Source organism: Phalacrocorax carbo, chromosome 5, assembly GCF_963921805.1.
Source record: "Phalacrocorax carbo chromosome 5, bPhaCar2.1, whole genome shotgun sequence".
Taxonomy (NCBI): Eukaryota; Metazoa; Chordata; class Aves; order Suliformes; family Phalacrocoracidae; genus Phalacrocorax; species Phalacrocorax carbo.
The window spans coordinates 6,917,164-6,983,749 of record NC_087517.1 but is presented as its reverse complement, the minus strand read 5'-3'; the positions used below and the strand labels follow the sequence as shown (position 1 = coordinate 6,983,749).

Below are 66,586 nucleotides of genomic sequence, written 5' to 3'. Positions count from 1 at the left end.
CTTCCTGAAAGTACCTTTCTCTTCAAATGTCTTGTTTTCTCTCGTGTGCACCGGCACCTCTCGAGACAAATGAATGCAAAATATCTAGTGAACCCGCAAATGCTTTATAATGGAATTTCAGCAAGTTCAGCTTCCCCAATTTAAAAGAAGTGGAGACACAAATTTCTTTGTAACAGTGCCTTTTAATGGAAAACACATCAGAAGCTGTAGTTAATCTCAGAACAAACTATACAGGGGGGGTTAAATTTTATACTACATTAGGAAAATATGAAGTGTTTTACTAGTAATGCTAGAATAGCAGGCATCTACTTTTGACAAGCTGACAGACTGGAGAATTGAAACTTAATGAATCTTAATGCTTTCTGTCATGTACTTCAATTTTCTCAAATTATTTCTCCAATTAGTTCTAGTCTTTGTGAAGGAATGATTAATGATAATTAATACATTCTTACAATTTGCATATTCAGGCTCCAGTGTTTCTTAAAAAAAAGTAGATTTGGGTATGTGGGTGAGCCAGGCCTGTCTGTTATTTGGGGTGTTGGGGTTTTCCAGATTTTCAGTTCTGTGTTTTCACTTGAACAGGGAGGCTGCGGTAGATGCATTAGGTAGTTTGATATGCCTTTTCCATAAGAAATAATTTGGGCACAACCCAGGTCTTGGATCTTCTCTGTAAAGTGGTTTCTTCCCAGCTACTCTAGTGGGTAGGTGGGGAATGTAGGGATGCAAAGCTATCGTCAGGAGCATTAACTCATTCTGGAGTCTGCACCAGCTTTGGAAAACATTTAGAGCTGCAAGATAGCAAAGCCATGTAAATCCTGATGAAGGGCATCTGCTCTTTAGAGGCTTTCTTTGTTTTTTAGAGTCTCTACATGCCCCCTTTATGTTGTCGTTCAGTTTTGTCCTACTCCTAACATTCACACGTGGAAGGATTTATCCAAATACATCATCCTATGAATTTTATGTTTAAAATCAAAGGTTTGGAAAGCCATTGTGGCTTTTTTGCCTGTGTAGGAACTCAAGCGTTCCACACTGCTCTGCAGGTATCTAACCTTTCACTCTTAAAAACCAAAAAAACAAAAAACCCCAAAACAAAAAAAACAGTTTTGGCTTCTGCTTAGTTTTGCCTGTTCTGATACAAATAAATGCTCATCCAGAGGAAAGAACTGAGATCAAACAAAAGTATTTTCTTGATAGTAGAAAAAAGGGCAGCAGGATAAAGCTTCATAATAGATTGGCAAGAAATAAAGATTCAACTTGAAGAAATAGAATGTAATATTTGGCAGGATAATCAGCTGAAACAGATTTTGTGCAGAGGAGATGCTTTAAAGCTGCTAATGCCGAAAAATACCTTGAGGCTTATAATGAACATGCAAGATGGGGCCTTGCAGAAACAAACAAGTCAGCATGACTGAGTTATAGACAGTTAGGTGTCATCTAAGGTCTGAGGAGAAATGTTACTGCTGAGCAGTTACAATTAGAATTTCCCCTTCAATGTTTATATTCACCTTGTGATCGTGCCCAGACCACCATGTGGTTCTAGATGATTTCGGCATTCTTCTGCGCCTGGGAACACATGGGGACAGAGAACATAAAGATTTAGGGGGTGAAAATGAAGATGTCTTCTGCAGAATGCTTGTCCTCTTTCACAGGTTTGAAGGCAGATGTGTGGATTTAAACACTCACAAGCTGTGAGGTGTACAGGACCAGCAGGTGGTTAGAACAAAGGGCTCCCCCAGCCCACCTCAGTTAAGTACCTTAGGGAGCGGGGTGTGAGACTCGGTGTTAAAGATATCAAAATGCAGGAGATGGTTCCATTATAAACGGTCAACGAGAAGTTCTGGGAGTGGTGCTGCCCCATTATTGGAAGCCACAGTTAAAGCTGCCCTGCCTCCGCGTGCAAGGGCTCCCCCAGCTCTGCAGCTCTCCTGCCCGTGGGCTGGAGGGCAGATATTTCAGATGGTTCTTAGAGTAATTCACGGCTGGTAGAAGGTGTGAAAACTTTGGGCTATATGTACTAGGATGGGTTCTGCTCGTAACCGGTTCAGGACTCCGAAACCGACGGTGCCTCTGGTGTGATTAAGATGACCACCGGGATTGGCAGGAGCGTAGGAATGGGTCTGGCCGAGCTCTGGGAGCCTGCAGGAGTTGCAGGGTCGGTACGCCTGAGGCTGGCATCGCTTTGGGTAGGTACAAAAAGGCTATTTGTTTAGGAATACCTTGTCAAAGAAATGGAGTGCTGGCAATATCAACTGCTTTCTGTAATCAACAGATATTTCATTCTAGTTGTCTCGCCACTTGTTTAGTGAAATATATGGTGTTTACTGGGGCAGCGTGCCCCGGTTGTATTCACCTGTTAATATTCTGTACAATTTTTAATCAAAGTACTCAAGCAGAATATTGAAACAGGCTCTCTGGAAGAATTATCCTGAAAAAAATGTTTAGTAAGAATATTCAGGCAGTGTTGAGGTGGGGGCTAAGCAACGGAGGTGCGCACTGAGCAGATGGCTGCAGTTTTCCAATATGGTGATATCCTGGGCAGTTAGAAAAAGGAGGTAAAAAATGTGGGTATTTTGTGAGTAGTTTATATGAAGAGGATGTTTCAGTTTAATGGTGAAGAATGCTAAAGGTCTGGTTTTCGTTTTTTAAAAAAATATGTAAAATAATCAGCTGGTGATTACTCCATGTGGCATAAAACCAAGTGCATTTCTAAGTTGGACTCACTTTGTGTAAATAATCATCTCTGCAATCTCAGTCGTAGTGATTCTATGAACAGTTGTTGTATTTACTTTAAGTCAGTGCTATCAGCAAGTCCATAATCTTCCCTCATTGCTTGTTTGCAGAGAGCAAACCAAATGTTTATTCCTGATTCCTCTGGATAAAAACATGTGGAGGAAGGTGCCGTTGTGCTGAGACAGTCTTTAACAATAATCCTTGCTTGTGTGTTGGCATGAATTACAAAGATGGAAGGAAGTTTTTCCTGGCATGAATGCTTTTCTTACTTCATTCTTTAAAAACAAACACAAAAACCAGGCTCAGCAATGTTCAGTGCTGCTGCAACCACATCAGTAATAAAAATAAGAAGCTTGTTTAGCTGTATGTGGAGATTCCTATCGCAGAACCATCAGCAGTGCTAGCATAGTTGTGTAATCTTTACTTGTTTCTTATAAGGCTAAACTTTCAGTGTCCGAACTGGCTTCTATTCCTGCAGATGAACAGGGTTTAAACACCTATAAGGGAAATGCCAGTTCCCCTGGAGGAACTGCTGCCTAGGAGGAAGGCAAAGGGCGTGACTGGGTAGAGCTGAGGCATCGCTGCTCATCTGCCAAGAGTTAATATCCTTGTACATGGTTGGCAGAGCTACTTATTCAGCAATTTTAGCTTAAATAGTTAAGTTGAGGTTGAAGGAGGGCGTTTGTGCTGCCCATAGCAGAGCTCTCCAGCAGGGCAGTAGGAACCACCAGTTAAGCAGTACAGACTGTACTGGAGCCCTGATCGCTCCAGTTATTTTCACGGTGCATGTGCACCTTGCATCTAGTCTTCAGCTGTCACATCAGTACTTTTCTCCACCAGTAAAAACACTTGGGTGTTTTCTAACTAGTTCTTTAAACGTAATATAAATATATTTGGGCATGTTGCATCATTGGAATTTGCAGCCGAACATCCTATTGGCTTGATTACAAGCTCCATGCATTTAGGATTAATTTCCCTGAAGTGCACTTAACCCTGAGTGCATGTGCATACACATCCAGCAAAAATGGCCGCTAGGATTTGTTAGGGGGTTATTCACACTTAATTCTTGTGTATGAGCCATCGTACGTGGGAATGTCTTCTGCAAACCAGAAGAAAGGGGCAATTGCAGCTTATGTTGTGGATTTTTTTTTCTTCTGTGTCTTAAGCAAATACTTGAAACAGAGGATTCATCAAATAATTGATATTGTGCAGGGGTGACGAGTGCTTTCATTTCCAGTGAGATTGAGCTGGAAGGACTCGATGCCGCCTCCGCGCTGCAGGCCAACTACTCTTCTTTCCCATTTGCACCTTGCAAAATTTTTTTCTCCCGCTCTCTTGAGTAACAGCTGCTAAGGGAGGAGGGGAAGAGAAATGACACAGAACTGGCTCTGTCGTCAGTGCCGTGGTCAGCAGCCTGTTTCTGAGTAGGTGTATGGCCGAAGGGTGTACTGGGAAGGTCTGCAGGAGGAGTTCAGAGGGGAACAGGATTTTTCTTTGGTCCTTGCCCAGGAACTGTGTGCTGATGTGATGTGTGTCCTTCTGGAGGCCAGTAATGGGATTTGAACGAAAACACATGCAAGAGCCTGCAAATTAAAAATGGCACTTGCCAAGCTGGCTGAGGAATGTTTTTCAATGTTAGAGTGATTACTTGTTTGTCTTTAAATGTGTTGCTACATTAGCATGCTAGTCACGAATATTATTGTCTTACTCATTTTCAAAAGTAACAAAGTTACTAGAATCTATTAGATTTGTCTTTACTTGAAAATCATTTTAAAAGAACCATTTTGCCTTAAAAATGGCAAGTAGTACACTTTTGAAAACGTAGAAGTGAGGAAAATTCCAAACCTCAGCTGGAGGGGATTATGTTTAATAAAAGTGAGTATGTGCAAAGCGAAGGAAAGCAGCTCTTAAAGCAGGTCTTAAAACTTCCCGCTTACAGCTGTTAGTACCAGTTCATGATTTGTAGCTCTCATTAAAGCTTCGTTAAACACTTCATTCAAATGTCTGAAGTGTAGGAAAATAATGATTTGAGGAATCTCAAATTTTGGCGGTCCAGCCAACTTAAGATGCTTAAAATTGGTCAAATTTCCAGTGAATGACAATTGTGAATGTGCTGCAGCAGGTTTGAAACTCTTATCACACGTTCTACCAACTGTAGTCCCTTGTCTTTTGGAAAATGCTAGATTAGGTGTTAACTAAGCATGTGTGTCACAGAATCATAGAATAGTTTGGGTTGGAAGGGACCGTTAGAGGCCATCCAGTCCAACCCCCCTGCAGGGAGCAGGGACATCCCCAACTAGATCAGGTTGCTCAGAGCCTCGTCCTGCCTGGCCTTGAATGTTTCCAGGGATGGGGCATCGACCACCTCTGTGGGCAACTGGGCCAGTGTTTCACCACCCTCAGTGTAAAAAATTTTTTTCCTTCTATCTGGTCTCAGTCTCCCCTCCTTTAGTTTAAAGCCATCACCCCTTGTCCTGTCACACCAGGCCTTGCTAAAGAGAGTGTCCCCATCCTTTCTATAGTCCCCCTTTAAGCACAGGAAAGCAGCAATAAGGTCTCCCACAGCCTTCTCTTCCCCAGGCTGGACAACCCCAACTCTCTCAGCCTTTTTTCAAAGGAGAGGTGCTCCAGCCCTCAGATCATTTTCATGCCCGCTACTCTCAATGGCTGCTCTCCATTTCTGGAAATGTGTTGACTCAGGGTAGTTCAGAAAATCCCTGTGTGCAGCGTGCTCGGGATCTCTGCAAGCACTTCGTTTAATATCTGGGCATAGAAGCAGCGTATTTTCAAATTCAGTCAGGACTGTTGGGCTACTTCCTTGAGTCTCTTCCTTCATGGTGGCAATACCCCACTTACTAACTGGAGTCTCCTCTGGGTGGGGAGCGCTGCTCTAACGATGTAGAAAGAAAACTGCACTTTGCATCATGTCTGCTACTAACAGCTCTTTAAAGTAATTTTAAGTCAGGCTGACGAAATGACTGAAGCATCTTCTGTCCTTTGTCTACCTGCTGTTGTAAAGTATATCCCAGTCATCAGGAGTCCTCATATTCAGTGATCATCTGAAAACCTACTTTTTTATAGAGATTTCCACACATTTATGGGGAATCATCTTAAAATTGTTAGTTGCAGAGGTTTCAAACTGCTATCCTAAGGCGCTGCTGGTTTGGTTTATTGAATTATCGCTGGGTATGTAAGCCATGGGATTCAATGAGGAAAAGGCAGGTGTGATGATGGTACAGTTTGTTTTCTGAAAACGTTAAGTTTAGTAGAAGTCCACCGTCCCTTATTCTGAAAATGCAATAGCCAAATTCGTGTGCGTGTTTTGAGCTTCAGAATTATTCTTTTGCATCCTGCAGTAGATTAAAATGTCAGTCATATTCTCCATATTTCATAGTCCTCTAGAAGCCTCAGGGAAGGTGCGCATGTCGCGTGTTACTTATGTCCCACCAATAAAAAAAAACTCCCTAGAAGGAAATCTGTGCAGGCCACACCGCAAGCTGTCAAATTAATTGTACCAAAATAATGAGTTAGTACCAAATGCTAATTAAATATTGATGAAATTCATACTTTCAATTATCTTCATTATGGTGCAATGTTTTATGTAGACATGAAATGCTGGGAATGGGGGCATGTGTTGTTATTAGTCTTGTCATGTAAAAATAGAGTTATTTCTCTTCTCTAAAATCCATTTGAAATGCACTGCGGGTCCATGTCTAGTATCTTTTTGACATAGTAGGTTTTTATTAAATTTTATGTTCACTCTTTCTTTCCCCTGCTGTGAAGCAATCCTCTTCAATGGTGAGGCTTTGTAAATACAGGCTCTGCCGCTGCTAGCCCAGAGCCTAGCCGTGGTCTGCCCCGATGCCTTTTCTCCAGTCAGAGCGCTGAAACGCTGTGACCCAGATGAGTCTCGCTATGACTTTTAGTGAGGTTTTGAACTTGCTAGGTGAAGTCCTTTCAGTTCCCAAGGAAGTAAACGACCTATCATCTTACTGACAGAAGGTTTCTGAGCACGTACTCTAATTTACACTCTCCCTGTCGTTTTCTTCACAAGGTTTTCTTTGCTCAGCTGGAGTGAGGGGGAGACTGCGAGAGCTCGTGGCAGGTATCTCGCTGCAGTTAGGCTGCAGGAGCAGAGCTGGAAGGGCCAGCCTCGAGCTCAAAGAGGAGAGCAGCCATAGGGCAGCATAGCAGAGAGGAATCCAAAGCGTGAGCCTTACAGCAGAGAGGGACGGGTAGGTAAGATGTAATCCTGTAAGATGCTGTGCTTTCAGAAGACCTGCTCGTCTCCTCGTGTGCGTTAGCACTGGGAGAGGGCTTTTAAGCCTAAGAAATTAGAGGACTGTTGTCCTCTAAGAGGACTTTGTTACTCAAAAACAAAGTCCAGAACTTTGTTGCTAGGACTTAATTGCCTAGGGACTAATTTGATGGCAAGAGTCCCAGATCTCCTTGGGGAAGGTGGGCAAACTTACCACAAAATTCACGGGTCAGATGCATACAGTGGTATGTAACCTCATTACTCTCATTCCTTTGAGCTCTTCTAGAAAGACAGAAAAATTTCTTCCAAGACTTCCAAAATGTCCCTGGAAAATGCTGTCCTAGAAGGTTTTTTTTTTTAAGAATTAGGGGTTTATTTCTGATCAATAAATAAAGGCATAAACTGAGGTGAAAATAAATCCTCTCTGGAGGCTTTGTGGAAAGGAAAAGCTTGTACAGGACTGCTTGGGTGGGCTTCTTTCTCAGGCTGGGCTGGAGAAGTCTGCTTGCCTTGAATAAGGCAATGGTAGATCGGTGCTAGAATGGGGGGGAATATTTTAATGCTGTTCTTTTGTCTCTTGGCCATAATTGGCTATCTTTGCAGCAGGTGAGCACTAAGGATGTGTTATAGCAAAGCCTGTGTGATGTACTAGCGTGCCTGTGCCTCTGTCTGGTGGATGGGCAAAAAAAATCCCAGTCCCCAAGAGCATGAATGCCCTTTGTCACTTCAAAGAGCACTGAAAGTTTGAGTGGAGGCAGGTGGGCGACATCGTTGGAAAGGGGAGTGCAGAGCTCTTTCTTGTAGAGGGTGCAGCCTTAGTGCAGTTGTCTAAGTATGAACTCTCCCGAAAAGGTAACTCTGATATTATTCACCCTGGGATATATGTGAATCCAGTGAGAGGCATCTGAAAATTATCAGTGATGAAGCATGACAGAGCAAAAGGAGCACTTGAGCTGAAGAATAGATAATACCCAGTAGAGCAGAACTGCGGTACCAGCTGCTGAGAGGGTAATTCAGTGCTCATAATGATTTTCAACTTCACTCTAAAACTATCACTTTGGAAGTATCCCTCATCTAAAGTACAAAGTTTCCCCAGACCATCAGAACAGAATCTCTCCACATCCTGAGCATGTGAAATTAATGACTGAATATTATGCTGAGAGCCATTTAATTAAAAACACTTTCATTAATAATGCAGTTGGAGAGTGTATGTGTGTTATGTAATTAAAGATAGTACATCAGTAAATGATACTATGCAAAACCAATTCAAAAAATTCAAATGAGTTGGTGTAACATAAGGAACTTAATTCAAGTGGGAATAAAAGTCAATGTGAAATAAGCTCAGAGTTTTTCCTGGAAGCTGCAATTAATCTGCTTCTGGCAACACAATCCAATACTCGTATTTTAAATAAGGGCCTCTGCTTGTTTTAAAGATAGCTGATGTGAATCAAAACATTTTTCTCTCTCAGCTCCTTTTGCTGGATAAAATAAGTGCCCCTTAATGCCTTGACACACCGATTAGCTTGGCTGAGTTGGGTCTGGACTGGCCTTGGACACAGTTCATCTGTGGTGCCATTTTTACTTTGAACAGTCAGGTTGTGCTTGGCTGTGGCAAAACACGGCGTGTGCAGTACCTGTGGTGTATTTACTTTAAAACCAGGAGAAGGAAGTGGAAGAGAGGGTATTCCCTCAGGACAGGGCAGTTGCCCTGAATGGCACTGGCTCCAGGAGGCTCGGGTGAGCAGGCGTCTTGTTTTCCCAGAGTACTTGGGCTAATCCAAATCTTCAGTGATTGAAGTCAGAAATGCTACAGTTTAATATATCCGACATGAGAAGTGGATGGGAATTAAGTAGTCTTAAGTACTATATAATAAATAGGCTTCTTATCTTCAGTATGGCAACTTGAAATATTTTTAATCCTTTGGTTTACCTGCTCAGAAATCTGCGTTGAATATTCTGTGCTGGGATCCCAGGTTAGCAGTGCAGGTCTGCTCAGCATCGCCTGCCTTTGCGGCATCTGCCTCAGATAACACCTTAAAAGAAAAGGTGGTGGAACAATAAGTACTGTTGGCTTAAGAATAGACTGAAGGCTCCTCACTGATCGGTTCTCATATTTGGCTGAAACCCACGTGCTCATGTTCAGGAATACCACCTTGACACATTTCGAAAACCTGAACTGATTTTTAAATGTTTTTTTAAGACCAGGCTAGAAGGAAATAATGTGACTTGTTAGGCAGGTAACTGTAGCAGGTAACGCTGCTGTTGCCACATCCCTGGGGGAACGCCCAGAGCTTGACCCGGGGGAGCTGGCGCTGGCGCCGGGTGGTGGGAGCTGTGCTGGCTCCTGCGGTGGGGTCCCCCGGTCGGCACCGCCGCCCACTCCCTGCGCCCGTGGAAGTCTGCGTGCTGCGGGGAGCAGCAGCCTGGCTTCCACCCCACCTCTGAGCCGGGGCACTTTGACTGGGGTGGAGAGCCTCAAATCCTTTCCTGCGAGGAGATAGCTTTGTCATTCCCTACAAGAGCTTGGAGTGAGTTGCATTTCTTCAGGGGCCTTTGAAATGTGGATGTAATTGTCCACCCACCTACAAACTCATAGCCAGGACATTTATCCAGACCCAGCTCTCGTGGCTGCTTAGGTGTTTATCACTCTCCTCATAGGGATGAAATGAGGATCACAGCAATGCAAGAAACCTACTAGGGTGTTCCCGAGTCCCAGCTGGGAGGAAGAGCGAGCTGTTTGCTTTGAGCTTGCCTGGGACTGAGCTGTAGACTGAAAAACTGTCGAGGTTATGTATAATAGACACACCTATAGAGCACACCCGAAGTGTGCCCTCTGCCAGGCTTCTGCACCCATTACCCTCTCCCCTGATGCGGCTCTGTGCTAGGGAGCACAGTGGATCTATTTCATCGCCTGCACCTGGGAGCTGGCAGCATCGCTTACCTGTTCCATCTCTAGAACAAAACATCCTGAGTCTTGCTTCCTGGCTGTACAAGCTGATACACACCTGGCCAACACTAGAAGATCTAAACAAACACCCCAATAACTTCGGGGGGTTTTTTGGCCATTTTTAACTTCAGGGCTAATTCAAATAACATCCAAGTCTCATATTTCCCTATCCTCTTTCTTGCTGGTTTGGAACCAATTATAATGTACCACCTTTCAGGAAGATCACCAGCTTATTTGGAGCTGTTAAGATAAGGTGGCCAAAGCTTAATTGACTGCATAATGATGGAAGAGCCACGCACTGTCTGGGAATGAGGCAAGAGAATAGAGAAACAGGATTTGCATCTGAGGTAGCTAAAATGTAGAGCTGCCAAGGGCAGATGCGCAGGATGATGATTGAAATGCGAGATGCTTGTCGGATCAGGCTGGTAATAAAACTGTCTTTTTTTTTTTCCTGACAACAGTTCAAGTGGGAGGGGCAGGGTGAGTGGTGGGATGTCTGAGAAAATGTTTCTGAAGCAGATCTCGCACTGTTGCTCCTTCGTTGCGGCTGTGATTGACTGCTGCAGTCGGGCTGCGTCCCGCGGTGTCCTGTGCCCTGCTGACAGCCCAGCTCTGGGCGAGACCCCCGCACCCTGCCTGCTGCCTTCTGACGAGCCAAAAGGCATCGCGGTCTCGCCGCACGCCAGCCCGGCTTCCCACATGGCTCCGCTCCTTCTACTTAAAGGGAGTTGAGCCTTTTGACTTCAGCAAAAGAATGCTCATCATCTCTGTACCCTCGAAGAATTTAGCTTCCCATGTCAGGGTGAGGAATTACGGATGTGCCTTTCTCATAAGATGAAGAAAATATATTAAGTCCCTGAACTAGTGGATTTCTTTTTTTTCCTGTTCTGACTTCAGGGCAAAACCAGGGGGTAGTGCAAGAAATACTGTTTGACCTGCTTGGCTCCTTCATTACTGATGAATAGGAAGGTGCCGGTATTTCGTTTGGAGCCTTGTTTTAGAGTCCTACCAATGTTCATGTAGGTAGATTTTTTTTTTTTCTTCTCTATCCCTGAGTAAACTGGTTTCCCATGAACATAATTGCTTTTTAATTGGGCTGCAGCTGGTGCTGGATTTATGCTGAGCTGGAGACTGAATTGTCTTTGGAAAAGCATTTTTTGTGGGTTTTTTTTCCTTCAAAATTTAGTCTAGATGACCGGGGTTCTTGCTTGAGAGTACCAACAGCTGGAGGATCGCTTCTGACTGAAAGCCCACAGGCATTTTGGGCTGGAGAGCTGTGTGATGTGGTCGGTCGCAGCAGTCTCGGCAGGAAGATGCTGCTGTGCTGGTGGCAGCGTCCAGCAGACTCCGTTTGGTTTCCATCACTTTTAAATGCAGATTCAAACAGATTTTTGCAGACCTGTGCTCAACAACCCTCCAGGTGAGGTGTGGTTTGAGTGAAGTGGGATGTTTCATGACAATTCAACTCTTCTATAAAACCAGTCCCTCGGATCCCTCTCTTGTGGAGCCGGTGTGCGGCAGGCTGGGCTATGTAGGCAATAGGGACCAGTCTGCTGACAGGTGGCTTAGCTTCTGTTCACTGGCTCCAGAGACCCAAATCCACAAGGGATGTGATAGAAATTTGTGATTTTTGGTTTTATCAACCTGCGGAGGGGGTTACACTAACTCCTAGGTTTTTGTCTAATACAGTACAGGCAATATCCTCTAAGCACAGCCAATACGTGAGAAACGTCATTTTATTTGCTAGTTTTAAAACAAAGAAGGAAGCCGCTTCTGGCAGATGCACATAAGAGGTGTTCACGAGAGACAGATGGGAATGGCAAAGTCTAGTTTTTCAAATGAGACACCCTACAGCTAAAAATCTACTTGATGGATGTGTATTTCATTGAGCTACTTAGTATATGTGAATTGTTATTGTCTTTTTAACTGTGCATATTTGAATAGGGACAGTGGTAATGACGAATCATTATTGTACTATAAATAAAACATTATCCAGATTATGCTGGTCAACAGAGCATAAAACAAATAGCAAGTTCTAATGTCCTTGAATTACAATTAACAAAGGCAGCACAGGATGCTGATTTGCACTGAGCACCTTCGCCTAGCTGCTATGAGAGTTTTTCCAGCTGCATCGGGATTATTCAGGGGTTTGCTCTTTCAGCACTGCCTGGTAAATTCTCCCTAAAAAGATGATGTAGCAACCCCAGGGAGCTCACAGCAAACAACTCGCGGCTTTTTGCCTTTCTCCTGTCTTGCTCACCACTGTAGTACAAGCTCGAGCTTGGGAATTGGCGCGCAGGCGGCGAGGCGGGCAGAGAGCCCCGGGTCCCAGCGCAATATCGCTGGCAGGGCGATGACTGAGAGGCCGAGGATCCAACGGATGAAATTCTTGAGGGGAAAAGAAAAACCAAACTAAGTTACTTCCTTGTTCAAGTTGAAATGATTAAAGAAGAAAAACCTGAATGATCGGGGTTCCTGCGGCACTGTCCGGTGGGCGGTCTAAGGACAAAGCCGGTGCTTATGTGTGTATCCTGAATTAGCTGTTTACTGGGATTTCTATATGTATATCCATGGGGTGGGGAGAACAATAGGAAGTGTGTCTAGTAAGGAGCTTAAATACATATTTACATTGATATAAATGCATGCAAAACTATGCTGTTGTGATTTGGATTAAAGTATGCCTACTAAAAACTTTCAGATTAAGTTCTGCAGTAGTAAGTCATTATTGCCCACTTGGAACACTTTCTGAAAATCATAGAATTGTAGAATCATGTAGGCTGGAAAAGACCCTTAAGTTCATAAGGTCCAACCGCTAACCTATCACTGCCAAGCCCACCACTAAACCATATCCTCAAGCACCACATCTACCCTTCTTTTAAATACTTCTAGGGATGGAGACTCAGCCACCTCCCTGGGCAGCCTGTTCCAATGCCTGACAACCCTTTTGGTGAAGAATTTTTTCCTAATCTCCAACCTAAACTTCCCCTGGTGCAGCCTGAGACCATTTCCTCTCATCCTATCGCTTGTTACTTGGGAGACCAACACCCACCTCACTACAGCCTCCTGTCAGGCAGTTGTAGAGAGCGAGAAGGGCTCCCCTCAGCCCCCTCTTCTCCAGGCTAAACCCCCCCAGCTCCCCCAGCCGCTCCCCAGCACACTTGTGCTCCAGACCCTGCCCCAGCCCCGCTGCCCTTCTCTGGACACGCTCCAGCCCCTCCAGGCCCTTCTTGTCCCGAGGGGCCCAAACCTGAGCCCAGCATTCGAGGTGGGGCCTCACCAGTGCTGAGCACAGGGGCCCCATCCCTGCCCGGCTCCTGCTGGCCACACCAGTGCTGACACAAGCCCGGGTGCTGGTGGCCTCCTTGGCCACCTGGGCACTGCTGGCTCATGCCCAGCGGCTGTCAGCCAGCACCCCCAGGGCCTTCTCCGCCGGGCACTTCCCAGCCCCTCTGCCCCAGGGCTGGGGCGCTGCCTGGGGTTGGTGTGACCCAAGGGCAGGACCTGGCACTTGGCCTTGTTGAATCTCATACCGTTGACTCTGGCCCAATGATCCAGCCTGCCTAGGTTCCTCTGTAGGGCCTTCCTGCCCTCCGGCAGATCAACAAATGGTACTTAATCTTCCCAATTTTTATTTTAAAATCCTTTGAGTAAGAGTCATGAGAGGAACAATCACTGAAATTTGAAACTTTTCTAAAATATGGCCTGTTCCATGTGAAATTACATCAGTTTTAGTTCTGTTTACAAGGGCAGTGTGAAATTTGACCTCATGAAGTCTGTCACTTTCTTTAGTTCACTAGATTGTATTTTGCATACCTGGCTAGGTGTAAGTAATTTCTTTTTGATCTGATTTTGACTGCAATAAGATTGTAAGTGCTTTTTTTGTGGTGACTTTCTCACTATTGATCTGAAAAAAGGTAATGCTTTTAAGTATTTTTCAAGTATTGTGATTGGAAAAAGCGTGGTGGGGAGTCCTCTGGGATGATGGGCTTTGGTGCCAAGGCTGCCTCCCTCCCCTCCTGCTGCCGCCTTGTGCCAGGGCTCGGTGCAAGGACAGCGGTCCAAGCCTCTCCCATCGCCCCAGCACCAGAGCAGCAGAATGCTGGGCAGATGCTGCTGTTGCGGGTTCGCTTCTCCCTGGGAAAACGTTAAAGCAAACGCTAAGTCTCCAAAGGCAGCCTCTCCTGGGTGCGCGGGCCCTCTGTGCCGTTGCTTTTGTCTTTCAGCAAACCCTGGCTTTCGCCAAACTGGGTGTGGAGGGAGGCAGGCGGGTTTGATGATGGTTGCTCCTCGATCATTAGGAGGTCTGGGGGCAGGAAAGCTCCTTGGGGGGACTTACAGGTGAGAGGTAACAGCTCTTCCCAATGCTCTGCTGCAGGACGGGCTGCAGGCGGTCGCAGCTGTGTCCCAGGGTGGCAGGACTGTCATGGTCTGGGTTAACCCTCCCCTCCTGCTGCCATGGCCTCTGTTTCTCTGCCGCTCCCTGTACCCAGCGCTGCTCTGGCGGCGTGGCACCGGCCTGGGCCTTGCTTGGAGAGCTTGAGTTGTTTTAAGTCAAAAGCTGCCAGTTGGGTGCATGTCTTCTCAGTGTTCGAGAAGCTCGGGTGTTCAACCTATTAAAATACTTGTCTCTTGATTTGTAATAGCCTTTCCATCTGAATCCCCACGTGGCCCAGGGGCCCCACGTTTCCAGAGCAATGTTTGTTTGTCCAAGGTGTGGGTTTGTCTTCCTGAGGTCTGGAAACCTCAGCCTGGGATGACACTGCACAGCGAGAGGATGTCTGCGCGGGGCCAGAATCCAGCCCCTGTTTCGATGACCACCTCTGAGCAAGGGCCGCCACGTCTCCCAGCTTGTTCCTGCTTGGGAGGAGCTGCTGTATGCTTTCCAATTTAGACTAACCTCTCTGCTTTTAATGCACCTTGCACAACTATTAAATAGTTCATGATTGTCTTTGTCAAAACACGCACTTCATTTCTCACAAATCGTGAAATGCTATTGAACCCCGTCTGCCGAGGCTTGTAGCGCAGTTCACTGCAGTGCACACTTAAGTATCTCCTAAGAAAGCAAACTCCAGCTGGGAAAAAATATTCAGTGATGTGTTGCAGTGCCTTGTTTTTGTATATATATAAAAACACAAAGTAACAAAAAAAAAATCAAATATGCCATAAGCAAGTGCCAGATTTAGCAAACTCTCTTTATTTACATACAAATACATGTACACATATATTCTGTATATGTACACATATTTAAGTGTATATACATACATCATTTCCACATACTCTATAATAAACAGCATGTAGGGTTTTCTTTTAATTGCCTACAGTGCTGAGTAAAAATAACATGGCAATAAAATCATGGCTTACAGCTAAGTTACAAAAGCACCAACCACTGAACTCATAGCAATAAATCCAAGCTTATATACAGCCAGAACGAGGGCACGCTATACAGAATACAAAGTAGACCATCTTGTAGGGATCAACAGTAACAGACAAACCAAAAAAACATCATTTAGACCAGGAGAGACTCTGCATGAAATAAGGTGAAGGAAAACATTTAGATTATTGATCAAACTAAACCACACATTTAAATTTGTCACCTAAAAAGAAAAACAAATTAGTCAGTTACTTGTAGTATATTTTTAACAGAGTAATTTTTTTTTCTTGTATGAGACTTTACCAAGGAAATCAGAATTCATCTCACAAGTGAGTCCTTCCGAGCTGTCATAATCATTTGTCTGGGTGCGCACCACTTGAACAGAGGATTTTAATAGTACTTTATTTAAGCGGTATGTAACTTCTTGGACCCTGCATGTAAGTTTGATTGTAGGCAATAAAAAGCACTTCCTCAGCCAGCTCTTTCCACGGGACCTGTGGCATTGAACCGTCACAAAGGACTAGGATAGCAAATTGGCAGCAGCAGCAAAATCGATACCCAACGAAAGCGCGGGGGATTGATGCTTGGAGCAGCATCGCTGGAGCGAACTGCAGTGGGAGCAACATCTATCCTGTGGAAGCAACACCACAGCCGGACCCTCGGCTCTTACGCCTACCTCTAGCGAAGCGATGCTGTTCTGTACTAGGGGAAAGTCTGGCTGAATATTTTTATATTGTGATTGCAATTGTTTGAAATCTATTTTATGAGGCAAAGATGCATAGATTTTTGTTGTCCTCTCTGTCATTGCTTGTATTTTGGCTTCAGGTATGCAATGCGATACTAAGGAAGGCAACTGGGTGCCATTATGCAGAAAGCTTGTGGTGTTCAGGCATCGTCCTTATGCTGTGATGCGCTTTCCTTGCTACAGCGCAGCGCTCAGAGGGCTAGATAGCAAGATAAGTACTTCTGTTAAGTGGAAGCCAGCCCCGTTATCATCAGACTTAAACAGAGATCATCTTTTTCCAAGGTATGTTTATTCTCTATCGCTGTAAAACTAGTACCGGTGTGTATGTAAACATTTGAGAAGAATCAAAACCAAGGGTGACCATGGAAGGAAGAAACGTACACCAAACCTGCACACCAGGTGGGTCTAATAAACTAAAGCTCATCAATGTCTAATTACATCATTGCATAATCATGTACCGGTAAGAAGTCTGAAGGAAGAACTACTCCCTCTTCACCTCAGTGAATATGTACAACTACTACAACTCATAGAAATACAGGTTCCTTTCCTTTTTTTTTTTTTTGTCCTAGAAATAGCACTTTCTCTTAGTATTTGGACTTGATTCCTTGAGCCCCACGTGTGTAACATTCTTTATGAAGTTAGTGGGAGAGCTCTTTATTTGGATTTTGTGTATAAGCAGCTGCGAGTCTGCTTCATTGTTTGCTCTTTATATTGCTGTCTTCTAAAGTTCCCAATGAGAAATAGGATCCTGCTAAGCGCTCTCCAGTTCAAGTAAAAGACAACCTCTTTGCCGTCGAATCTAGTTTGAAAAACTGATTTTCAAAATCAATGCTCATTATAGACATAATTTTGTTAGATTTTTGTCACATGTCTGCCTGGTAGTTCCCTTATTAATGATGAGAGAGCTAAAATGCAACGGTCTCAAATGAAAATGGTTGTTACATAAATAGTTTGATTATTTACGATACAGCACAAACACAGCTACAGTTTTTAAAGACTTTTTAACCTGATAGGAAACCATATTCTTCTCCAGAAGGTTAATGGAAATGGTTATTTTTACGACTGATGCTGTATCTCTACAGTTACCCACGACTGTATCAGCCAGAGGACAAGTACGGAGTCTCACTATGGTAGTTATAATCAGGACAGACCTTTTGCACCAGTTTGTAATCTACGCTGTAAAAAGCAATGTAAATGCAGATGACTTTAAATGGTTTGGAACACAACCAGGAGACATGGCTTTGAGTCTGCTCTTGATAGCAGATCTTTGAAGGGTCAAAGTTGCACAAGGCAGTCTTTTTAGCGCGGTCTGTTTTTTCGTACTCAATTCGGCAATTGAAGGACTTGGATTCCTTGGTCTCCAGTGTTGACTGTGGAGATGATTCAAACTCAACCACCTTGGAAGGTGGCACCAGGCTTACAGAAACATTTCCCAGACCTGTGGAGTTATGTCGGAAATAAACACTGAAGGTCCCATTGCCGTGATCAACGATTTTCCCTGTGATCAGGAGGTTCAGCTTAACAGTTTTGATGTTAGAGTGGAAGTCGCCCCATCCAAACATTTTCTTGAATTTCCCAGTTTTTACTATAGGTCTGCGTTTAGTTCGTGCGAGAGATTCCTGAACCTCCGTGATGTTGGACAACCAATCCCAAAAGTTTTCTATGCTGTCTGAGTAGGACACCTGGCCGTGTTTCAGTACTGGAGATGGCTTAACAAACAGGCGTAAAGGATTGATGATCCTGGAATGGACCGCGTTGTCGACCAAAGTCTCTGCAGCATCCTTGTCTTCCCAGTCCAGCACGTCTGTGGCTTGTACGACGTGATTAGTGTCGCAAAGTACCTGTTTCAAAACAGAAAGAAAGAATTGTACAAAGTGTGAAAAAAACCTGTCAAGATGCAAAAGAAGCCATTAATATATATTTTTACACGAATAGGGTCTGAACCAGCCCCGACCCGTGGGCTACTGTAATGAGTAGTTTCTGCTACCCCATGGAAGGTCAAGGATTTTCCTCAAAATAGCTTAGTGAAGATGCAAAAAGCTCAATGGGAGTCATCCACTGGGACAAACGGATGAATCTCTGGATAGGTTGAGGACTGGGGACTGTGCTGTTCTCTGGGGTAGAGTTAATTTTATTAATTGTAACCAGTATGGGGCTATGGTTTGGATCTGTGCTGAAAACAGTGCTGATGATAGAGATGTTTTCATTACTGCTGAGCGGGGCTTAGACAGAGCCAAGGCGTTTCCTGCCCCTCACCCCACCCACCAGTGAGGAGCTGGGGGGGGCACAAGGAGTCGGGAGGGGACACGGCTGTGACAGTGACCCCAACTGACCCCAGGGATGTCCCACACCACATGGCGTCATGCTCAGCATATAGAGCTGGGGGAAGAAGGAGGGAGGAGGGGACGTTCAGAGTGATGGTGTTTGTCTTCCCAAGTCACCGTTACGTGTGATGAAGCCCTGCTGTCCCAGAGATGGCTGAGCACCCGCCTGCCCATGGGAAGGAGTGACTGAATTCCTTGGTTTGCTGTGCTTGCATGTGCGGCTTTTGCTTTACCTGTTAAACTGTCTTTATCTCAACCCACGGGTTTTCTCACTCTTACTCTTCTGATTCTCTCCCCCATCCCACGGGGATGGGCTGTGTGGGGCTTAGTTGCTGGCTGGGATTAAACCACGACTGCGACAGACACCCTTTGCTCTTGGATTTGTTAGCTAAGAACATGTCTAAGGATGCTGGAAAACCTGAACAGCAAAGTGGCATCTCTGCTAAAAGACAAAGTGAAATAGAACAGAATTTTCCATTCCCCTTTTTTTTTCTCCCCACTTAACCTCCCAACTGCTTTAAGCTTAAAGTCCTCTCTTACTCAGCTGCTTCTAGTACTGTAATTGTGTACTAAAATGTTTATTATACCTTTGTCTTTTCTGGTGTTCCTTCTTCCTTTTTTTCCAAACTCAGCATGCTCATTTGTGCTCTTAATTTGAGACAGGCAGTGAAAGGAACCGTGTTTTTGGTGTGTTGGTTCCAGGTGCGAAGATGCCTGTATTTAGCAAGGCCTAACCTTCAAGAAGTGCTGAGCCATCCTGGCCATAGAGCACACCTCAGCGTTCTTCAGAAACATGACTAGGCTGAGCTAAGTCTAATGCAAAATTGTTTGCAATCAGGAAGCACATAACTACTTCTGGTTGTGACAGAACGGCGTTAGATTTCAATCAAACACGCAGGTCCCAGTAAAGAGCAGATTTCCAACTTAATATAGAGACACACTGCCCATGTTCGTTCTTCCTGTACGCCGTGAAAGAGAAGTCCTGTTGAAAATGCAGAACTGGAGCATGTACTCAAGAGGTCAGAAGCAGGATCTCTGTTTCAAGAGGCTAGAAACCATTATCTAACTTTTTAGGTCCTTTAAAGCTTGAATATAAATTTGGGAGAACGTGTCGTCAGGGTTTGTTCTCTTCAGGACTTTCTTATACCATCATACTAATGTACAAAGAAAAACTTTCAGCTGCAGTTGTTTCTACAAAATGTGTGAACAGAAAGAAAAGGTGCTTAAAAGAGAAAGAAGAAAGAAGTATTGTACTGTCCACATCCCCAACCTGCTGCTCTCACTTCATCACCGACCTTGCAGCGCCAGGATCGGGATGGTGGGCTCCCAGTATTACCACCGCACGGGATGGGACAGCAAGATCATGGGGTAGACATTTGCCTAAAGCAGCCAAAACACCGAGCGCTGATACTGAATTCATAGGGTGGGATTTTGTGCTGCCTGTCTCACTAGGGAATCTGCAGCACCGGGCTTGCTTTTCCTTCTGCTACTGCTCCCAAAGGTGTCTTCTACACCTTTAGTTCCTAGCGGTACTCAGTTCCTATACTATTCAATTGCTATATCTATAATCTTCAATTTTTCAATTCATCATCTGGCAAAGATCAGAAACTCCAAAGCCCTTAATCTTCACTGGGGCCTGTTCTCTAGCAATAGGCTCTAAACCAGAGCCCACACCCACCTTACCCACTTACCACGTGTTCTTCCTGATCACCCCTACTGCAGTAATTAAGACTGAATGGTGCAAGGCAGCCATCGCGGCAACGTTCACAACTTGAATGTTGAAAGGTGGCCATCACTATTGCCAAATAAATCTATGGCTGGATTGAAAGGCAGCAGTCAGGTGTGTCTCTGCAGAGACACATTTTTTTTTTCTTCAGATTAGAAAGGGAGGGGGGGAGACAACACTGATCGCTCTCAGCCTGAGACCTTGCATGTCAACTTTCTGCCTCTACGCTACATTTTTTATGGCTGAGCTAGGAACCCAGGAAAATAGGAGATTCTAATGGAAACAGTGACAGATGCTTATCTGCACCAGCACAAATAGCGCTGTCATAACCATGCTGGGGGAAGCATCGTTTCCACTGTGATGGAAAGCTTCTGGTGAAGCAAAGTCATGTTTATGCATGGTTCTTCAGCCACTTTTAAGCCTGCTCGCAAGCTCAAAATCAGCCAGGAGATGCTGAGAACAGCTGGCCATCCCCACTGCCAGGGAAATAATTCCCCTGCTGCAGAGATGTGACTCTGCTCAGATGAAACAAGAACTGATGCACATGTTCACCCATCCTTCACCCTAAAACTGACCTGAGGCCTTTAGAAGCACAGAAAAGAGGCTTTTCTATTGCATTCCTAGATTCCAGCTGGGACCAGGAGCCTGGCAGTACTGAAATACCAAAAACTTTCCTCTGTGTCTGCACAGCTAAATGATCTGCTGCTTCAAATGCTAATGGACACCTATAGTTGGTATTGCTGTTAGCAATTGAACCGGAGGGGGTTGCGGTAGGAAATTTTAAGGAGAAATACATAGGAAAAAAGCTGCCTGCTTCACAGGAGGTTCTAACTTTGCTTGTGTCTGCACCCAGCTCTGACTGTCCTCTGGCAAGGGCACAGGAACACACACAATTGTCCTTCTGGGCTACTTTTCTTTTGCAATGTTTATTGAAATCCTTGCAATGGCTCTTTGGCTTTTCTCCCTCCTCCTTTTATGAAGAGATCTAGAGGGCATTGAGGCATGTGTTACCAGTAATACTCAATGTATGTCTCTTCAGGGGGCTCTCACTCCAAATGAGAGTGCAGAGCATTGCTTTCTGAACTGCTTTTTTCAGAAGGCTCTGATATAAAAAGAAGAAATATGTAGGTACAAGGTTCGGGATGGCTGAAGTGTGGGAAACGTTAATGCATGCTAAAACCAAGTGGCTTGGTCACATCGATAAGATATTAGGGCACAATTATTTCAAAACCACAATGGTGGAACTGCAGAGTTGCACTGTGCTGAGCTACTACTACTTTTCATTATCTATGTGTTACACCGAATGATGTGTACCCGTAAGATAATGAAACACATCCCTGGAGCTCAGTGACGTGGACTACTTCATGTGGCAACAAAGCAGCTTTCATAACATGGGGACACAAAATAGTTAATATGTTGAGTTATAAGGATGTAATATTCCTGTTTAAGGCCTCGATGGCAATCACTAGCCACTGCTGAAATCAGCACATTACATTTAACCCAAGTAATTTTTTCCTCCTCTGTGAAAGAGTTTGCAGACTGTAGGATTCTCCAGTCTTTCACAGCCTTAACTCTCGACTCTGCTTCATCCTAGTGCTGTCTTGTTTCACTGATTTCATTACAGGAACGAGATTCAGAGGCTGCAGAGTTGTCAGCTCGGTCGGTTGCAGGGAAGGGGACCTTGCAGGCTCTGGGTAGTACATTTGTTGTGTTTTGCATATGTTCAGTAAAAAGGTGTCTAACAAAGAACCGCCTGGTTCTGCTCAGTGCCCAGCGCAGGAGCAGGAATGAGGGCACATTGTTCAGAAACGTGAATAATATTTGTGCTCTTTTAATGTAAAACCTCCTTTGTGCGTGTGCAGATTTTTTCCTAGTTTGAATAAAGCTTTCTGCAATATAAGAGAACCGAACTCCAACGCGTCCTTTTCCTCTATATGTTGCAAAGGCCCTTCACTTGATGACAGCTTTTTGCTGTTAGCAAGGATGGGCCGATGCTCTTTGTTCAGCTGCTTATTCACGTTGGTTAGCAATTTCCGGGAAATAAAAGAACCTGTATTAAAAGAATGCAGCACATGCTGGAGAAAAATTACTTCCTCAGCATCTTCCCATTTCAATAAAATGCTTCTCTGTAGTGGAAAATATTGCTAGTAGGATGTTTAAAAAATACTAGCTTAGGGAAGTTGGTGTATACATTCAAATAGATGGCTATTGCTGTAGTCCTCCTCTGCTGCACCTGCATTTTCCCATTCCCTCCAAACTATCAGTTTCCAAACAGAAGAAATCACCTAATCTTTTTCCGTATTACAGAGGCTGTAAAATGTCACCCAGTTACCAAAAAAATTCCATTAGACTGTAGGTATTTTCCAGTAGGTGACATAATCTTGGACCCCCTCGAGACGTACAGAATCCACAACGTGCCTTGCTGTTTTCTTTTGCTACATTAACCGCAAGGATAGCTCAAACCAAAGGGGGATGGGGTTTATATTTATGTAGTTTTGAACTTCAAACCATGGGTTCTCCCTGTGCGCTTCACTGAAAGATTGTGATTGCTCTTCAAAACCTTTCTCTTCCGTGAATGATCCTGACCACAGTAGAGCTGCACAGGGTTAAATAATGTTGCCTGGGAGCTATATTTGAGAAGTGAGCCTGCACTGATGAGGCGCTGGTATCTGTAAGAGCTGTATTTTCTCTGTTTGCCCAAATAAATCTGGGTTCATCTGGAACTTGCTCCCACGCCTTTCTCTGTGGGCAAGGCACTAAGTACAAGCAGGTGTACCTGTGCAAGAGTTAATCGTTCTGATGCTGTGGGAATTTTATCCAGGTTATTCATCAATCACCAGTAATCATTTCTACAGCTTCACCCCTGCCAGAAATCATTTAAAAACTCTCGGCAATTAGCTGAAATAAATAGATCTGTTGGGATAAACAGCTCTGAAGCACAATTCAGCCACTCGCTGGTGCTGCTGTGAGCTTTTTATCCCACCGATGGAGAGGCAGGGGTGGTAGGAGGGAGGTGGTACTCAGAAACCTCCTCCCGCCCCCAGTTTCACCAGTGAAAAACTCATACTGGGGGAGGCTTCCAGTGGCCTTCTCCTTCTCGCTAGTTCCATCCCTGACACTGTAACTCACGGGTTTATATTCGTGTCACCACTGCGGCAGCGCAGGATGCTTCTCTGGCTTCCTCGTGCTCCCTTTGGTACCTTACAAGCCGTGTGCTGTGAGAATAATGCAGCATCGTTGAGCGGCTCCACAAACTCCTCAGTGTGAAGGGGGTGGGGGGGAAGAGAAATAGCTCTGCTTTGTCTGTTTGAAAATTCAATGATTTCAACACATTTATCAAATTTTAAATAATTTATGCCTTGACAGGCCTTATCAATTTTGCAAAGCACACACATTAACCAGATACAATGATCTCATATTAGCTTTTTCAGCATCTTACACTGGAGCCCAGAAAGATTAATAAAAACTCAGCCCGTCATCAATTAAATGGAAAAACATAAAATTGTGTTCCATTATAGCCTTTTTTTTTTTTTTTCAAGAAAATGATGACGGGTTCTAATAATTCATCACAACAAGCTGAGCTTGAACTTTACTGATTATTAAATACGTTTTTCCCAAAGGCAGAGGCTGTGATGGGTTTTATGGCAGCAGATGTGATTGCTGTCAGGAATGCTTCAAGGAATTCAGGAATTAAGCAACATCTTCTTTTAGTGGGAAGAGCCGTGTTTGTTCCATCTAGTCACGGCCTTACTTTCCAGGATGTTATAAGGTCGTGTGCTTTCATAATTGCAAGGTGGATTAACCTTCATTTACCACTGCAGCTTTTGCTAGGAATGAAAGCTGTGCATTAACTAGTTGGGTTACCATGCAGAAAAATCCTTAAGGATGCCTTGATCTTCAGCTGCTCAAACCCAGGCTCAGGTTTTGGCTTGGAAAGTTTTGATTTTTTTGATCCCTTCTCCCCAGAATTCTGCTGGGAAGCTTTTGGATTTCCCTTGATAAAACAAAATTGTGCAGGTCGGCCTGCCCCAAGAAACAAGGAGTTGTTTTGCACTGAATCAAAAATCTTTCACTTCCAGACAGGTCCTAAGATTTGCACTGATTCCTCCCCTTCCTCCTCCTCCTCCTCCTCCTCCTGACTTTGCGATCAGCTGCAGCTCCCAGCCACCTAGCCCCTGACACCGGGAATTAGACAGTGGTAGCTGCGGCAAGTGGAAATGGAGTGTACGCGCTGCTTTGTAGGAAGCATGTAACATCCTGCCACAGTCTGGAGTTTGTGTTTTTTTTCTCAGAAGGTGTATTTTAAATTAGGTAAGTACAGAGGAATTGATATAAGCTACTTGTTAGAACTTGGTTTTGTAAGTTAAAAAGTGTATGTGAATACCCGAGGGTCTGACAGCAGGGTATGTGGCCCTCATACTGGGAAAATAACAAGAGAGCTCCAAAGAAATACAACTGACTTCTGTATTTTTATTTCAGTTATGAATAAAGCACAAACATTACTTGAAATATTTGAGATGGAGGGACTGCTAAAACATGGCCACATATTTGGCTGCTTGCTTTACTTCCTGAGCCAAATAATTCTGCCATGGTTATGGTGCAGTTGAGGAGGGACCCCGAGGTGCTCAGGGTGACCGTCCCCTCCCCAGTGGGTGACGATGGGCAGCCAGCCAGGAGGGCTGCAGGCTGCCGATGGTGCTCCCCAGGTCCTGGCGGTGGTAACTACCTGCGTGACTCCTGGGCTGACCCATGAGGAGCCCGTGAGCCGTCCGTGTGGCATGTAATGCTCTGAGCACTGAGTGGGTGGGAAGGAACGGCGTGAGCAGGGAGGTACTTGTGTCAAAACAAAAGAAATGACAAAAACCATCTCAACTGGAGGTGGAGAGCAAGGTCTTTGTGTCCTGTGTGGCTCTGGAAGCAGCGCTTGCAGTTTGCAGCCTGGAAGAGAGGAGAGGTGTGAGAAGTGTGCTGGCAAGAGCGGGACCCAAATAATACTGAAGGTCCTGACCATTAGCTTGAACAGCTGAGCAACCCTAGGTCGTTATGCATTTTTCAAAAGTGGGGACTTAACTATTTCCCCACGTATATGAAAAGGCTCCACAGACATTGCTGTCGCCATTTACCCATGCTAATGGGGGTGGTGGGGTGTGAATATTTAGAAAAGAAGCTGCACCTTGTAACTGAGGGTGCCCTTGCTCTCCAGGCACCCCAAACGTTTTCCTACGCTTGTACAACCTCTGCCTTGCTAAACTGTAAATAAATAAATAAATACCAGCTAGTTGTTGTGACTGGCTTGCTTTCTCCTTTGGGCGATGACAGACTCTCTGAAATACTCTGATACAAAGATAAAATCAAGTCAGAAATTCAGAGTTCCCCTACTTAATTTCTGGCTCATTTTAAAACAGATCAAAAAGAAGGACTATGGGGTTCACTGTGCTAATTCCAGCAAAGACAGCCTTTACGGGAGGGAAACTGCAGAGCAGGGGGTGGATTGTCAGAAGTGCTGAACTGTAGCAGAATACCCAGACTTCTCAAAGTCCCCCGGCCATGTTAGGGGAGGTTGCAGTTTGGAAAATTTTAAAGACTAATGCAGCCATTGGTACTTTCTTTCACTCAGAAAAGGTAGACAGAAATCCCCTGTTCAATAGCTAATATAATTGGATTGCTTTAACAATTTTGTCCTGTCTCCTGTAGTTAAAATAAAATGACAAGCTGCTTCAGCAGAAAAAAAGCCTTCATGATCGAACCTCGCAGCCCATTAAATTTTCTGCTTGTAAATGAACCCTACAAAGAAATTCTCCCCCTGCAGAGGGGTGCTGTACCAGCATCCCCGGCTGACAGAAGGGAAGCTGATCATTGCCGTACCGCTTTCTGCTCTCAGTGAGTGGGGATGGGGCTTCCTCCAAAGCCATTGCTCTTCAGCATCGCTGGGAAAGTGTCACAGCAGCATACAGGACAGCGACAGAAACAAAATGAGGAATGCCAGAATAAAACTATATATCAATATATTAATTGTGAGTATTAATACTTTCTGACATAGCATTGTCTGAAAGTCAATTGATACTGCTAAACACAAGTACACACGTAAAATACCTGAAAGAGACATGACAATAAGGGTAAGCCCAAAGCTTTCTCTCACTTCTTAGCCTTTTGCCTTCCAGGAGTTTCAAGCTGTCACAGAAGGTAAGTCAGAAAACATAAATTGGAAACATGAAAGCCAAAGCGCGACTCGGCGCTATTTTTCCATCCTATAATATGGCAAGTTCCTCTTCTGCTCTCACGGCAGGCGTACGGGAAGCTAATGAAGCGCGGTTCACGGCGCACTGCTGAAAGGTGCTTTGCCATTTTTCCTCAAAAGATCTGAGAGAGAAAGATCTCTATCAAATCTGTACGTACCTAAAGGCTAGGCAAGGTAACATTTAGAAATCCTTACTTTAATGAGAATATGAGATGATAACATTCAAATAACCCACAGACAAACATACAAATCTAAACCGAAGGGGTATGCTGGGAGAAGTTCCAATTCAGGCTATGATTTCATTGCATATTTTTAACCAAAACAGATACTTCAAACTCAGCATAATTTTACAGAAATAAAAAAATCACTTTAAAATTATCCAATTTTTGTGAGAAAGCGAAATAGTGTTTTACTAAAACAATATTTCAGTAAAGAAACAAAATTGGGAAGAAGAAGCAGCAGAAGAAAAAAGAGTGAAAATGAAAAATAAAGCCTGAAAGAATTCCCTTTTCTGAAAATGTATTTGTGGAAAGTATGTGCCGTCTTTCCCACAACCTGACAAGTAGTTTGAGGTTATCTGAAGTGTTCCCTCCAGCCACAACTGGATAAATTGCTTAGAGCATAGATATCTTTTAAATTATATCCATGCATTGAATTGATCTACCTTTTTGCTGGGAGAACAGAAAATTTGTTCAGAGAAATCCTTCTTGCCAAAAAATGCGCAGAAATTCTACCCTTGAAGACTTCACCTCTTTCTACTTGCCCACTTCTTTTGCCTAAATCTAAACCAGAGATCTCTGAGATAAAAAATAGGTATCTCATCTGTATGTTTGCAGGGGAACAACTCTTATCATTTGGTCTGATATTACTAAGTAGTTTTTCTTAAGTAAAAACTAATTTACTAAGTAGTTGACACACCTGAGGGACGGGATGCCATCCAGAGAGACCTGGACAAGCTGGAGAGGTGGGCCTCTGAGAACCCCACGAGGTTCAACAAGGCCAAGGGCAAGGCCCTGCACCTGGGTCGGGGCAACCCCCGGTATCAATACAGGCTGGGGGATGAAGGGACTGAGAGCAGCCCTGCGGAGAAGGACTTGGGGTGCTGGTGAACGAAAGGCCGGACATGAGCCCGCAACGTGCGCTCGCAGCCCTGAAGCCAACCGTGTCCTGGGCTGCAGCAAAGGCAGCGTGGGCAGCAGGGCGAGGGAGGGGATCCTGCCCCTCTGCCCCGCTCTGGGGAGACCCCCCGCAGCGCTGCGGCCAGCTCGGGGCTCCTCAGCGCAGGAGGGACACGGGGCTGTTGGAGCGGGGCCAGAGGGGGCCACAAAAATGCTCCGAGGGCTGGAGCCCCTCCTGCTGTGAGGCCGGGCTGGGAGAGCTGGGGTTGTTCAGCCTGGGGAAGAGAAGGCTGTGGGAGACCTTATTGCGGCCTTCCTGTGCTTAAAGGGGGGCTATAGGAAAGAAGGGGGCAATCTCCTTAGCAGGGCCTGTTGTGACAGGACAAGGGGTGATGGTTTTAAACTAAAGGAGGGGAGATTTAGACTGGATATAAGGAAGAAATTGTTTACACTGAGGGTGGTGAAACACTGGCCCAGTTGCCCAGTGGGGTGATTGATGCCCCATCCCTGGGAACATTCAAGGCCAGGCTGGACGAGGCTCTGAGCAACCTGATCTAGTTGGGGATGTCCCTGCTCACTGCAGGGGGGTTGGACTGGATGGCCTCTAACGGTCCCTTCCAACCCAAACTATTCTAGGATTCTCTTTGCATGCAGCTCATTTTGAAGCTTGGAGACATAATATAAATGTAAACTATTCCATGAATCATCTGAAAAAAGGTCTTGTATAAAAATACCTAATTTGTGTATGATGGATATAGTAATCTTAGCTTTTATATATAGAGAGATACACATATAAAAATACATTAAACGTTCAAGGAGAATGCTTGGTTCATAACAGGACAGACAAGGGATTGCTGCCACGGAGTGGGTCAGTGATCCCCCTAACTGCCTGCACAATGTCTTCAACAGTGTTAGAGATCGACTGTCCTTCAGCAAATAAAATATAAAGGTCATCAAGTCTCTGAAATACTAATGGAATAATCTAGCTAGGTGGGACCTCTGAAGGACTTCTGAAGATAGATGGCTAAAAGCTGAAACTCTGACTTCAAAAATCAATGTGTGTTTATTTCAAGAATAGTTTCTAACCCTGGTAACTGAATGGGAAGAGGTGAGCTGAGTGTGTGGGCTCCTGTTTGGCGATGGCCTGTGCTTCTGGCCATCCGAGTGCATGTAAAGGTGATGGTGTGGAGGACACCGTTTTTGGCAGGGGTCTCCAAGCAGGTACCTCTAGCTGTTTGCTTCTGCTCTCTGCACAAACCTCTTCTCCCTAGGCCTGGCATGACCATGGTGCCTGATGCAAACCAGATCGAGGTACTAGTCCATCTTTAAGAAGAAAAAACAATTCATGCTTTGACAACAAAAAGGAACTGATTTTCAGGTGCTTTTTGAGTCACTCTGTACATTTCCTTGGAATCCAGGCTGCACTCTTGCAATCTGTTTTGCGCTGAGCTTCACTGGTGCTATGGACACATGTATTGTCTTACGGGACAGAGGCTTGTGCTTTTAGGATGAAGACCTGGCATTCAGTTATTTTTAGAAGACATTTCTATTCACCTGGAAAGCTTGAGAGATGCCTCAGATGTTTTCAATCTCCACCGAAGTCACCATGCCGCTTGCAGATGCTGCTCAGCAGCCTGCAGGACCGAAACCTGACCAAGGCTCCTCTTACCGCAAATTGAAACAGGAACACTCAACCCCTTTGCCAAGACAGCACCTGCTGACCATCCGTCTGTCGAACTTTACAGTTAATAATTTTCCCTCCTGCTTATTTCTTTAATGCCTGGGAGATTTCGCTTTACATTTGCTGAGATCAGTTCATTAAAATACTAATTTCAAACTGTAATTATCTGTTGGTGAGCATTGCCGGTTGAAGCAGCAGTAGCACTGATACGCTCGTAGCTGCAGGAAAGTTCACAGATGCTCGGGTCCCTTGAAGCTCCTAGCCGGAGTCACTGCGGCACTCAACTAGAGGCAGGCTTGCAAGGATTTTTTGGGGGAAATGCTTTAAGAATCATAGTTAGCCATTAAGGCTATTTTACGTGGTAGGGAAGATGCATTAACAGAAAAGTGCTGTATCTGTTAGAAATGAACCTAATTTTACTCAAGTTGTCATCGAGGTTTTGTATGCCTTGTAAATTTTAAATTAAAAATCAATTACGGAACAGCCCTTAATCTCATCTTCGGAGCTGATTCACATTTGGGTGAGAACTCTGAGACCCTGAGTGACCTCCCTCCGCGCTAAGTACGACCCAGCAAAGGCCGATTTTCCATCTCACTACTCGCGTGCCATTATTCAATTTTTTACTGCATTATGAAGAAGAGAGTTTTAATAATCGAGCCAGATTAAATGAATAAAGGGATGCTTCTGACAAGTTTTAAACAGAGAGGAGCTGCGCATTTCTAGCAGATTTCAAGCTCTGGATTATTACAACGCGTAAGAGATGATTAACAAAGAAAAATATTACAGTTATCTACTCCCTTTGAGAGTTTAACTAATGAACCTCTAACAGCTGCTGTTGAAAAATCAGTAACACTATCACTATCAATTTCAAGACAAAGCACAGCTGACAGATGTTTGAAGTGATAAATCAGGCTGCACAAGGATTAAAATAACAAGCCCCAAATGGCCTTTAAAAGACAAAGGTGCTGCAGCAAACTATTTTCAGCCACTTTGGATACTGTCAAAAGTTAGATCACCGATACAATTATATTGCAAAACAGTAATGACCAAAGTAATATGTTATGAAAAATCTAACAATGGCAATACTTGAGCCAAGTTTCTGAAAAGAACAGGTTTTATAGTCATTTGTGCTTTAATGGCAGGACTGAGAATGCCGTGCTGCCCTGAATATTACTTCTGGGAATGACTTATGAAAAGTACGCACTGGGCTGAAGCATAAAATGTAACTGAATTGCATTCTTGTACATTTTAATTAATCCTATTTTAAAGCAAGAAGTTACATTTTAATAGGCAATGAACATCATTATTTAAATAAGGCATACGATTTTTGTGTTGCTTCACTGCAGGCTGCATTTCCTAACAACCTGTCACTGACGTGATAGAGATAAAGAGCCCATTCCTGGAAGACACCGTGTGCTGGCAAACTCTGCTGCCTTTAATGGGAGACAACTGTAGCGAGGGGAGAGCGAGCTGGAACAAATTCCAAGTTTCTGAACTTTATCTCAGTTTTCACTGTTAAACGCATCTTGTCAGAGGGTGCATAACTCTCTGCCAGGTTAGGGAGGAAATGCTCAGTTTAAAGAATACAAGAATGCAGATATTTTCCTGGCACCGCTCCTGGCTCACACCAGGGTCCTGCAGGTTGGATGGCAGGACACGCTGCGTGGCTGCAGTGCCGTGCGGTGCCAAGCTGGCTCGAGGTGGTACCCGTCGAGAGCTGCCATGGCCCTGGCTGAGCACAACTCGTGCTTAAACCACGCCGTGGTTTAAGCTCAGCTTTGGGGCACCACAGAGCTCAGCATGCAAAGCTCCCAGTTGAAAAGAGCTGCCACAAGTGCTTTCTGCACTGACATCTTGGGAAGCTGTGGTCACCCCAGGCCCCCGGGCAAAACACCCTCAGCTAAAGAACCTGTTAACTGGGGTTATTCAGTGACTCTTGGTGATTCGTCACGAACCTTCCTGCTATTTGAAGAACACGTGTGGATGTATCCAGGAGTCCGTCAGCTGGGCAGGGATGGGGAGGAATGACTGGTAATCTCAAGTTCAAAGCTTTCATCCAGAGAACACATTTTGTTGTTTACTTGAAGCATGCTGTTCCTTCCTGGAAATCCTGCTCCCCCTGCGCGCTTTTGTTAATGCACCGGGAGCAGGGCAGCCAGACCCAAGCCGCTGCTAACTGGGAGCTGCTCCGTACATTCTTGGCATGTCCCTATGAAAATATTTCTGCTTAAAAGCTTTGTGATAGAAACACGCAGGAATTAACAAGAGTATGCTGGATTGCTACCACTAGGGAGGAGAAAGATGACCTACCCCTCAACAAGAAATGCTACGTGTTGCAGGTTAGGCTGCCTGGGGAGGGAAGGGGTACACACGCCGGGGCCGAGGCTGCTTCAGAAGCACGGCAGGCAGATACGAGGGTCACATGCCAGGGAGAAGGTCTTCCACTTAGGTCTTTTTAATGCAGTGGAGGCCCTCTGGGAAAAGCCTGGCTAGGACGGGGGTGTAGCCTTCCCAGGATCGTGCTGAACACGGTACCTTGCTGGGGGGTACCGAGCAGCCCCTTCTCACTGCCCTTCCCTGCCTGCTCCAGCTGAGACGGCTCCATCGCACCGATTCGGGACGAAGGCAGGGCTGAGGTTTGTCTTCCTCCCCGCCATGCAGCGGGGTGTGGAAGCTGGGGTTGGGCTGGGAGCTGCCTGTCCTCATACCTGCCGGGGCAGCAGTGGCGTGCTGGCTCACAGCTTCTCTCCTCCTCACAGTATGTGTGAAAGACCACGGCAGTTTTCTAAATTAAATTAAAATATTTTTCCTTTTCAAACCACTTAGCATGAGGTAGCACATCGGGGCACTTCAAGATATTTTATTGCTGCCTACACACATGCATGCATGCTGCTTTCCTAAACGAATTACTCTCTTAAAGAAGAGAAAATCATTGACTGAAGCTGCCTTATTATTAAGTTTTAAGGTGAAACAATATTAGCCTTTGCCTAGCAGCAGCCAGCCACGCCTGCAGCCATTGTGCACTGCATAATGGTACGGTAACAGTGACTTCATACTGTAAGGTCCTATTGAAACCCATTTTTAATCCCTTTAATTTATTCAGCCATGTTTTATGTCCCCAGGAAGAGGAAAACCAGAATTCCTTTCAGCCTGAATTTGTTTGTGTTTTGAAGATTTGGGAAACAGTTTGAAATTAGTTGGTCAAATCCCTTCTAAATTAAAAGCTTCCTAAATAGAAGCATTTTCCTTAACATTTTTTAGCTACTTATCAATTTAAAAACTCAGCTTTTTTGACTAGTTTTTTAAAGCGAACAAACAAACCAACCACAATTAGTCCCGTTCAAGTCCAGTGTGAAGTACATGAAATGTTAATTCCAAACTGAAATGATAGGTTTGAAACACTTAAAAAGCAATGAGGTCCAAATTTGAAGACAAGTCACCATGTAAGTTTTTACAGGGTTTAAATAAAAGTTGGTTAGTCATCTGTCCTGATATACTAAATCCATGACTTGGGTTTAAAAAAGGGGTAAGAGATGAGTTTGATATCCAGTTCAAGTTGAAGAATGTCACAACATGGGCCTGGCTTGTACCCTTTCAGTAATTTAGAGAGATATTTAATATCTAAGATCTTTGTACGTGTATTGGAAGAACAGAAAGAGGACCTGAAGAAAGGAAGGCTTACATCAGATGAAAATGTTATGTTCTAGCACAATAGGAGTTAACAAAAATTGCTGTCATTTGCATATAAAAATATAATTTCAAACCTATTTGCTCCACATATGCTGTATCTGTATCAAACAAAAAGGGAATGCATTCAACACATCTTTACATCTTTCAATCTTTCTTTTATTGTGAATTACTGTGCACATAACCCCAAGTATTAATTTGGTCTCATTCCACGATGCATTTGATGTATTTCAATTCGCTTATAAAGAACAACACTTTAAGGTTGTACAAAAGAACTGTACTAGCAGGGTGCTTGCAGCTGGTGAAACAAGCACTAAAGGCAGATAAATCACCCACTGGAAGACGGGGGGCGGGGGAAATGGGACTCTAGCACATTGCTTTTAAGGCACACACGTCTAAAACATACACCCTAGAAAATGTACAATCCTAGAAACAAGACGGCAGGAAGCACTCTCTTCGGATGCGTACTAAAGGTGTTTTAGAGGAAAGGCTATATAAAAGCGTAACCTTAAAAAGTCTTCCCTGTGTTACCACGAATAATGCAAATTAGAATGCAAATTTCGGTGGATCCATGCGCTGTAATAGCAAACAGTACCCCAAACTTTTGACTGCAAAACCTCCAAAGGCCTAAATACGAGGTCAGCCTGGACAAGCATTCAGTGAGAAATCTCAGCTCTGTTGACTTCACTCACAGCAGACCAAAAGTTCAGATAATGCCTGCATTATCCACATCCCTCTGTGAACAACCCCTTTGACCCTCTTCCCTGCTCCTGGACTTGACCATGCATGATAACAAAACTAAAGTGTTCCTTTTGCACCTCAATGTTCAAATTTCTTTGGGGATTTTTCTTTTTCAGTTGACCATAGTCTTGAGTTCTCTGGCAGGTAATGAATTTGCTTCCGAAATGGAGTTTGTTAATTTAAGATTTACTCTGAAAACAGCCACTCCGCAGCAATCAGATCTCACTACATTTTAAAAAGCAGAACCGGCCAGTTCTGAAGAATACATAATTGCAGATAAGACTTACAGGTCACTGCTTAATTCACACACTATCTGAAAGGGTTTAATATGAAATGAGGCTTTTCTAATTAAGTAGCCGAATTTTGAGTCTGTATAAAAAAACCTAACCTCAATTTATGAATGGCTTTGGGACTGAATGCTAACAAGTGGCATGAGTAACCTCAAAACTCAAATTGGGGTTAGGAAGAACAGTTTTTTAAAGCAAGAGATATGAGTTGTGAGGTGATAAGCAGAAGGTACAAGAACTGGTGATGTGTAAGTGAAGTCGGGCTTAAGAAGTCACACATTCCTTCTTGTTTCTAATGTGTGTTTTCATACAGAGAGTGGAGATCAAAGAAGGAAACAAATCTAAATGTAACTGCTGCCTAGACCAAAGTTGGCAATAAGCATATGGTAGACAAAGAAGCAACTCTGTTGTAAATGTTTTAAACTGCCTTCTGGGGATACAAAAGGTGGTTCTACAGGGACAGCAAGTAATCCCTTGTATTAAAATTGAAGGTACTGCCCTATGCGATCAATTACAAAGACTTTCTGATGCCTATAAATATGTATGTGCATGACTGAATCAGTATTAAAAATGTGATTTTATAAATCTCTGAGTCTCCGTGATTTGGCCAATAAACCATGTTACATCAAATAACATTACAACTTCCGATAGCTATGAAAGTGCCAGTGATGAACAGTTTCAGGAAGGGCTTGGCTTGTCTGTCTGTCCTACCTGCCTGCAGTGCTGCTGGGATAAGGATGCAGGGGGCACAGCCCTGTGCCAGCTCCCTGTGTGACTGGATCACCCACCAGTACAGACCAGACATGACCACCAAATTAGCCAGAGTATACGCATGCTCCTGTGCTGCTGATGTTGGTTTCCCTGATCTGGTTTCCCTGTTCATCTTGGCTGGGGTTGAAGCAAGAAACCTTCCAGCTTCTCTTCGAGGTGTAGCAGCTTCTCGCTGTCTTCAAGCCATGCACAGAGGAGAGCAGGACAGCTGGACTTGCAGTGAGAAACAGGGATTATTATCACCTACATTCAGAGAACAAGAAGCTTGAATACATCATTTCACTGAATAGAGAGTCGGTATTTCCAAATCATGCTCCAGAAAAGAAAACCTTGGCAGATCTCCTTCCAGTCAGCAAAGGGCAACACCTCATTAGTGTAGATAAGATGTATGTGGCTCATATTTGACTTTGCTTAGGGCTCAGCTGAACTTCAGCCAAAATTCTGATAGCTGAATATGGATCAAAATGTCTAAACAATTTTGATGTGCACTTCATTGCTGCTCAGTACTCAGAGGGACATCTTCTCCAGGGGGGCAACAGCATGCTTCACTTAGCGGCTTTTTCTCCCCTTGTCTTCATGGTCACTACACAGGATTGACATAGCACAGGTTGGAGGGAGGAGGAGAGGTGGCTGCGCTGCTGGTTTGCTCCTCTTTCTGGTTCAGGATGCTGCTTTCCTGGCCTCATAGCCAGGCCATGATGTTCCCAGCACTGTTCCTCTCTTCTCAAGGTACAAGAGCTGCTCTCACTCAGGTCTGGATTCAAGAACAGGGGGTCAGCCACATGCCAACAGATTACCTGCTGGTTGTATGCCTCCCCGGTGCCATCCTGCCTGGTGCTGTACGCTGGGGGCACGTCACTAATACCAGGCTTTGCATTAAAGGCAGCCAGTCTCCTCTTTTGTATCCTGGCTTGTCATGGAAACCCTCTTGTTCTGTGCTATTGGTGAACGGGCATTCAGGCATGCACACACAAAACCGAGAGAAAGCATTTAATTTGGAAGAATGTGAGTACTAAAAGGTCAGACAAAGCCTGATGTTCCACATTTCAAGATGTACTTGATTTCCTGTACATTCAGTCCAAAGCTAAATGTACTACACCTGGGTCATTTTTTGTAATAAAAATCTTGCATTTTGCATGAATGTATAGGAAAACATTCCCTACTGGAAGTCAGACCCATGCAGCCTTCCACGAGTTGCAGTAAGGAGTAACTGGAAATCACGCTGGCTGCAGATTTAACTTCTCCTGTCTGACAGCTACAGGCTAGACTCATGCAAATAACTGATATGTGTGATTGTGACCAAAGTGAATTATAACACCAGGTAGTCCTGAGAGAATATACTCTGTTGCACGTCAAGAATGGCTAACCACTGCCTTTGGTTTTAATGTATATTAAGTGATAAATGAATGAACAAGCTACATGTGTTTTTTATTGCTCCACCCATGGCTTCAGCTGAGCATCTCTTATTTTTTGCTGGGGCTAATATTATAATTAAACCTTGGCATACAATCTGGGAATTTATAATAAAACCTTCTCAGCTGTGCTGCACAAAATACTTCTTACAGAACCATTCCTTTTTTCTATTTCCTTCATGCCTATATTATTTACAGAGCAAACAGAGGGAATCAAATCACACAACCTACAAAAAGAGTGAAAAACAGGGCCTTATTTGCTCCCAGTAGTAAAGAAATGTAGCGTTAAGACTTGAAACTCATTTCCAATTTTCTGTGTTCGTAACATGGTCTCTAAACAGTGCATTATCTCACATACCAGATGTGCAGCAGTATCTAGGTACAACAGGGTGCGATAAGTATGGAATTTCAGCCCTATTTCTTCTTTTATGTTTTAAGTCAAATCCTTACTCTGATTTTAATTTAGGTTTTGTCTTGTTTTCTGTGTGCTTTGGAGGGTGGAAGAGAAGTGGGGAGTTTGGCATTCAATTATAGAAATGGAAAAAGAACTCATCTGGGACTCAGAATATCTTAAGTTAACAACACAAGAGAAATCAACATCCAAACCTCTAATTTTATTTAAATTGGTGTAAAACTAGAGTATAGAAACAACTTATGCTGATGTGATTAACTCCACTTAAGTGGAATTTGCCCGTAAGACGGCAGTCTCTTGGCTGACACAAGCAGCTGCCTTTGGAACTGAAATGAAGTGCAAAGATCTTGAAAGTTATTTGAACCACTGTCAAATGCTATTCTGAAAATACTATTTGGATATTAAGTAATTTGAATACATATCAATAAATGTTACTTTTGTGTTACTAAGTGGTTCACTAATAATAATAATAAGGTTATATTATACCAGGATGGATGAGTTGAGACCTGCTGGTCAAATCAAAGGGCAGAAGGAAATGCACAGGCAGTGGAAGCAGGGACAGGTATCCTGGGAAGAATATAGGGATGCTGCCTCACCTCTGTGCCTGGGAAGACCATGGAACAGCTCCTCCTAGAAGCTATGCTAAGGCACAGGACAGGAAGGTGATTCGAGACAGCCAGCATGGTGTCACCACGGGCAAGTCCTTCCTGACCAACCTAGTGGCCTTCTATGATGGAGTGACTACATCAGTGGACAAGGAAAGAGCTACGGATGTCATCTATCTGGACTTCTGTACTGCCTTTGATACAGTCCTCCTCAGCATCCTCCTTCTTTCAAAATTGGAGAGATATGGATTCGATGAGTGGACTGTTCATGGAAGAGGAATAGGTGGGATGGTCGAATCCACAGGGTAGTGGTCAACAGCTCAATGTCCAGATGGAGATCAGTGACAAGTGATATCCCTCAGATGTCCATACTGGGACCAGTACTGTTTAATATCATAAACAACATAGTGGGATCATGTGCACCCTCAGAACATTTGCAGATGACACCAAGCTGAGCAGTGCAGCTGACACACCTGAGGGACGGGATGCCATCCAGAGAGACCTGGACAAGCTGGAGAGGTGGGCCTCTGAGAACCCCACGAGGTTCAACAAGGCCAAGGGCAAGGCCCTGCACCTGGGTCGGGGCAACCCCCGCTATCAATACAGGCTGGGGGATGAAGGGACTGAGAGCAGCCCTGCGGAGAAGGACTTGGGGTGCTGGTGAACGAAAGGCCGGACATGAGCCCGCAACGTGCGCTCGCAGCCCTGAAGCCAACCGTGTCCTGGGCTGCAGCAAAGGCAGCGTGGGCAGCAGGGCGAGGGAGGGGATCCTGCCCCTCTGCCCCGCTCTGGGGAGACCCCCCGCAGCGCTGCGGCCAGCTCGGGGCTCCTCAGCGCAGGAGGGACACGGGGCTGTTGGAGCGGGGCCAGAGGGGGCCACAAAAATGCTCCGAGGGCTGGAGCCCCTCCTGCTGTGAGGCCGGGCTGGGAGAGCTGGGGTTGTTCAGCCTGGGGAAGAGAAGGCTGTGGGAGACCTTATTGTGGCCTTCCAGTGCTTAAAGGGGGGCTATAGGAAAGAAGGGGGCAATCTCCTTAGCAGGGCCTGTTGTGACAGGACAAGGGGTGATGGTTTTAAACTAAAGGAGGGGAGATTTAGACTGGATATAAGGAAGAAATTGTTTACACTGAGGGTGGTGAAACGCTGGCCCAGTTGCCCAGTGGGGTGGTCGATGCCCCATCCCTGGGAACATTCAAGGCCAGGCTGGACGGGGCTCTGAGCAACCTGATCTAGTTGGGGATGTCCCTGCTCACTGCAGGGGGGTTGGACTGGATGGCCTCTAAGGGTCCCTTCCAACCCAAACTATTCTATGATTCTGTATTAAAAAAAAATATTACTATTGTGTCTCAACTGAGAAGTGTTAACCTCAGAAAGCAGTGAAATAGTGTTACAAGAGCATGTTTTTCATGTGTAAGCAGTCATCCTGGAGACAGACGAAGTAAAATTTGTCACTAATATAAAACTTGGATACAGCATGGTAATTTTCTGGTATTTAACAGTATTTGGGAGTTGGAAGACAGGAGTTTTAGCTCAAGGGAAAAGAGAAACCACAGTGGGGGAAAACAAGTTTTATTCTTCAAGGCATTTTTGTCTTGCTTTGTCTCCAGGAAGGTTCCTTCATCTGCAAGGAATCATTGAATGCTCTTTGGATTCAAAGGAAACATCTTGCTGGTTTCTGTGGGCTTCAACTGGGGCCCGCGTGCCTGAACATCGGCATGGTGCTGATGGTTCTGTAGGTGCGAAGGCCGTTTCTGTGGAAGCTGAAAAGGCTCGGCTTCCTGCAGGATCGGGATCAAATGGCCGCACACCTTTAAAGAAGCCGAGCATGACGTGCAGTGCTTCCAGTCACCCGCAAATGAATGAGCTAATTAAATAATTTTTTTTTGCTCTGGTATACTGCATAGTCCAATTAAGGTGCTAAGCCAATCATCTTGAAATAAATCAACCATATTGTTACATAATTCTTTTTAATAAACAGAGATATCATTATGTGAACTAGGTTCTAAGGGTGCCAGATGCTCCTAAACAAGGAGTCTAATGTATTTCATTGATTTTAAGAAGAAAGCCATTCATGTGTGATAGCTTTTATAATCCAAAATACTAATTCTTGTCTGAGTTTAAAGTAGATTTGTCCTTTCTCATACATAGACGAGAGCACCGAAGAGCTAAACATGGACCTTCCTTAATTGCCCATCACACAATCACCTACAACTGTTGTCCCAAAATACTGAATGTCCTTTTTAACACAATTAATAGGATTGCAGTAGAAAAGAGGCCAAAATGCCCTCTCAAAATTATTGCACCCAATATGAAAAAACAACATACAACCTTTGAAAACAAAGGTTTTGCTGAAGAAAGAGCACATGCTGGAAGACTAGCACTCTGCAATGGGAAATGGGGGATGGACTGGGTTCACTGCCTGCCTGTGGTGCTGCCCAGTAATTATGCTCAGCCCTAGAAGACAGCAGAGGATGCTGGCAGCCAGCAGGGACCGCAGTGGGCTTAGCATCTCAGACAGACTGGGAAACCTTGTCCCCCTCTGTAAAAAAAAAAACGACGGCAAGAAAAAAAAAAGATTATGTGCTTTAGCTTTGACTAACATGTCAAGGATACTATTAAAGGAGATAGGAAATAGAGATGTTCCCTTCAAACACTGTCAATGACGTTGGCTCCTTCAGAGGAGAGCATAATGTGCAAATCTAACCCAGTAATCAAGCAAGATTGTTTTTATCTTTCTGTCATTGATTTATGCTTTTTTTTTTTTCCCATAGAGAAGATTATACGAAACAAAACATGTTTCGGTTGTTTTTTGTTAGCTTCATTGGAGGGTGGAATGAGTCATACAGAAGTCAAGGTATGCAAAGTAGCTTTAGTTGACGGTCCTCTTCTAACCTGCCAGCAATTGCTTCCTAAAGAAATTGCTACTGAACATTAATAATCTGCACTCCTCAAAGATGCAGGCCACCAGAACATCACTGAGAAGAAAGAAATGGTGATTCCTGAGTATTTTTATTTAACTGGTGTCTACCACTCCGATTTGTTCCCGTTTATTTTGGACCTCAACAAAAGAGCTTTTGCTTTGTATTTTTACTTGGACATTGATGATTGAAAGCTATTTCCCTGGATAAAAGTTGAAGGAAAAACCCCTGTGGTTTCCATTTGGACATTAGAGGGTTGATGTGTTTTGCTGTCACGTTCTATTTTTAAATGCATGACACTGCACAGGTGTTCGGAATCCAAATCCTTAGCTAAATCTGTCATCTCTCCGCAGCTTGTCACTACATCAGCTAACAAACTGAGGGGAGAGTGAAGTTCCCGTATGGTAGAAAACTGCAAGTGCTTGACAATGGTTAATGATAATTTCTTTTCATAGCTGAAAAATATCACTACACTTGATAAATTTGCAGGTGTTATAATTGCTTTGAGGTTCGTTTGCCTATCTGCATTTCCTCAATTTAATAATTGATCTACAAGCCCTTAATATGTAGGACACAAACTAACAAATGATTAAAAATGCAAATAGTTTTTGCAGGAGCAAAAGTTGTTAGTCTGGCTTGAAGCACAGGCTGGCAGTTTTACCTCTGCGCTTGCTATCCATAAAAGACTGGCTGAATTCAGAAAGATGAGATTTACAAAGAATTACAAATCATCTTCCTGTGTCTGCCTTAAGCATATATTATTTCTGTATCTGTGGGAACTGCTAAATTGTAACCCAGCAAAGAATATAATAATCAGTATCTTAAGCAAGCTGGTCTTGAGTTTTTACTCCAAAAATGGGGCTAACCTGCTCTAATGCTGTTCTCGGAATTTTTGCTGAATATTATATACTGCTGATGTAGACTTTAGGGAAAAGTATTCCATGTTCAAACTATATAGGGATAGAGAAAGATGGGAGAATGACGCAGTTCTTACAGGACTGGTGCTCCAGAGTCACCAAGAAAGTGCACATTGCTGCTCCCCCCAGAACATCCGCATCCACAGCGAGTATCAACGATGCCCCACAAGCACATTTCCTTCTGCCTCTACAAGACCACTCTCTGCTGTAGGTATTGGAAGACCAAACTCAAGACCTACGCTTGTAAGTAAAGCTTAGATCTCCTAAAGACACCTGAAGAGAACCATCACGTCCTTCTAGTTAATTTACAGAAAAAATTGTAAATAACAACTATTCTTTTGCAGATGATTATTTAAATTTTGGCTTAATGATCATTTAGCATCCATCACTAAACAAAAACACTGGTGCCTATCTCAGTTGTGCAGTATTGAACTCCGAGGGATGCATTTGACTCTTGCACGACTAAGTGCAACTAATTCAAGTCCTCTGAAGTTTTGATCCTATTCCCTACATAATCCTTACTATCAGCCGCAGAGGAGAATTGAGACAGGGATCCCCTGAGCAATCTGAACCCATACATAGTCCACAGAGATGGATGGGTATCATTCAAGGGTGCTGAAGGAGCTGCCTGATGTTATTGTGAGGCTGTTCACTATCAAGTTTGAAAGGTTTTGGAGATTGGGGGAGGTCCCTGATGACCAGGAAAAACCCAAATGTAGTGACCTTTCTCAGAAAAGGCTAAAAACAATCCAGGAGATTACCAGCTGCTCAGACTCACTTCAGCCCCTGGGGAAATCACGGAGCAAATCCTTTCTAAAGTCATATCTGGGCACATGAAGGGGAAGATGATGACTGGGAATAGCCAGCATAGATTTACCATGGATTTACTAAATTTACCATGCTTGACTAAACCGATTGCCAAATATTTATCAAAAGACTAGATCTGTGGACGAGGAGAGAGCAGAGGAATGTCATCTACTTTATCAAAGTTTTTGACAGAGTCTCCTAAACATCTCTGTCGCCAAGTTGGGATGTTAGTGCCTTGACAAGTAGACTACTCTTTGGGTGAAAAAGCGGCTGGACTCAGGCTCAGAAGGTAGTGGTTAATGAGCCATACTCTAACTGGAGGTCAGTAACAAATGGATTCCCATTCTTCTGTAAGACTACAAACTGAATTCACAGAGGTATTTTGTGGTCTTAAATTTTCATAATCACTATCACTACTGAAAACTTTTGATGTAGTTTGCTGAAAAACACAGTATAAACAAAATAACCCCCCTGAAAACTAATCTTCCCAAAGATGATTTAAACAATCTTGTTTGCTTCAGATTTCATTATAAAGTTATTTTCAGAATATATTGTTGAAAATTGTTGCTGTTGGGTTTGAAGAATCCGGAGGAGGGGTGTTATTAAACGCCCAGAATTTCCATGTTAATGAAAATGTAACTTTCAATTCAAATACTCAGCACCCATCTGTGGCTAATAAGTTAGCTCCTTCCTCTCAATATTAGTAGTGTGCCTTCACCCCTCAAGGCCCGTATTTATGCCTGCAGTGCAAGATTCCTGGGAGGGTGGGTTTCCTTCCTCAGAGAAACGCTTGTGCCAAAATGCTGGATATGATCCGTTAAAAAAAAAAAATTCCTAGCGGCTTGGATGACTCCAAGTTGATTATCTCAATTATAGGCTTTGAATGGCAGCATATAAATGAATTTAGCAATTTTTCCTTGTTTCAAAAGTACACAGTCCTTGAAACAAAATAAATTTTTTTTTGCCTGATGGACTTAAAAATACCCCAGTGCAGGTATATGATTAGCACCATGTGAAAGAAGAACTGATCTTAAAAGTCATCATCTGACAATTTTATTTATATTTCACAAAGATAAAAAAAATTGTGATCTACTGATTTAATCTTTCATCCAAATCATGGACGTAGTATTGCAGACCCCATCGCTTCCGGGATTGTGACACACCATAGAGAGAGCTCCACCAGCTGGTCCCAGAATTGAGACCGCAATCAGAAAATGAGCAACCAGATTGGAAAACCAGACGCATTTATGTACTTTTATGAGTTACATCAATCAGTTGCACTTATTTACACTGTCTTACAGAACATTAGTAAATGCATAGAACATTAATATACTTTTACAGTAGTGTAATTTATAAAAAGAAAAAGATTCAGGAAAAGCTCTGATGTATCTACTATTAAATCTTTGCTGAGGGGGATGAAACTGTAAAACTACTCACCTTGCAAATACTACTTAAAATTGACAGAGTACAGCCTAGGAAGGTTATTTTGTATCTTATCCTCCAGGGTCAATAATTCTATACTTGGAGCCTTCTCTCAACCTATCTGTGTTTCCATACGGTCTATATTTCAGATAGGCATGTACCTTGATGTTCCTAACCAAATTGATGAATTTCTCCCACACACTTATTGTTCTTAGTTCTGACCACTGCAAGAAAAACTGGCACTTTGTCTAGCTCTTAATGGAAAGTTTATCTATTAAAGATGATGACTTGTATGAGAAACAGGTGGTGGTTCCAGGTGAGAAGGCTATTTTACAGACTACTCCACACGTATTTCTTTCAGGAACAGGAAATTTGAAGCAATGTAAGGTTTATAGCAACAGAATATCTGATGCTTTTTTACAGCATCTTTCAACAGAAGTTTTTCTTACGCATTGACAGTTAAAAAGGTTGTCACTGCTTGGAAAGAAACACGTCCCTTAGGAATTAATGGGATATGTCTTTTATCAGAAAGTAGAGACTGAGCAAAATATTCAGGTATACAACCTGTTTATGTGTAATTCCTGCATTCCTGCTGTTATTCTTCTTCTCAGCCACTACTGTATTTACTCAGAGCACCGATGTGTGCTCATCCCTGTACACGAAGCAGAAGGCACCCCTGAAGAGCTTGCAACAGAAGTAATCCGTTGGGGAGATTGGTAATGTTTCTGGTTAGATACAAGAATGTTCTCTCTGAGCTGATCAAAACCGTGTAACTGTACTCATCCTGCCTTTTGGTGATGTCCAAGAAAATTATTCAGAATACAATGCCCTTCTCCTGAACCTAGCCCATTTTCTTCATCTGCAAAATTGCCATATTCTCCAACAGTCCTATACGCTTCAATGGCATTTTTTAACCCTAAAAAGTTGGGTCAGCACGGCGGATATCTTTTCATTAAGATGTTCTGTGAAAACCAACAGGAAGGAGGGAAGAAAAAGAGGTGGAAGTCACTCAAACATGCATTATCATTAGAAAAGACCATTAAAGAGGCAAAAGTTGCTGTGACTCACAATGCTAACACATCATAGTTCTTTGAGGAAAAGGTCCCCAGGAACAGGCAAATAATGCAACCTAAAGCAAAGTGCCTCATGAGTAATAGAAAAGAAGATAGCTAAGCATAACAGGAAGGAATTAGGAAAATGTTGTGTACAGTATTAGGAAAAACTTACTAAACAATGTGATACTGCCAGCTGTGAAACTTCCTAGGGATTATCATGGGACCTTCTAAAAAAAAACTAAGGAAGAATACTAGGAAGTGTTCAGTATGAGTAATCCTACATCACAGGAAGATATTGGTTATCTTCCAGTAGTTGGCTGAACTACTGGAAAGCAGCTGTGCTGAGAAGGCCCTGGGAGTGCTGGGGGGCAGCGAGGTGACCCTGAGCCAGCACCGGGCCCTTGTGGCCAAGAAGGCCAGCGGTGTCCTGGGGTGCATTAAAAGGAGTGTGGCCGGCAGGGCGAGGGAGGTTAACATCTCCCTCTGCTCTGCCCAGGTGAGACCACATCTGGAGTGCTGCGTCCAGTTCTGGGATCCCCGGTTTAAGAAGGATGTGGAACTGCTGGAGGAAGCCCAGCAGAGAGCTACCAAGATGCTCAGGGGACTGGAGCATCTCCCATATGAGGAAAGGCTGAGAGACCTGGGTTTGTTCAGCCTGGAGAAGATTGAAGGGGGATCTCATTACTACTTATAAATATCTAAAGGGTGGGTATCAAGAGGATGGGACCAGACTCTTTTCAGTGGTGCCCAATGACAGGACAAGGGGCAATGGGGACACGTTGGAACACGGGAAGTTCCACCTGAACATGAGGAAAAACCCCTTCCCTGTGCGGGTGCCAGAGCAGGGACACAGGCTGCCCAGGGAGGCTGTGGAGTCCCTTCCCTGGAGACATTCACACCGCCTGGATGCGGTCCTGTGCCCCCTGCTCTGGGTGTGCCTGCTCAAGCAGGGGGGGGTTGGACGGGATGATCTCTAGAGGTCCCTTCCAACCCCTGCCAGCCTGTGATTCTGTGATCTTGCCCTGGTATCCATGTGCTAAAGTAAACAACAAAAGCGCAAGGAGAGCTTGAGAGACAGCAAGTACTGTTTTTCCACAGGGTTCATAATGGATGAGTAGATCCTAAATCTATAGCCTGTAAAACCACACTGTAAGACACATGACTCAGGTAGTCCTTATGTTTTAAGAATGCAAATTCCCTTTAGTTTGTTTTGGAGCATGCTTTGCTGAGCACCTGAGCTTCTAATCCATGTATGAGCTCCCTCAGGATATAAGCCTAGGCATTCCTTCATCAATTGCTGTTGCAGGATCCAATCCAAGGTGTGGTTTTCACGCACCTTTGGCTCAGGTCAAAGAAAGAGGAAAAAATTGTTGCAATGATGCCTCCACCACTTTTTCTTTTATTTTTTAGGGTTTTTTAATCCAGTGTCTCCATGCAGGAGCAAGTACATCATCTGCTAGGTGTGAAACGAAAGCCACTTTTCTGCTCTCACTGAATTAGAACATACATATCCCACCTCAAAAAAAAAAAAGAAAAAAAAAAAAAAGAATTTGTACTTATTCTCTGTCTTCCTTCAAAAAGCAGATCCAAGCAGCTCTCAGTACCTTTGGGGGCAGGGACTGAGCACCCTCCTGTAGAATACTGTCTACCTTGATAAATATGATACTGTCTTGAGAGATGCAGGCTCACTTTCCCTTCTGCTACCCTAATTAGGGGATAAGCGCTGACTTATTTGCACAGAGAGAATGGAGATATTATCACCTATTTATTAATTAGTCATTAAAAGTGGTTTTACCTTAGGCTAGCCAGCTTCCCTTAAAAAGCCGGCTAGTCTAAGTGAAAGAAGGCATCCTTGCAACCCAGAAGGGGGCTCTGAAGTTTCTAATAGGGATACATTTTAAGCTACTGCTCCTTTCTTCTCGGCACCTTGCTAGGTATCTCCCTTCCATGTGGGGAGTTTGCTGAATCCCATTCTCAGGCACCACATGCAAACTGCCGGTGTTTAATCCAAAGCTGTGGCAGGGGTAACTTCTGTACTATCTTCTAATGATTTTGAATTTTCCAGGAATGTAATAAAATTCCTGACCTCATTTAGTTAAGATGTTATTCTCAAACTGAAGAGATGAGAAAAAAAACCCTTTATTTGTGTAGGTTTTCTTGCTCCACTAAAATTGATTACTACTCCTTTTCCAGTTGAGTATTCTGATGAGAAGCCTGAAACAAATGAATTATATGCTAGCCCACATTTTCATTACAGCCAAGGAAAGATTAAAATATCTTTTGTAGCCTCTATATATCTATGCAATAACAACCAAAACTCTAAGATGTGGCCACCCCAGGAAGTCCTGGTGAGCTTCTGACTGGGATGCAGATGTGTTTTGGCTTTCAGACTCATTTCTGTTTCAAATATTATTTTAGCCCATTTCCTAAAAAAGTCAAGCTTCCTGTGACATTGTTGCCCATCAGCTGTATGTCAGTCCACTCAAATAACTGTTCAACCAATCTATGCACTTCAATCGGATCTGACAGAGCTGGTAATCTCAAGATTAATTAGATTTCTATTGAATAATTGTAGTGCCAGGCCCAAAGGGTTGTGGTGAACAGAGCTAAATCCAGTTGGCCGCCGGTTACAAGCGGTGTTCCCCAGGGCTCAGTGTTGGGGCCAGTCTTGTTTAATACCTTTATCAATGATCTGGATAAGGGAATCGAGTGCACCCTCAGTAAATCTGCAGACGACACCAGATTGGGCAGGAGGGCTGATCTGCTCGAGGGCAGGAAGGCTCTGCAGATGGATCTGGGCAGGCCGGGTTGAAGGGCTGAGGCCAACTGCATGAGGTTTAACAAGGCCAAGGGCCGGGTCCTGCCCTTGGATCACACCAACCCCAGGCAACGCTCCAGCCCTGGGGCAGAGGGGCTGGGAAGTGCCCGGCGGAGAAGGCCCTGGGGGTGCTGGCTGACAGCCGGCTGGGCATGAGCCAGCAGTGCCCAGGTGGCCAAGGAGGCCACCAGCCCCCGGGCTTGTGTCACCACTGGTGTGGCCAGCAGGAGCCGGGCAGGGATGGGGCCCCTGTGCTCGGCACTGGTGAGGCCCCACCTCGAATGCTGGGCTCAGGTTTGGGCCCCTCGGGACAAGAAGGGCCTGGAGGGGCTGGAGCGTGTCCAGAGAAGGGCAGCGGAGCTGGGGCAGGGTCTGGAGCACAAGTGTGCTGGGGAGCGGCTGAGGGGGCTGGGGGGGTTTAGCCTGGAGAAGAGGGGGCTGAGGGGAGCCCTTCTCGCTCTCTGCAACTGCCTGACAGGAGGCTGTAGCGAGGTGGAGGTTGGTCTCTTTTCCAAAATAACAAGGGATAGGATGAGAGCAAATTGCCTCAAGTTATGTCAGGGGAGGTTTAGGTTGGATATTAGGAAATATTACTTCACTGAACAGGTTGTCAGGCATTGGAGGAGGCTGCCCAGGGAAGTGGTTGAGTCACCATCTCTGGAGGTATTTAAAGGACATTTGGATGTGGTGCTTTGGGACATGGTCTAGTAGTGACCTGGCACTGTTAGGTTCATGGTTGGACTCGATGACCTTTAAGGTCTTTTCCAACCTACGTGACTCTGCGTGTGTAGTGGGTAAGACGGAAATCAGGACATAGGACACATTCATAGTAGAGCCAGCTTTATTATTGCTTGCTCATAGATGAGTTTAGAACTATATTTCCTGAATGCACAGGATATTAATATCACTGGTATGGGACAAGTTGGTTAAGTGACTACTGTTTTGTGTTATCAGGACTACGGTTTTAATATCTAAATACAACATCAAGTTGAATTTCCTTCACAGTTACTACCTTTACTGACATCAAGTAAAAATAAATCTAGTAGTTAATTTGAATTGGACAATCCAATCCATCAGAACCCAAGAAACATACACCACCTATTATATTTGTATTTTTCACTATACTAATCTTGTTACTCCACCAAAAACATAACTGTGCTGTTCATTGAAAGAATATTGCAAACTCACCAGAAGGCAAATTTCTGCAGAATGGTATTCTTAGTCATCATAAAGACACAGTTAGCTATTTCAAATTCATTCCTTCCCCCACTGTTCAACATTAAGTATTAAAACCTGCAACACTGAACTTTCAGTCTAAGCAAGGAGAGTAACAGATCCCATCCAATATCCACAAAAAGGTTTTGTTAAATTCCTTAGTTACAGCAGCATTAGGCTGTCCATTGCTGATAATACCTAGGTCATACATATCTGAATAGAATTATTATGGGTTGAATACCATAAAGTGGATCTGAGTATGAGGTATGCCATGTTTTTTCATTCTTACATTTAGAGGCATTTCATTTATTCTAAATCAAATAGGTTCTAACTCAACAATGAATTTATTCTCCTGTCAGACACTCAACTACCTTGGTATTTTTTTAAGCTAACTTCAGTTAGTGGCAGGAACTGGATACTGAGTTTTAGCAACAAGAAAAATAAGAAGAGGCTTGAAGAGTGAGATGGATGAGAATGGCTCTCCTACTTCAAGAACTTTAAGGAAAAACATCAGCCGTGATTTCACCAGAACTGCTGTAGAAAAAAAAAATCTGGGATTTTGGGTTCCAGGAGGAAGGAGAGAAAGCGAAAAGAAACAAAAAACCTTCTATGCCCCCAGAATGCTAATGTGATAGAAATGCAGTTTGTTGTATCTGTTGGTCTTGATCTAAATTTTACACACCAGAGCTCACTGCCACAGCAAGACCTTGACAGGGAGAGGGCGTCAGAAAGGAAAAATAGGCTTTTTAGAGAAACAGTGCAGTGTCTGTAACATCTGCAGTTCTGTAAAACTTGCTTCTTAAGAAAAAAAAAAAGCATGACATCTCCCACATCATGTTCTGGTCTTTTGCTTTAGTAGTGGATATCCACTCAGATTTTGCCTTTTAACAACTGAGTTTAAAAAATGAGCAACGTTAAATGGAAACTGTAGAAGTACATTATACAACCTAGGATGCAAAACTGATAAAGCCTTTGACTGATCTGCTGCGAGAGAGTTTGGACAGACAGCTGACAGCAAGGGGTGAACTAATGACCACTAATATATTCCACTAAGGTGTCTCTAATTATTTAATATGTTTAGTGTACAAATACAGTACGTTTTGCTTTAAAAAACAAAGGTGAAATATTTTTTCTACTGGGCAGTAGAAAGGAAGATAGTCTTTCTACCTGGTCCTGGCTACCAGACTTCGGATGGGGCAGGCGTCTCCAGGAGGAAGAGTCAAGTGAGGAAGCCGCTGCTTCTCCCAGAAGAACTGAGCGTTCTCTACTTGAAAAAAACATCAGGAGGATGGAGCGGGGAGGGAGGCAGAAAAAGAGGTGGCAGGCAGGCAGCTCGTGGCAGAGTACAGGTTGCAAAAGCTCCCTGGAGGGCCAGAGACTTCTGTACAGCAGAGAGCAGACCCAAGCCAGGGGAACGTGGAGAAGACTGATGTATTTGTCATTCAGCACAGAAGACCATGCAGTTTGATTCAAAATTAACTCAGAAATGGATGTTTCCAGTACTGGATGACTAATTCAATGACTGTAAACTACACAGCAGCTCAGCAGCGGGATGAAGCAGTCAGATATGACTGCAGCTGTATCACAGGATTTGTCCCAGCCCGATGAGGAGTTTAACATCAGTCTTTTCCTTGCTTTGAATGGTGTCAGAATTGAAATTAGCCAATGGACAAAATTTAATCTGTTTTAAAAGGAGGTGAGATGCAATTTGGTTAGTGATTGTCACACATAAGTGTTTCAATCATCTAATTTAGAGCAGCCCAGGCTAACACACCCGATAACTCTTCCGTGGTGCCACAGTGACAGAGGTAACATTATCTACTACGAATCTTTCCACAAAGATGATTAGCATTTTGTTAGTTTAATGAGTGGAAAACAGCCCAGGCTTTAGCCTTCTCCCCGGCACACTGTTTGCTCAAGAAACTGAAAGACTGGGCTTCATTCCTCCCTTGTTCCACATTATGTCGCTCCAAAAACATCCCTGTCACTGGCCAATTAAGATCAGATTCAGTAACTCTTTTCAGCTATTACAGTGCTTTAATTTTAAAGTAAAAAATAATAAGTCTGAAGACTGAAGTTTCATTTTTAAGTTACTTAAGATATTACTTCCCAATTTTTTTCTTTTTTATTGTTTCTGAATATCTTAGAGAGATTTTTATTTGCTTTTAAACCAAGGAGGCTCTAAACTAAAAGTGTATTTTAAGAATCCATAACAAAATAAAGCACCAGAGAAGGATTTTGTAATTATCCCCAAATTAAACATTAAAATCTATGAAATAAGGGGTTTAGTTTCTCACATGCAATACCATGCAAACAGGTCCATGTGGCCTACAACCAGCAGTCATACCTTGTTTCTCCTGGATTTAAATTTGCATTTATATCTGGAGGTTGCTTAGACATACTTAGGTTTAAACCTTGCTGCTCTGGTCTCTCAGCAAGATTTAGCGGCACTGACTTGTGCTCCCATATTTGACTTCCAGACTGACGTTGGGTTGAACCCCATGAACCAAAGAAGTACAGTGGAGTTTACATGTACTCATGTAGACCATGGCCTCATAATGCAACCTCTGCCCCGCAGTATATGAAATATTATAATTATGGTTTGTCCTGAAATTATATTAAAATATATTGTAAAGATATTCAGGAGGTTTTTCTGTGTTTTAGGTTTTTCTCCTCAAAGTGTCAATTAGGAGGAGGGATAAAGCTTTATGACCTTCACGTATTCTCTCTAGTACAAACCCTGTATTTACTCAGTTTCCAAATACATGGCGCCGAGATGACAATAACCAACATAAAGTTCATTGTTATTTAAATACATACTCTTCATTATATATTTGCTTGCCTTTTGGAGACAAAAAATACCAGACTATTGTGTTATTGTATTAAAAACGTAGATACATTAGAATTGTGTCTGAGGAAAGCATGTGGTACACCACTAAAATTCAGCTACTCATGGCAGTCACCAGACTTTACAATCAAAGAGATGGAATAAGTCAGAGAGCTCAAATCTTCCTTCCTTGCTTTTCCCTGCTGAGGGGCTGGTCAGAAAAATCCCACTTCCAAGTTTTCTCCAGTGGGAAGAATAATCCCAGTTCCAAATTTTCCAAATCCCAGTTCCAAATTTTCTCCAGTGGGAAGAATAACAGCAGACAGGACCCATCACGGCCCCTCACATGCAGAACTTGGTGTCACTGTGGGAGTATTCTTTGCTACTGTCAGTCTGTCTCTCTCTTCCTGCAGCAACTGCTCAGGCTCACTCCACCTGCCCAGGGAGCTGCTTTATTTCCATCTTCTTCCCCCCACTCATATTCACCTCTTACTCCCTCAGCCAAGTCCCTGTGCGCTTTTTCTTCAGGTCAGCCTCAAGCACAGCCAGCTCCTTCTCCATCCAGACCATAAAAGCCATTACTTCTACATAATAACAGAACAAATATGGAAGCACTTCTATACACAGTGTTTTATTTTCCTAGATAATGGGTAATTAAGGTTGTGTTTATACTGGTGATTCATGGTATTAGAAATACCTGGTCATCACCAAAACCAAGTTCTATAAAGTCAGGAAATTCTAAACTGATCATAAACATAAACCAAACTTGCTGGATCTGGAGAAGCAGAATTAGGGCATTCAAAGTAGCCTCAACTCTGCAACTGTAATGACACAATAACCATAATTGGTCCCAATGCACATAAAAACTGGTTTTAGAGACATTAGATTCTTAGTTTTATTTTTTATTTCTCCCTATTCTTTCATTTTCACTTCCATGCTAATAATAGCTTCTATTACTACCAATCGTTTGGAACAAAGAGAAAACCTATCTCAAGAACTACAGCTCTTAAAGCTCTTTAATTCTACCTTAAATTACAGTCAAGTCATTCAAATTCTGTATTTACAGTAAGTGCTGCCATTCCAGGGAGAGCAGAGCATCATACCAGCACTGAAATCTCTGCTGCAAGGGCAAAACTACTTGGTCTTAACTGTGGACCCATCTTCATAGCCCTTTATTTCCTCTCCACTCTTAATTTGTTTCCTTGAATGTCTTTGTTAACTGCAGCGGAGCTTGTAGCTGACACAGAACACCAGCCCACAAGGAGATTCCCTACAGGAAAGGAATTACCATTGTTTTCCAAGTCCTGACCTGCAGACCTCATAGGTTTTGTGCGAGATTCGTCCAGAAACTCATCCACCCCACCACCGTCCCACCTCTCGCTCACCTGGCAGAGCGCCAGCAACTCCCACATTTCTGCACAGGACCCACAGGTTTTCCAGCATCCCAAGTGCCTCGTATGTGGAATCTGGGAGCAGATGAACATTAGGGCTCCAGCCCGTGCTCCATGCTGCAGAGCCCTGCCACAAGGTACAGACTCCTGGGCTGCAGCCTTATGTTGAGGCTCCTCCGTCGCTTCATTTAATGCAAGGTGTATCCCTACTGCGTGACTCGACGTGCAGGCACGACGGTGTTGCGCGACTCTGCACAGATGCCAGCACATTTTCAATGCTACAGGAGTACAGTAATAGTTATTAAAGTATGAACCACAAGGAAAAAGACAAATGGGACGAATATAGATAGAGTATCAGAGAAAACCTGCATGTGTGAAAAGTGCTAAACTGGGGGAATGAGACCCTAAGAGGGTGAAACGTGACTCTCATGGACTTAACAGTAGTGATTCTCTGCTGGACGCTGAGCCTACCTAGCAGGCCCACCTGTTGTTTTCTTTAACTCTGATTGATTCTTTAACTACCTAAACAAACTACAGCTACAAACACCGCGGGAAATTGAGAGAATGAAAATGGAATGGGAACAATGAATGGGCTTGGGGAAATATACAACCATGTTTAAGATTGGAAGTGAAAGGCCAAAGCTGCAGCAAAATAGGATGTTTGGAAATCAAGTTCAGGATGAATGTATAATAGTCACGTGAACAGGGACTTTCACTTTCCTCTTTTCTAGTTCTGCAACATTTGATCTAGTAAAAAGTTCAAGGCCAGTATTTTTGCTTTATAATGGGTATAGCGGAGTGGTCAGTTAAAGAGGTGGGCAAAAATCAGTACTAGAAGACAGATTAACAGAGCAAATGCACTGTCCTGTGAAGTACACATGCTTTTAAATAGTCACTTACCACAGCAATTTTGTGATAAAGCAAAGAATCCTTCCTTTTTCCTTGCAGCATTTGGTTTTGTTACATTGACAAGTACATGTGAAAGACTCAAAGTGACAGTCTTCCCTGAGCACCAGAACAGCTCGCTCTCTGCACCTATGGAATTACAGCTTTTGTCTTAAAACCCTTCAGCACAGACTAGTGCCGATCTTTCCTTATCACAGCTATTGACCAGAGGTGCCCAAGAACTACCATGTCTTATTCAATACTTCAGCCAGATGCAGGTTAACATGTCACCCACAGGTCACAGGCTACGAATTGCTGGCACCCCAGTGACGGTTACTTTCCAGTGCTCATTTCCCATGCCGTGCCATGGTGAGTAGCTCTTGCTTCTCCTTGTACATTTTTGTTTGTGTAGTGTTGATTAAGGGTAAAATTTTCAACAGTATAGGAGGAATTTGCTGCACCTGAAGCAGGACTGTACCTCTCTGGGTCTTGATGCCCTTAAAGTCCAGACCAGTGAGTGGTTTCTGCTATTACACCCTTTCAACTCCCATGCCCGAGTTCCCGTCTTGCAGAAACCAAGGCTCAGGAAGCAAAACGGAAAGGCAAGACTGATCAGTGCATCCCAAATCAGCGTTTGGGCTCCGCCGATCTTTCTGTTTCGCTTCCGTGTCGGTTACACTGCACTGCCGGTCACGAGAAGTACTTGCAGCACATCTCTGACACATAGCTCTCAAAGTGTTTTACAATGACAGAAAAATACTTTCTATGTTACAGATGCAAAGATCGAGACTTGGATTTTACATGCCCTGTGCTACGGAAGCCTGAGCTATCTTGTGGTCTAGTGGACATCAGTGAAACAGACCTGCTGTAGATTTTAAACAGGATCCATAACCTTTCTGTGCCCCAGTCAACCTACAAATAAACCGAAAAATACCAGTCACCAATTCCACAGAACTAGGTCAAAAGATGTGACGTAAGGACAAGTTGAGTTTAGCGTTGCAGGTTAACCTCCTCCTACGTAAAGTAAACCCAGCCCCATCCACCTTAACGCATAACTCCTCATCCAGGATAATAAATTCTCAAACGACTGAAACCAGCATTTGTTGAGCTGTCTTCAACCTGCCTGCATTCCTTGGGTTACTTCTATTACTTTATTACACAGGAATGAGATGCAGGCTTACAAAGCCTACAGCATCGGGAAAAATATCAAAATAAACCACATGACATGTCGGGCCCGGTATATTTCATGACAAAGATCTCCCTGAAATTAAGGGGGATGGAATTCGACCTGTGCGCTTCAGGATGACCAGAGGGAAGTGTTTACCTTTCCGAAACAGAGTTGAGAGTTTTGTATGGTGCCTATATCTGATTCTAACTGCAAGAGCATGCTATGCAGACCACGTTTGCAAGGCTACAGAGACAAAAATTAAAGTAGCCAGGAGGAAACTCTGTGTTTCTACACCTCATGTGGTATACGTATTCTAAACGAATATGCATCTTTATCTCACTTTTCAAGCTAGTTCTGTGTATGAAGCAACATCTTGTACTATAGGAAGTTATAAATGCTCTTTTCAGGTCAAGTTGTTAAACTCTGTTTTAAAAACCTTTAGCCTTAATTGTCTGACACATTGTTTCCCATTATACATAAAAATTTCTGCCCTTGAAGAGTCCAGGACAAACATAATCCATCATTGAATATCACTCATATCAAATGCTATTCTTCAATCTTTGTGGAGAAAAAAAATCATAAAATAACATATTTTGTCTTTTTTTGAATTATTTCTCATCTATACAAACACTACTGGGAGAAATTAACTGCTTTTAAGGGTTTGTAAAAGAATTGATTCCCAGGTTTACAGCATGGTGGCAACTCTGCCCAATGACAGTGTTAGAAGACAGTTTCTTGGTAGGAATGCTGATGCAACTTTAACTACAGGCACTAGAAAATGCTGCTGTAATCCTTTCTTAACTTCGGATTGCAAAGATGCAGGAATTAACGAATAGTTAAGGTGCTCCATTACCCTGTCCTGTCTGTGAGTGTTTGTAACTATACCTTGCCAAGACAAAGGGAAAAAGTAGTGGCTATACTATATATATATATCTATCTATAGCTAAAATAAACTCTACTTCTTGATTCAAAGCCTATATACAGCTCTTTTTTTTTTCCACTCCTTCTGTCTTAAATGGGTAATTTTCACACATTTTGAAGACCCCATATAAGCTATTTTAAACAATGTTATGAAACATGACATTTTAAAGGTGCAAATCAATAACATGTAAAGAAAATAATGAATACTGACATTTTTTTTTTTTAAAAGAACAAGACTTCTTTAAAATGACAAATAATATTTCCAGGGAAGTGGCAGAAGCTCCCCTCCTTTAAGGCATTTAAAACTAACTTCACAAAACACTAGCAGGCATACGATAAACCATTAACACCTCAGTCTTTTCAGTTTTCAACATGTAGAACTCCGTTATTTGTATATATAAAGCGAGAACTAACAGGGCATTCACCAATTATGTGACAATTGGAAAATCTTACTGAAAATGAACAGTAAAGCAAGAGTACCTACTAACGATAATACAACACAACACAACAATTTTTGGTCTTCTTATCAATAACAGCCCAGGCATGTACTGACTGTGCATTGCAAATTATTGTTTTGATCTATATTGACAATAGAAGGTAAACCTGTCTTTTAAAATGAATGCATTTATACAGAAGCAAGTTAGCACCTTAACCTGACTCGACAGCAGGCTTCCTTACTGTTTAATATACCCTAATATGCAAAGTAGTTTTAAGAAATATATGCATACTGCATGTGTACTGGTACACCGCCTAGTAATGCAAATAATAATCCAAGAATATGCTACAAAAATACATCCATACTCTATTAAAGAAGCACAAAACATGAACTTCTGATCGAAGAATATTAGGTACAGCATATAAACAATCAGCTAGTAACACTGCTCTCCAAAATCTAGTGAGATTGTCTGCCATAATCTTCAGCATGTCCTCAGATTTGTAAAGTTTTACATGGGTTTTAGCCTACATTTATGCATCTTTAAAAAGTAGGTAAGTAGATAACACACTTCTGCCTCTGAAAGCCAAGCAAGCTTTTAAGTTAAATCTAATTAAAAAAAAAAAAAAAGTACTTCTACCTTCAGTAAAATATAGTGCCAAAATATTTTGCATTCCAACATTTCTGTTTCATTAAAAATTGCACCATCAGGACGGGTTTGACAGTAGCATTTCTGGGTGACTAGAATGCTGCTGTACTGCAACACTGAAACCCACATTTTTTTTTCTTTCTTGGCTGAACTGCTGAGCCTTTAGCGTTGTATTAATATTAACCACGTTGATCTTTGGTTAAAAAAGAAAAGTCAAGAATTAGTACCACCAATGCCTGCATGTTAAAACTGCTAATTAGATTCCAGGAAGCCACCGGTTACTCCAAATACTGGCCAGAGAACAAAGAATAGTACAGAGACTTGTATTCAATGCATTACGACTGGCGTCAAATATTTCCAAACTCAGTTTATAGCAAGCTGTAACTTTAACCAGACTTTAACAAGGAGTTCTGGTAACAGCACGCCAAAATGTATTCACACAACTTTTTCGGAATAGATTAGCATTAAAAGGTACACTTAGAATGCCTCAAAAATCTCACACACTCTCATTTTGCTTTGATTTATTATTTAAACTGATTTATGTAAGCTATAAAACTAATTGACTCCAAAACTTTGTTGGTTTGTATATAAAGAATGCAGAGAGAATGAATACTCCCGGGTGAGCCGAGCACCACATCCACCTGAACACCTGCACTGACTATGCGTGGTTTTTGTTTGAGTCAAGACAGCGACTTTGCTTCTTTAGTCAACCTTCACTCAAGGCACGTAAGACCACAGCAAGCAACTTCCCAACATCATCCACAAAACACTGTGTAACTAACCCAATCCTTGCTGATACAAGTCTCAATCAATCCCATCGATATCTAAAAAACTAAAAAGGAGGGTGTGAGTGAGTGAGAGAGGTCGTAGGTTGTGAGGAAGGAGCGTTTTTATTTAGTTCCTTCCCTTCTGCTCAGCAACTCTGCAATCCATTTACTGCTTTTTTCCTTTCCCATCTCTCACCCCTGCGCACTGTTGAGCTGGAAACTGGTCTGCAAGAATGTGAAGAATGTAAACAGCCTTTTCTTGTCCAAAAGGATAGGAGTGTGAAAGAAATGGGTGCCTTATCGCAGGACTGCAGCTCGCTACTTCATTGCTGTGATAAAGTGCTGGAGCAAAAAACATTACACGACAAGCACAATCCAAAACCGGATTAGAATTTGACATAAGCTCCCTCAAAAACTAATCAATCAACTCACGCTGTAATATTAGACTCCAGTTCTTAAGGAGGGTGTTTAATCCCTTCAAGGTTTATTACACGCTCCCTATTGACTACGGTGACAAACTTTCAGATACCAGGCAGCTGGGGAAGAGAGGCATAACTTTGGCTGCACGAATTAGAAATAATTACGGGAGTGGTTAACAACCTCCGGGGGGGAAAAAAAAAAAAATAAATTTCAATATCGTAATGACACTTGTTAAAGTGAAGACTGCCGAACTCTTTCGCAAATCCGATTTTTCTCCCCCTAACCTCTCCCGCCATAACATGCACGTTAAGCCCGTTTCTGCCGCGAGTTCCCCACGAGCGGCCTCGGGAGAAGTTGCGCCCTTCGCGCTGCCGGTCTCCAGCCGCGCACCTGCAGCCGCGCACCCCCTCCCCGCGTCCGTCCCCACGTTCCCCGCGGCGCGCGAAGGGATGTGCAGCGCATAACAACGGGCGACAGCTTATAATAAAAATTAACAAAAAAAAAAAAAAAAACACAAAAACCCACCAAACCAACCACAACAACAAACAACCCTGCAAGGGTTTTTCGCTGCAGCAAGCCGAAAAAGCGAGGCGGCTTTCAAAGCGCCGGCGGCTCGACCGACACGGCCCGCGATGCCGTGCACACGCGAAGAGGCGCTTGGGGACAGCGGAAAACTTTTTTCGGGAAGGGGGAGTTTGGGGTGTTGCGGGGCTCCCGCCGAGCCCCGCCGGCCCCAGCGAGGCGGCCCAGCAACACGCGGGCCCGCTTAAAAAAGAAGAAAAAGGGGGAAAAAAACCCAACAAACCCAAGAAGCGGCGCCGGGCTGCGGGAGGCTGCCCGCCTGTGCGGCGCGGTGCGGGATGCTCGGAGCCAGCCCTGCTTTGCCTCCGGAGGGGACGGCGCCTCGGCCGGGGGGGCGCCGCGACCCCCGAGGTCTTGCGGCGGGGGGCCGAGGGGGGGAAGGAGACTTACGAGCTGGAGGACGCCCTGTACCACGACGAGGGGCAGGGGCTGCAGGTGCACCATCCTGGCTGCCGGTCTAGGAGGCGGCTCCCCTCGCACGGGTCTCGCACATCTCCGCTCCTGGGAGGAGGGAGCGGGGGCAGGACCGAGCGCAGGGACACGCCGCCCCGCTTGTCCCCCCGCTCACCGGGCGCTGGCGGGCAGCGGCCAGACCCCGGCACTGCCGCGCCGCTCCGCGCCGCGCCGCTCGGCTCCGCGGGCGGCCATGGCGGGCGGGCGGGAGGGAGGCGGGAAGGGAGGAGGAGGAGGCGGGAAGGCGGGAGGCGGCGGCGCTGCCGGGCCGGGCGGCCGCCGCACCCCCCCCCGCGGGGCAGAGCGAGGTCCCCTCACAGCCCGCCGCCGACCGGCGGAGCGGCGGCGTGCCGGCGGACAGAGCCCGCCGCCCCACTGCCTGCCATGGTGCTGCCGGGGCGGGGGGCCGCCCGGCCGGGCCGAAGTTGAGGAGCGCCGTTCGCGGGGGAGGGATGGAGGGCGAGCGGGGCGGCGCACCCCCCCCGGGCGCTGGGGAGACCCCGTTGTCCCGAGCGGGGAGGCCGTTCCCGGGAAGTTTAAAGCTGCGGCGGCCCCTCCTCCGCCCGCGGCCGCCGCCCCCCCCCCCCCCACGCCGCCCTGCCCGGGCGGGAACGGCGGCCCTCGGGGACCGAGCCCGGCTCCGCCGCTCCTCAGGGGGCCGCTGGCGGCTCCGCCGTGGCCTCCCGCTCTGGTGTAAAAGGAGAGTCAGGTGAAGGGCTTGGCTTAACGTTCACCCCCTCCCGGTCCCGTTTTTATGAGGAAACCCACTGTCACAGCTGCATTTCTCTCGGGTGGATCTGCCCCACACGGGTGGGCAGCCGTGGGACTTGTGGAGAAACAACGTGTTTCCCCTCCCCGGCTGTGAGGCGGCGTGGCGGGACGGCCGGGCCCTCAGCCTGCCCTGGGGACGCCGTGTGCCCCACAGCTGGGGGCGCGTCCCCTCGAGTGGGCACAGGGACGGGGTGCTGTCCCAGCGGGTCCGTGCGTGGGGCTTGAGCTGCGGAGGGAACGGGGGAGAGCGGTGCTGCTGGTGCCACTGGGCAAGCAATGGCGCCCGAGCGAGCTGGGAGCCCCGGGGCTGGAGAACGCGTCTCCAAAGAAGTCACTCTGACCATACATCCATTTAATAACCTTAAATTAACGAATACACTCCGGACCCGTTTTTGAGATGAGCGTGAGCGGCCTGAAACTTTTGTCCCGAAACCGTGCTTTTGAGCTGCAGGGGGGACAACCCCCGAACATGGCAACCTTGAAAAGGGACACAAAGTTCTGAGTGCGGGAGGCCGGGGCGGGACGCAAACCCCGGCCACGTTCGGCGCACGTGGCTCCCACGCCGCCGGGGACTGACGCGGTAGCACCGTTACCGGTGTCGGATACGCCGGCGTCGAGGCCGGCGGCGCGGCGTTTGCTCATCGGTAATTCACATTCACGTGAGATGCGATAACGCGAGCTCTCTGCCGCTGGGCTGACGCGGAGGTAGCGGTTTCGGTTTCCAAACCCTACCTGTCGTTTGCAGATTAGTTTCCTCTTCATTCTCGGTTGCCCTGTCTCATCTTCTTACTAGCTCTGTGTTCAGGTTACATCTCGACTACCTTTGTATTTTCAACCGCTAACACTGTTGCCAGTGGAAGCAGCTTTGCAAGCCCTTTCATGGCACCTGAGAGCAGCCATGATTTTACCAGGTAACGATTGTGGTTATTTAGTTGTTAAATCCCACCGGTTCCTTTCCTGGCTCTGCTGCTGGGTGTCTCGTGAAACGTATCACCTGGATGCGACTGAGCCACGGATCGCCTTCTCTCTTTTGGGTTCAGAAAACATGCTTGGTGTATAGCAAAGGCAACTACATACAAACCGAACTACTCTGAAATGGGTTCATTTGCAGGAGGTTCAAAGATTCGGAGTAACAACTGAAACAGCAATGGTCACCGAGTCAATATATTATAATGTATTTTAGTGGTCTTCAAGCTGCTGTGCTGCCATTTGGTTTTATTTCTAATATAGAATGACCAGCATAAAATACGTTAGGATTTACCTGTTAGAATTTAAATCGAAAAGTTTTCTTCACATCCTGGATGGAAAGTAGTTAAATGCTGCTGCGCATCTGTTCAGTACCGAAAAATTATATTTTCTATGGTACTGAAACTACATTTTTGCACATGTAAATGAAGCCGTCATTGGCTTAACCGTGAGGAAGCGCCCTGTTGAGCCGCCCAGGGCTCCCGGCCCCAGCACCCTGTGCCGGGGCGAGCCCGGGAGGCGGGAGCTGACCCTGGGCCGGGCTCGCGCGGCGGCGCCGGGCCGGGCTCGGGCCCCTCAAATGCATGGAAACGTCTTGAGCGCGATCTACTGCTCGCAGGCGGCACTGCCTGCCGGCGCGGCGCGGCGTCATGCCGCCGGGTGGAAAGGCTGCTATGCAATTAGTTAGAATTACGAAGGCTAAATTCGGATGAAGTATTTAGATAGATTTTTTTTTTTTTTAAATGAAAAGCTGTGCTCTATAAATTCAAGGAAAGCTGAATTTCTATAATTGGCTTTTAATGGAACAATAGTGTTTAAACTAAAGTACTGTAGTTCTATCCTATTAAATACAAACGGACTCGATTTAAATGACATTAACTTTGTCAGACAAGCTATCAGAAGCTGGCCTTAAATCATACTTTTTCCAGATTAACTAGCAGTAAATATTTGTAAAGCGCTTTGAAGATGAAAAGCACCGTGCACAGTAAGTGATAAGTATTATTGTTATTTGTATTACTTCCCAGAAAAGTCACGGTGGTGTTGGTTAAGAACAGAATGTAAGGCTGGCGCTTTGCATTCCTTTGCTTTGGCATGTTAGCGTGATCTTCAAATGTCATTTAAATGGGGAAAGGAAAAATTGCTGGTCTGATTTTCAGACACAATAACAAATAGTTGGTTCATCTCAGGAAATAACAGCTGTACACTGCAGGAAGTAATCCTAATCTCTCTCGAAATAGATTGGTGATCCAGCTGTGGGGAAACTAAACTAAGAGCTCAGGGTCCTACTAAACCATCTTGGCTGCTACAAGACAGTGAAAAATATCTGATTAACACATGATCTCTAATGCCTGTGCACAAAGTCAATAGTAATTTTTATTCCTTTATCAAGTAATTTACAAGAGCAAACAAGTAAAACCTGTAGTTAACATCAAACCCATCTGTCATTCAACCTCAATTAAATTCTTAAATCTCATTCCTCTGAGTTAATTCAAAACACTGACATCGACCTTTGCTCTTCTTAGTCCTAAGACTCCTCGCTCTGTTTCCAGCTGTTAGAAACACTGGACTGGAAAGAGCGGCCTGTGTCATTCAGTCCATCTCCCTTGACTGCAGACCTTGAAGTGTAGGTTTGTTTTGGAAACTCTTCAAGATCCATGTTGAAATTAGCTAATTGGGAGTGGGGGGGAAGTCCCACACTGCATTAGGGAGCTGTTCCAAAAATAAACTCCTCTGGCATTTGAAAACCTTATTCTAACTTCTGGTTTCCAGATACACTGTATTTGATAGCTGGTTTTATACACACTTGTCCTTTTACAGTCACTGCTTTCTCGTGATCTCCTCTTCCTCCTTCTGACGATGTGTAGCCCAAAAAATTTATACGGTACAGATTACCTCTCAAATTTTATTAACTATGTCAGCCAGGCCGTCTCTCTCAAGGCAATAGCACTCCATTTCTTGTGCTAGTCTAGTAAAACTTCTCTTTTGTCTAGTCCCAGTGGAATTAATTAATCTTTTTTGAATGTGGGTGAACATACAAACTGTTAGTAGTCTTGTGGAACATCATTAATGCCTAATCTACCTCTGTTGGAAGTATATTCTCTGATACATGCTGTTATTGTATTCTCCTTGTCAAGAATACATCACAATTATATTTTCTCTCTATTGTTCCCATTGTTCCAATATGTTATCCAGATCCTTTACTCTGCTGACTGCCTACTGGTTCTGTGTCAGCAGCACACTTCAATAGCAAGGTCCTAAATTTTATGCCAGTATTGCTGATTAATTTCTTGAATAGTAGTAGTCCCAAGATCAATCTTTGATGAACCCTATTAGTTATTTCCTTCCAGACTTTGAATACAACCTGTTAAACCATACCTTACCGTCTTCACAATATCTTCCTAATCACCTTCTCCAGCCTATCTAATTTTTCCCCTCATGACATCCAATCGCATTTTGATGTGAAGTCCTGACAGATGACTCTATTTCATTTGTCTGGAAAATTAGTAACCCAATCAAAGGCTGGTAATGAAATATTCGTCATCCTAGGATAATCTACCTTTCTGAAAAAAAACAGAAAACAAACCCTCAATCCAAACCAAACCAAAACCCAAACAAATTTATCCAATTTTCCATTTACCCATGTTTCCAAGCCTTTTTTTTCCTCTGGCAGATTGCTTTCAGCAGCTTTGCATATTTCTGAAGCTTGTCTTTGCTGATGCTGTGTTCCTCTTTCTTTCCATACACTTACGGGTAAGAATTGCATTTGCTGCTCTACGTATATACCATTCCTGATTTTAAAGATTCATTACAAATCTCTTCTACCTGACCTGCAGTTTCCCATGTTGGTTATTTCAAAATTCTGGAGCGGAGATTGCCTCCCATCGCTTCTGCATCTCCTCTTGTCTGAACATAGCGACTGTTGGACTTCAGTTTTACCACGGGTGTTACAACTTCCACTTCCATTTTCTCCTGCCCTTTGTATTAGCTGCATTTGCCCTAATATTGAGAATCTAATGATTCTATGAATCTTCATTCATATTGAAAACTAAAGGAGGAGATTCATTTGAGGGCACATCTAGACTATCTTTAATTCTTTCTTCATCCTAAAGAGAGAGTGCCTTTGGTTTTTTCTTTCCATATACTCCTGTACGAGGCTGAAGAATCTTGGCTACTTTTTTCAAGCGAGTTTTTATGCTCCTCACTTTATTGCACTTTCTGACCACTAAAAAGCACATTAGCTTTGTTTATCAATATTTTGCCATTGTTTGTGGTCTGTGCTTATCTTTAAATATTAATTTTTATCTAGTTAGGCCTAGCACACTTGGCACTCAGACATTAGGCACCTAAGCTGCAGCCTATTTTTGTTTATCCATTAATTTAACTATGTGAAGTTTTTTTTTAAAAAATCATTACAGGTTGATTTTCTACAACTGGTTCCTCGAAATGGCCTGGCTACACCCTGAGCAAATACACCTGTTTCAGCTTCCCATTTTTTTGTATACCAATACCTAGTTGTTTTCCTCCAGTCCATGCAGGGATGTTAGCAGCATTGCTTCCCCAAGCAAGACTCGGCAAGCTGACATATTCTGCGTCGGTACTCCTGGGTCCTCCTGTTCTCCAGATTCCATACATTGCAGCCAGAATATTTTAGTTTGTTCTCTCACTAGATGTGATGACTTCAATATAATTTTTAAGTCTTATTTTTATCACTTTGTTCTCTACAGCTGCATCAACAGCAGCACTTCCTGTCTCTCTGCCATCCATCCTCTTGCCTTCTCATTTGTGTTACTCATGTTCACTCATCTCCCTTGTCTTCAAGTTGACCTGTAACCTCGGCTTGGAGCTCAGATTGCCTGTCCACTGGAATTTTCCATCACATTGCTTAATTTGGGTTACACACAAAGTCTTTTTCTCAGTGCAGCTAGTGTACTGGGCTTCTCCATAGTGACTATTCTAAAGAGAGAATAATAGTCTGCTACTGCTATTTACTGCTCCTGCTTGAACTCAGGTAATGGATCTGTGCTGTAGCACTGAGAAACTCTAGTTCAGATCCTCAGAGGAGTCCATTACACATTTAGATTTAAAGCCTGGTTTTAGAAGGCTATGAGGGACCACTGTATTGAGCTGTTTTTCTTCTGTACCCTTTAACTTGATTCTTGATCTTGAAACCCATTTGAAAGAAAGAGAGATGAGTCACTAGTACTTACTAACTCCTTCTGAGTTCCTAGAGTTTCCATATACTCAAAGAAGTTTTAAAATACAAGCAAGCAAAGTATAACACAGTTTACCAATGAGCACAGATCCGTGAGTAAAGACAAAGGCCCATCCAGGTCTAATTCTGTGGACAAATACAGCCTTTTGATAAAACAAACATTTGAGTAGACATGCTGACGATACTGGAGGAAGACTGGTGAGAGAAAGTCACTAAATGAAACTGAGAGGTACGCACTGGTGATGATCAATACATTTTAAACCTTTTTATGAGCATGAAGGGATGAATAAAAAGGGACATCTGGAAATGAGTGATCATTAGTCTAAGTCTAATGACAGGCAAAATACCTGAGCAAATATTAAACTAATTGATACAACAGGACTTAGAAGACAATTTGGTGACTGATCTTCCTGCTTCTACAAAGACTAGACCAAACGTAACATTCCAGCATTTTTTTCCCTGATTACGTCTATTCCCATTAATAATAATATTTTGTCATGTGAGGAAGAATTAGAAGGGTTTCAGCTGTAATAGTCACAAGAAATGTGAGTTATTCGTGTGATGGGCTTTGTTTTGTTTTGTTTTTTAGTTTTGTATCTATTTATATATTTTGCTTTGTGAATCAAATGTTTTTTTGATAAGTGCTGCAGCCTGTATGGAAGTCCTTTTCGAGAAAGTATTTCAGCATCTGCCCAACTTAATTGACTTTAGTCTCCAATAAACATCTTGAAGAGAGAAACTTTCCTGAACTTGAGGCATATGAGTAACTGTCAGGTGAAACAAGTTCGCTATTTAATCTACTGTATCACCCTCAATATTTTTATATGTTCCTATGTGAAAGTGCAGGGGATACTCTAGGCAGAGATTAATTCTGATGTAAGAAAGTGCTTTACACTTGGTGTAAAGTTAAGATTGCTCAAAATGTCCACAGTTTTTTATTTTAAAATGTACTAGATGTATTATAATTTACCAGGAGAGTTAAACTTCCAAAGTTTATAAACTATGGCTAGACATGTCAGAACAGGAACATGGAAAAGATTTTGGAAGATACAGTAATGAGAAAAAAGTAATGATGAAAACTCTGCTTTAAAGGAAAATGAGTTATCTGTAACTGGGTAAAAAGAGCTATTCAATAAAATTGGTTTTAGAAGTCATACTAGCTAGATGTATTGCAATGCTAAACATTCACATAGAGCAATCATAGCGTTTGAGGGCAAAGTGTCCCTGCTTTAATACTCTCGGGGGTATTTTTCCCACCTTCAGAATTTTTAATATGTTTTCCTAATCATAAATGGGTCTATTATTTCATCAGTTAATTTCTTGCAAAGGGATATTTTATCACTTAGAATGGGCCCTCGTGTGAGATTCATTTACGCTAGGGCTACCCTGTTTACTTTAGCTTTAAGGTTCTGAGTTCTAAAATTGTTTTATTTTTGAAGATTTTTCTTTTTAATTTTAATTTTTTAACTGTTTTTCCATAGAATATGAAGAAACCATATCAGCACACCTGTACCATGTGGTTTATGTTTGATCCAGGAGACAAAATAGGCAAATCTGCATTAGGACAAAAGTATCTGCTGTGTAATTCTGCTAAAAAAATTCCAACTTAATATTATGAAATAAAAAGTCACAGAGCTGTGCTGAAAAGATGACTGTGACTTGAGAGATTAGAATTTGCTGTTGCATTCATTTAGGATTGAAAAAAAAATGTTCAGTGAACGCTTCCAAACCCACTTCACTTTCACTTTTATTACACTTCTAAGTCATAATCTCTTATACAAAAAGATGCAATTTTTTTACTGTCAACTTTCATATGAGGAGTGATAAGAAAAAACCTGTGTAGAACGGTATGCACGGTTACTAAGTGTCAAGGTGAACTCCGGCTAGTTCTAAAAGACAACACGAATATATTTTTAATGTTTTTTAGAGTTTTAGCA

General features: G+C 43.8%; 1 protein-coding gene across 2 annotated transcripts; it reads right to left on the bottom strand.

Moving 5' to 3' along the window:
- Positions 1-15,108: 15,108 nt before the first annotated feature.
- On the bottom strand, positions 15,109-59,228 carry NXPH2 (neurexophilin 2). Of its 2 annotated transcripts, none has more exons than XM_064451035.1 (2): positions 58,637-59,228; positions 15,109-17,892 (listed from the first exon to the last, which is right to left on the bottom strand). In XM_064451035.1, exons 1-2 carry the CDS (start codon positions 58,688-58,690, stop codon positions 17,149-17,151), a joined length of 798 nt encoding a protein of 265 aa, XP_064307105.1. In that variant the 5' UTR covers positions 58,691-59,228; the 3' UTR covers positions 15,109-17,148. The 2 variants fall into 2 exon arrangements, with proteins under 2 accessions (XP_064307105.1, XP_064307104.1); XM_064451034.1 differs by lacking the exon at positions 58,637-59,228 and adding an exon at positions 52,416-52,599.
- Between the last annotated feature and the right edge of the window lie 7,358 nt (positions 59,229-66,586).

Excerpts from the sequence above, each read along its gene's own strand:
- NXPH2 (XM_064451034.1), bottom strand. The coding sequence starts at position 52,514 with ATGTTCATCTGCTCCCAGATTCCACATACGAGGCACTTGGGATGCTGG. Across the intron at positions 17,893-52,415 it reads AGTTGCTGGCGCTCTGCCAG|GTACTTTGCGACACTAATCA; the intron begins GTGAGCGAGAGG and ends GTTTTGAAACAG.